At 37.2% G+C, this 51744-nt stretch overlaps 1 protein-coding gene across 5 annotated transcripts; it reads right to left on the reverse strand.

Moving 5' to 3' along the window:
- Positions 1-14231: 14231 nt before the first annotated feature.
- TIGD4 (tigger transposable element derived 4) lies at positions 14232-29048 on the reverse strand. Of its 5 annotated transcripts, none has more exons than XM_079153810.1 (4): positions 25366-29048; positions 22942-23024; positions 17547-17637; positions 14232-17387 (listed from the first exon to the last, which is right to left on the reverse strand). In XM_079153810.1, exon 4 carries the CDS (start codon positions 16833-16835, stop codon positions 15297-15299), a length of 1539 nt encoding a protein of 512 aa, XP_079009936.1. In that variant the 5' UTR covers positions 16836-17387; positions 17547-17637; positions 22942-23024; positions 25366-29048; the 3' UTR covers positions 14232-15296. The 5 variants fall into 5 exon arrangements, with proteins under 5 accessions (XP_079009936.1, XP_079009933.1, XP_079009934.1 ...); XM_079153807.1 differs by having other exon boundaries at positions 22942-23101; XM_079153808.1 differs by having other exon boundaries at positions 20447-23101.
- Between the last annotated feature and the right edge of the window lie 22696 nt (positions 29049-51744).

Here is a 51744-nt window from a genome sequence, read left to right on the forward strand (position 1 = left end):
ATAAGAAGGGGAAAACAACAGATTCCTAATTTCTAAATGCACTATATCCCACTGGAGATAACAGGTTATATTGGGTGGATCACAGGCAGAAGTAGCATTATCTCCTCGAGGGAAAGACCTGGAATGTTTGAGAGAATTATATTTAAATCCTAATACTTCAAATGGCTAGGTGTGTGAACCTCCGTCTTATCATTTGTATTAATGGAACTAAGGAATCCCTCTTTCAGGATTTTTTGTTTTGTTTTTATTGCTGTATCTCCAATCTTAAAAAAGAGTATCAGACACATGGTTGATACTCAATAAATATTTGTTGAATGAGTGAATAGCATAACTATAAAACTGTCAAATCCAGCTTCTAGCTCATTAAAGATGCTTCATTTTTTTCATGGGCAGATGGATCAACTGGATGGAGGTAAAGAATATTTCCAAAGAGGGAACAGAGTTAAAATAGTAATAATAGCTAACACTTAAATATTCTATGTGTATTACCATTCTACATGCTTTACATACATACATACATACATACATACATACATACATACGTGCTTTAATCCTCAAATTCTAGAATGTTCATCAACTTGAGAAAGTTACCTAACCTTCCCTCTAGGAAAGTGGTTTAGACTCTCTCTGTCTCAGTTTGCTTATTTGTGAGATAGAAACAATAATATTACTGACTTCATAGTTTTGTATGAGAATGAAGTTAATCCATATGTAATTTGAGGAACAATTCCATGTACAGAGTAACCCTAATTAGGTTGTGGAAATGCCCACCAGCCCATGTTTTGCTATGGTAATGTTCTTCTGAGCTCAATAAGGAAATACTTTCAGAATTCTAGGGTGAGAGAGACCAATGTAGGCAAAAGGAGCACTTTCTAGAGAATACAGAATTTAAGCTGGGTTTCACTAAATTTGGAAGGGCAGAGAGGAGTGGGAAGATATGTAGATATGGATGGACTTAGACACATCTTCTAAAAGGCTGAATTCTGGCTTGATCATTTAATAATTTCCCTTCGTGTGAAATCAAGATAATATCTGCCTTGATCTTCATATGGATGCAACTTGACATGACTGCAACCATCCTGAGTCTTAACCACAACTATGGCCCTGAGTAACCCTTGTTGGGGTTCTCAGTATAGTTTCCCAGAAAACTATAATAGATAACACCATTGGTCTTGGGTGCAGTTTTTACAACCAGACTCTGGCTCCAGGAACATGCCTGACTCCTTGATATTATCTTAAGATAAACTAAGCACATTCCAGCCAGGATGAAATCACTTTTGTCCTAAATCATAAAGTACACCTCTCTTTCTGACTCAAATTGCAGAGACACAACTGGTCTCGCTGCATCAGGACCAGGCTTCCGTCAATACGTCCCTCAATAAACTACATCTGTCTGACTCTTTGGTCTCATGGAAACTTGGGGCCAGTCTCAATGCTAGGACTGACTTGTTCTGGAACAATCATTATACAATGTGAATATGTATTGAAACATTGCACTGTACCACATAAACATGTATGATTATACGTCCATTATAAATTTAAAAAATTTGCCTCACAAGGTTACTGCTATTAGGATGTTATGTGAACTAATGAGCACAACATATCAGGCACATTATAAGCACCCAGTATAGTACTTCTAAGGGCAGAAATAGAAATTTGGGAGATAACAAGAAAACTAGTTCATCCCATCCAGGAATCAAGCTAGCTCTTGAGTATCAGTAGCTCAGTGATTTTTTTTCACCTACACAAGACCTTATTAACAACAGAAATCTGTTTTAAGTGGAGCCTTAAGTTCTAATGGGTTGGGTTTAGGGGTAGGGAGTGGGAGTGAGTTTTGGAAATACTACTTAGACTAACTTTTATACTCATAGCGAAATTGGTTAACATTCAAGTTACTGTAAAACTGAATTACTGGAAAGCAAACCAAATAGTTTAATGGAGAGGCAATTTGCTTGTTTTTAGGTCCTTTCACACAGATGAAGATTTGCTCCAAGTCAACCTGCTTCTGGGACAAGGAACAAGAAGTAACATGAACCATATAACTTTGCAGCTACTCCTTAAAATGCTTAATATAAACTTCTAGCTCCCAAAATAATTTTCTTGACCTCAGTACTCTTTTGAGCTCTGGTATTTCCCACTTAATCCTTTTATCCAACCCCACCCCAGATATATTTTCAAAAGCATGAGCTCAGGACTAACTTTTCCTCTCATATCTATGGTGGCAATTGTTAATTTAATCATTTTAAAGTTTCTCTGTGAAGATTATATGCACACTTGGAAGAGGTTTTTAGTTGGAACTTCATGTAATGAAGGAAGGAGTTTCCCAGATTTATCTGCAATACACACAAGCAATAGGTGAAACTATGGATTCATCTTCTACAATCTGACAATCTGAATGGGGAAATATTACAAATGTAAACTCTTTATTTTCATATACAATACAAAAAATATAAAGTAAAAAGCTTTAGAAATTCTTCTACAATGACTTATTCATTCCTGCCTCAGGTTTTTGGTTTTTGTTTGTTTTTTTGTTTTTTGTTTTTTTGGTACCAGGGATTAAACTCAGGGGCACTCAACCACTGAGCCACATCCCCAGCCCTATTTTGCATTTTATTTATAGACAAGTTCTCACCGAGTTGCACCGCTGCTGAGGCTTGCTTTGAACTGATGATCCTCCTGCCTCAGCCTCCTGAGCCACTGGGATTACAGGCATGCGCCACCCATGCCAGGCCTGCCTCAGGTCCTTTAGCCAGTGTTTCTTACCTGCATTTACTACCTTGCATTTTCTGTTCAGGCCTAGGGACCTCTACATGGAGCTTTCTGACAGCAGCTCTTAGAATTCTTTTGTCACATTGATTTGAAATTTAGCATCTAGTGAACAGCTTTTATCCTTCCAAACATTTATTCCATCTTCCCAATTAGATGGTAAGATCCAAAGTAGACACCAGGTCTTTATCTCCTCTGTATGCTGACTTACTACCCGACACACGCATTGGCAGAGAAGGTTCTCAAAATAATATTTTACACTACATGACAGTCTGCTTCCCAGTTCTGAAATAGCTACTCTACTAATATAATTGAATTTTTTTCTTTTGCACTGAAAACAGAAAACACATCATTCCTAGGAGATTGACCTGGGATCTGAAATCTGCTGCTTTTGAATGCTATATTTCTTATGGTTCACTAAACAGTATGGCAATATCAGAGAATGTTGCAATGAACAAGTCCTTATTATGGAGATTCGGCTGGTACTAATTCCAGATTCTGTGTTCAGCTTCTAGGAAGCACAAGGCCTCACATAGTTCTATTAATTTTATTGGCAAGAGGAGTTAATTCCTTGTAAAAATACGCAAGCAAGTTATTAAAAATAATGTTATCAAAAATAGCATGCAAAGGAGAAAGACAAAAACAACATGTAAAAGAAGATCAAATTGCTTAGTTAATATACAAGTTTAGAAAAATTATTCTATTAAAATTTCTGTAAGTATTTATTGGTAACACTGAAATGTTAAAAAAAAAAAAGAGGTCAGATGCAGGGTATTATCTCAAACTCCTCTGCACCTAGGTTTTTTTATTTTTAAAATATTTCATATAGCTTTTAATAATGAAGATTGTAGGGCTGGGGCTGGGGTTCAGTGGTAGAGTGCTTGCCTTGCACCTGTGGAGTGCTGGGTTCAATCCTTGGGATCACATAGAAATAAACAAAGACATTGTGTCCACATACAACTAAAAAGTAAGATAAAATAAAATAATGAAGACTGTGTAAATGGTGGGAAAATAAAGCAGAGTTTCTTATTTGTAAGTCTCCTTGGCCAGGGGTATAGCTCAGTAGTCAAGTATATAGGTGAGGCCCTGGGTTCGATTCACAGTTATGCAAAAAATCAAAAACAAAAACAAAAGAATACACTGAAATTTTAACTTTATATACAGGATATTTTGGGGGGGAAACCCAAAGCTTATTTATATTCTCAAAGGGAACTTTTAAAAGAAAATTTAAAACACCACATTCTTCCCACCTGCTACTTTTGAGTTTAATAAGAGAGATGGAGATACTTCCAAATTCAATTCTAAAAATGTCTCACATTTCAATGCATTTTAAAATTTATTTCAAAGTCAGCAAAACAAAACAAAACAAAAAATTCTCTACCTTTAACAATCTCAAAGTTAAAAACAAAAACACAAAGCAAAGAAACCACACAGGTAGTATTCAAAGGCTAAAGTCATACAATGATCCCTTGGGCCTATGGAACTTGACAAGGATTTCCAAAATCGCTCTTCAGAGCTTTGAACATCTGGAATCCTCCTAGGAGTAAGGCTGCCAAGTCATTAAAAAGTGTTAGCTTTTTAGTTTGCCTGATTAAACACGGAGCATCATCTCCCTTAGGTCCCACAAAAACTACCAGAAGCACTTAACTGGTTCCCACACAGTGCAAACCATTCTCTGGGCAGTTAATTAGGAACCAGTCCTTTCCCAGAGTCAAAGAAGTTTTCAAACTGCTCAGCAGAGTGTGTGTCTGCTACACACATTATAAAAAGAAAAAAAAAAAAAGTTCTTACGGAAAATACAAATTAAAAGAACTATCTTCTAACCAGGGGCAGCATGTGGAATAGTCGGTTTTCAAGAAATCTGGTTTCTTATTAATTAAATAGTGTGAGGGTGGAGTGGGATGAGAAGAAAAGTAGACTTTCAAAGAAAGTGATTTTAAAGAGCGTGTTTCTATTGAATGGGCTGGTCATGAGGAACTGAATGACACCCCAGCCAGGAACAGGGGTCACTCCAGGGATAACAGAATTTGAAGAAGACAATGAATATTTCTAAAAATATACTTTTATCTTGTATGCTAAGGATATCTGAAGACTATGGTTAAAATGACAAAGAAAATATCTAAAACGAAAAATTACAGAGCCTTATCTTTTATGCTTCACATGTCCTAAAAGATAGACTTTTAATTTACTTTTCTCTTTGAGGAGAGGGATACTATGGATTAAACCCAGAGGTGCTTTACCACTGAGCTACATCCTCAGTCCTTTTCATTTTTTTATTTTAAGATGGGGTCTTACTAAGTTGCTTAGGTGTTCCATAAATTGCTGAAGCTGGCCTTCAATTTGGGATCCTCCTGCCTTATCCCTGGATCTGCTGGGATTACAGGCATGCATCACAATGCCCAGCTTACTCTTCCTTCTTGATACCAGAGCTCTAGACTGTCATTTAGAACAACACATCATTATTATGCTAATGGGAGGGGACATGATTTATTAGAGAATCATTTATTCTCTAAATAAAATTTTTGATTTGCCTTTTGTCATTTTTTTCCCCCTCAAATGTTTTCAATTTTTTTTTTCTCAAACCTTAAAATATGTACTTTGAGCCAGGTGGAGTGGTGCATACCTCTAATCCCAGCAGCTCCAGAGGATGAGGCAGGAGGATTGTGAGTTCAAAGTCAGCTTCAGCAGCAAGGCCCTAAGAATCTTAGCAAGACCCTGTCTCTAAATCAAATATAAAAAAGGACTGGGATGTTGTTCAGTGGTTGAGCACTCCTGGGTTCAATCCCCTGTACCAAAAATGTGTGTGTGTGTGTGTGTGTGTGTGTGTGTGTGTGTGTGTGTGTTTTCAGGTAGATTATCAGATTATCATACTTCTTTAATAATGTTTAGTGTTGGAGGTCTTTTTTTTCCATTGTGCGGGGAGTCAAACCCAGGGCCACAAGTGCTATAGCACTGAGATAATACTTCAGCCCCAGGATCAGAGATGTTTAATCTTCAAGAAGGATAATTTCCAGGCAGGTCACTTGGGAGCATTGGCCTAACATAATTCAGGCTGCCTCATGAAAAACACCTCAAAACCATTAGAGCCATGGTTATTATTTAGCATGTACTTTCTTACTACATACAATATTCATATCAGTTTATAAAGAAGTGGCAGAAAGGGATTAGGAATATTAATATGGCACAATTAAAATTTATTTTATTATTTTTATAAAGACGTATGGCTTTTAGAGTATGACCTTATGTATTTGTTCCATATATACAAATTCCTATCAGTTTATAACTTATAATATTAGCATAAAGGAAGTAGTTTCACCACTAAGGGGATGAGTTTTGAGTGCTGGGCAGTTACAGTGATCTTAAAGGAGCTCAGTTGAAGTTCTATTCCCAGATTAGGCATGGAAAGATTTCTACTAATCATCATTACTATACAAATGGTGGGGGTGGGGTAAGTGATTTGTTAGATGATCATTTATTCTCTAAATAAATAAAAATGTGCTTAAGGAGGCTCCACTGCCTTTATTTGGGCAGTTTAAGTGTAGGTTGCCCACATGGAGAAGTGGGCACAATCTGCCAATGGGCAAAGGATAAGACTGGAACCATTTCTGCAAAGTGGTCCTTTAACAAAGTGCAAGCTGCTGTCGGAGGAAGTCCTCCCCAGAGAAGTGGCTGGTGGTGGGAGCGCTCATGCCAGCTCCCACCCAGCGAGGGGCACTGCTCATGGCAGAGGGGCCTTGGCCATTCCAGAGCCAACACAGCTCCCCAAGTTCCTCGACCTTCAGATAAGGTCCCTCTCAGTGACCTTGACTGCAATCTTCTTCTTGAATATATGAAGTATTTAGACATGCTCCTTTAAATAAGCACCTTAACGTGTGGCCTCAAGGCCTCGTGGAAACGAGCCTTCTGGAAGCCAGTAACTGAAGTGCGCAGCGCGGCCTGCTGGTCTCTGCTCCCAGCGCCAGTTCCCCTCCATCCATTTTTCTTCTCACACCTGGAGGGAGTGTTTTTTAGTGCCAGGAGGAAACTCCACTTTCTTCAGATTTCCCCTTTTCTCTAATATTTTGTCTCTGTTATGAGTCCCACTATTCTGCTTTCAAAAACAAAGATGGGTAGACTTCTTTTCTTTCCCATAAATAAGACAGCTGTCCGGTCCTCACCATGAGCCAGTCCTTCCCAGAGCCCGCCTGTGCCTCCCTCACCACCTTTCCCTCCCCCTGACTGTGTTCCTTCAGTTCCTCTCCTGACTCAGGGGCCCTTCCTCCCACAGCCTGTCCCAGAACCGTCTCCTTCCCCTTGTCTCTCTTGCCTAATAAACTATTTCTCAACCAAATCTCAGGTCTGGGTTCCGTGAATCCTTCCCCGACCTAAGACAAGGTCAAATTCCCAGATGACACAATTTGAGAGAAGGAGGCATCACTCCTCCGGTGTATTTATGGCAGTTGTGATGTTATTTGTTGTATTGACTAATGTCTGCTTTCCCCACTACGCTGCCAATGCCATGAAGGATGTTTTTCCCTCACTTTCACCATCAAATCCTCAGTGCCTCGCATAATTAAAGGAGAGGGCCTTGGTTAATAATCAGACTCCTCCTGCCAGTCATTAGAGTCATTAAGCTGGAACCAATTCTATTTGTAAAATCCCCTGAACACCTAAATAAATTAAGATCAAACTGGACTTCTTACGGATTTCTTATTTCTTTGCCAGAATAATTGAATCTGGAGGACAATGATCAAATTTGGGAGAAGGAAATGGCTTTGAGCTAAATTGCATGTACCATGATTCAGGAATGAAGACGTAGACTTTTTTTTTTTTTTTTGCGGGGCTGGGGATCGAACCCAGGGCCTTGTGCTTGCAAGGCAAGCACTCTACCGACTGAGCTATCTCCCCAGCCCCAAGAAGTATACTTTTTAAAACCAACTTTTTTTTTTTTTTTTTTTAGGTACTAGGGATGGAGCCCAGAACTACATCCCAGCCCCCAGCCCTTTTACTTTTTGAATTAGTGTCTTGCTAAGTTACTGAGACTTGCCTCGAAATTGTGATCCTCCTGCCTCAACCTGCACTACAGACTATTCCATCTTGCCCATTAAAACAAACTTAACTTGCTCCCAACCCCCACCATTTTCATTCAGTAGAAGAAAAACAAACAAAAATATTTCCACTTAATTTTTTTTTTTTTTTTTTTTTTGGTTCAAACCTTAATTTCTTCTCAATAACTATTCAGACAGTAGAGAATTTAAGATCTTTTCCAGTATCATCTCTGGGCACAGGTGGAGGAATTGTTTTCAATAGAAAAGGCAGAACAACATAGTAATCAATATATAGTGTGGGGCAAATATCTTTCCACAAGGCATTCTGAGAATTGAGAAATACAATTCTGGATCTTCTTTGGGCACTGGTTCCTCATTTGGACAGGTGGTAACATGAAAATGGTTCTTATTTCAGTGTTGAGTTAGTTATTTTGCAATTTAGAAAATAAGGTGCGGTACCAACCAAGGACACAGCAGTGACTTTGCATTAAGAAAGGAGAGTTCAGTGGCTTACAAAGAGGAAGTGAGGAGAAAACCAAACGAAAGCCAGTCTTTATTCCTAATACAGGAAACAAGACTACTTGTAACTTTTTATTTAGTTCTTGCTTTGGGTAAATATTTAATCATACCAACAGCCTGCCATGTATTTAATAGGTATTCGTGGGGAGATACAAAAGGATTCTACAACAATCCCACCTTTAAGAAATCATACTGTCATGTTGAGAGTTGACAAATAGAAAAAATAAATAAACATGGAATTTAGTGGGAAAATTTCCTTTGATTTTTCTTCTTGACACATTAAGTAATGGTTGTCTAATCAAAGAAGTGACTCCTTAGGACTTAAATCAGGCTAATGCATGAAGATGAACTTGTAATTCATAGTACATTAAACCAGCAGGTTTAGTTTTTTGCAAATTCAATATTACGTTTCTCTATTACTGGGTGAGGAATTGTCTAGCTTTGTGGTGATGGTGAGATATTCATCAAGGAGAATCATGGGAAGAGGAGATTTTAGTTCCAGACATTACAAGCCAAATTTAGAAACTATCCACTTCAGTTCAGGCCAGCAACTTCAACTTAGTATATAAACCCATGTAAGAGAAGTTTTTTAAAAAGTTCCAGCCTAAGAGCTGGGGGTGCAGCTCAGGGGCAGAGTGTGAGCTTAGCATGTGCCAGGTGTGGGGTTTAATCCCCAGCACCAAAAAACAAACAAAAAGTTTGAGCCAGATGTTTCATTCAATAAAATTCAATAAATAAATTAAATTAAATATATTTAATCAGTTGCTCTTGGAAAGAAACATTTAAATAGTTTTCAGTATTTTTTTTTGTTTTGTGTTATTAAAGGACCACAATTTTTTTTTATCTCCAGTTCTGAAATACAAAAAGCTCCCAATACTCTTTTTATACTCCATTCGATGGTAAAAGCTGACCTGATGTGAACTTATTTGGCAATAAAACCTATGAAGCTGTCAAGCTATTTATAAACTTTACATATTTGATTTAATGTGAATGTCCTTACAGGATTCACTATGAAATTGTTAATTTTTATGGTGGTATGCCCTGATACCCTCTGGGGGTGTTGTATTATAAATAATAAATAGATTTGTTTTTTTAAAATCTGAAAAATTTCTTTTTCTTCCCTCAGTGCTTGGGGGTGGAACCCAGGGCCCTACACTTGCTAGGCAAGCACTCTACCACTGAGCCACACCCCAGTCCAAGTCTGAGGAATTCTGACACATATATGCTGCCAAATTTTTGGATATGTGACTATTGAATCGGATACATTGCAACAAATATCCTTAACATTTTTGTTTGGTTAGGATAAATTTATATCCTAGGTTTGAATCCTAGTTCTGTGACATATTAGCTGCAGCTATACATATTTAAGTGTTCTCACCAATAAAGCGGTGATGATAACTGTTGGAGTTAGATTGTGAGGATTAAATAAGGTCACGTGCAAAACACTTGGAACAATGTCTGGCAATTAGTAAGCTGTTAATATATGTCAGCTCTAATAACAGAAGAATGTACCCATTCATAACAGATTTATCTTCACAGTGGTGCACCCATTTTCCTATGCTCTTGTCTAATTTGTTATTCTAAATTTTTGTCTAATGAGACAGGCCAAAACTTCTTTTAAAAAGCAAAAATAAAACAAAGATATCCCATTGTCTTGCTTGTGCCATCTTAGATTTCTAATGATGTTGAAAATATTTTCAGGGCTGGGGATACAGCTCAGTTAGCAGTGCTTGCCTCTCAAGCACAAGGCCCTGGGTTTAATCCCCATCCCTGCAAAAACAAAACAAAACAAAACAAAAACAAACAAACAAAAAAAAAGAAAATATTTTCATACTTTCATTAACCATTAAGGGTTTTTTTGGGTGTGTGTGTGTGTGTGTGTGTGTGTGTTGTGGGGGATTGAACCCGGGGCCTTGCATAGGCTAAACAAGCAGTCTCCCACTGAGCTATATCCTCAGCCCTTTTTTAAAAACATTTGAGACAAGGTCTAGCTAAGATGTACCTTCTAGCCTCGAACTTGCAATACTCCTGCCTTAGCCTCCCAAACAGCGGGATTACAGATGCACATACATAGCCCATTAGTTTGTTTTTTAGTACTGGGGATTCAACCCAGGGGCATTCTACCACTGAGCTACATTCCTGGATCTTTTTATTTGAGTCAGGGTCTTGCTGAAGCTGGCCTTGAGTTTGCAATCCTCCTGCCTCAGTTTCCCCAGTCCCTGGGGTTACAGGTGAGTGCCATTGTGCATGCCTCCATTAGTATTTTTATACTTGACTATTTTTCTTGAGTGTCATACTTTTCAAAAGATCTTCCTTATTACTAGATTATTAGAACATTTGCTTTTATTTTTTTCTAGAATTTGCAAATTTGTTTCTTTCCTTTCTTCCTTTAATAAGAATCTAATCCTTTCAGGACTCATTTTGGTGCATGACTTTAAAAAATAAAATCCTGTATAGTTTACCCCAAAAATAGTTACTAAATAGTTCATCCGTTTGCCACTGATGAAAAATTATTTTTATCATATCCTAAATTCTTGGTCTTCTTCTCCATATATTTCTCTGATTTAATAGTTTTCTTGCCCACACCATATTGTTTTGACATCTGGTTATTTCTATTTTTTCAAAATTTTTTAGATATTGATGCACACTTACAAATGAAAATCTGAATTATTTTGTTAAGTTTTCAACAAAACTATTGGGATTTGGATTGGGATTAATTTAGGGGAAGTGAAATTTTAATATTGAGTCTTCTCATTTATTCAAGGACATGAAATGTCTCCATTTCTTCAAGGTATATGTTTCATAAATCTTAAGAGTCCTTGCTAATAGCTACAGCTGATTAATGAGTTCTAAAAATATGCATGCCCTTTTAGCTTTTAGCAAATGGGAATTAAATATGTGAAAACATTTACTTACACTGGGTAGATGTCATAAACTGAATGTTTGTGCCCCTCATCATTCATATGTTGAAGCCCTAAACCCCAATGTAATATTTGGAGATGGGAAGGTAATCAGGATTATTTGGGTTCTCAAGAAATGACAGTAGGAACATTAAAGAGCTTGGTCTCTCCATACTCACACAAAGAAGTCATGTGAGCATAGTGCCAGAAGGTAGCAGTCCATGACCCAAGGGGACAGCCCTGATCAGATGCTGATCATCCTGGCACCCTGATCTTGGACTTCCAGCCTCCAGACTGTGAGAAAATAAATTTAGGCTAATTCTGTCTTCAGTACTGTTATGGAAAACTGAGCAGACTGATACAGTAGGGCATTTATTATTTAGTGTTGTCTCCAGACTCTGGGTTACCCTAGGTTTCACAAGTTAGTTACAGCCCCCAAACAGGACAACTGAATTAGCTTATGTGGCAACAGAAAGGGCTACTCTGTGAGGAGCACTTGTATTGTATTGCTTTGCATAAGGATCAACTCAGGAAAAGTTAAGGTTTCTAAGTCACCTTTCCTCCTCCAAAATGAAGTTTCTGAACTTTTGATAAAACTATACATTTCTAAAAATGTTGGTTTCTCTATTTTATTTCACATAAGAATGTTAATAAAACTGTCATTAGGACTTGGGGGTTTGGGAGGTATAGATCAATGGTAGAGCATGTGCTTAGCATGGGCTGGGCCTACAGCACCAAATAATAATAATAATAATAATAATAAATAAAAAAATAATAAATCAATAAAAGAAAGAAAAAACAGTCATCAATATTTAGCACTACAGGGTAATATTTGGACATATTTGGAAGTAGTAACAGGGAAACACTTTTTTGGCTATTGCTTAGAGTTGTGGAATACTTGAATACTTTAGAGTTTCCTAAATGCGTTCATATGCAAAGTTTTCTTTTATTCTCAAAATAAATACACATGAGGTATTGTCAGTCTTATTTTATGAGTGGGGAAAATTAAGATTCAGACAAATGAGTGTCTTTTACAAGGAAGTATAGAACTAGAGCTTGATTTATTTCATTGAAAGAAACCTTTTCTGAGAACTTGTGTGTACACTGGGGCCTCCAACCTAGGCTTTTCGGTCTTCAAAGTGGTGGGATCTTTTTTAGCAACTATTGTAGCTTCTTGGCTGACTTATGCCATGCTGTGCTGAACTCAGGTAGCTCCAGAGACCCAGCACCCCTGGAATGGGAACCTGGGGGCAGATGTGGTGCTGCCTCTCCTAACAGGCGAACCTCTCCTCCAGTCCCTACAGAGCTAGAGCCCCTACTGACCAGAGAAGGGGCTTCTCTAACACCTCAAGTGTTGGCTGGGATAACGCTCCTTCCACTTTCCCTTCTCTCCTTTCCTCCCCCTCCCAATTAATCTGCCTTGTATACAGTGAAAGGAAGGTTTGAGATTTGAGCTCAGATCTAGATGAGAAGGTAGGCAGGCAATAGGAAATCCACGAGCTTTGATTTACTCATCATCCAATTTTATTCTGAACTAAGCCTTTCACTAGTAGTACAGTAGCCACAGGTAGTGAAAAAATGTCTCAAATTCAACAAGAGACTTGTTCTTGATGAAGCAGAATTTAAAAAACACTGTTGAAATAGTATGAATTTATAAGGCAAGACCAATGAAAATAATACCACATTTTAAAACCAGGCAAATTGTAAATTGAGTTGTTTTGTGAAAAGACAAGTGACATTTCATTCTTACTTTGTGTTGACTATGTATAGAGAAGATAAACTAGGAGTGAGGTATGCAGCAGAGAGTATGTCCTAGGAAAAGTTAATTTCTAAAATTTTTTCCAAAAATTGTTTAAATGTATACATCTTAAAAACCACACAAGCGGGCACAACATTAACAACTTAAAGCTTATTTCTGAATTTAAATCCACAGGCATTTTTTTCTTAATCAAATTTTATGTAACTTCTAACTTTACCATCTTTAGATTTATTATGTCTCCGAAGTATCTAGAATAAGAAATGGGGCTGGGGAGATAGCTCAGTTGGTAGAGGGCTTGCCTTGCAAGCACTAAGGCCCTGAGTTCAATCCCCAGCACCGCAAAAAAAATAAAAAAATAAAAAAAATAAAAAAAAAATAAAAAAATAAAGAAATGGATCATATTGTACAGGAAAGAAAGAGTGGGTGCTTTCAGCACTTTGGAAATATTAAAGTTATTAAAATAGTTTCAATAGAACCACACAGAGTGGTATAGAATGGCCAAATCAGGTCTCAGTATTTCATTACCATCTGTGTTCAGAGGAGATCTTGTGAATAGTGCCATGAGCATGAATCCAGTATACTTTTGGAAATGCTTTATCTTTACTGCCCTAAACTAAGGGTAAAATAATGGATTTCTTTTAAAGAAGACAGGCAAGAAACATTGTGTTAGATAGGGGAATGAAGGACTGGGTAATAAGGAACTACTGGATTTTAGTTTTGGCTCTGAGATTTTAAACAAATCATTTAATCTTTCCAAGTTTTAACTTCTTCATCTGTAAATATGGAGGTAATTCTTATGTCAGAAAATATCTGAAATAATCAAAGAGCAAAAAGGCATCAAGTGGAGAAGGAAAAAAATGATTATGGACTCATAATATGGTGAGCTATTATAGTTACGAGTGGGGCTTAAGAACACCTTTAAGTCCATGATTTTATAAATTAAAATTATAAATTAAATCATAAATAAAATCCTTTTAATTTAAATCATTATTATTTCACTCTAAAAGAAAAAAAATGTGAATACATTTTTCAGGCTTATTAGTAAATCTCAAAACCAGAGTAAATCAACAGTGAAAAATAAAAATGTTTTCTACTACTATTTCTTCTAAATCTATCATCTGTTGGCAGATTAATAATTCATAATGAAAATAATCTGTATGTTTTATATTTTTTCAAAATACTTTTCAAAGGGACACTAAATTATCTGTAATAAATTAAATAAGCATAGTGTTTAAAATTTAACAATGGAAAAGTCTGACACATTGTTATAATCATTGACTGTTGTAAGACTATTTTATAGAGATTAAGTAATTTCACACAGTATCTGAAAACATCTGGTAAATAAAAATTCATCAAACAGAATTTTAATACAAAATGTCATCCATTAAATTTGAAGAAAAAAAAAAAAGAACTAACTACGTCAAAATATGATGAAAGGACATTTCATTTTTCCTGACAACAAAATTCAGTAAAATCAAGAAAATAATTCCATACTATAGATTAAAAGTTTGAGCTATTAACATTAGAAAAATATCTAAGCACCACATTTTTTTTCTAGTAGCTGCATATGTATCTTCACATTTACTTTTTAAGAGTATTCTTATTAAAATATAAATATCATAAGTTTAATAAATGTTTCAATAAAGTATTTTTCTATTAAACACACACACACAAACATATAGAAAGAGCCCACATCTTCTGAGTATAGGTGACCAACCTGATATGGTCATTTCATTTCATTTGTCCTTATTACAAATAGCTTGAAAATAATAAGGTATATTTTTAATCATTTTGTGTATGGTTAGATCAAAATTTATTTTCAGTAGTCTTTCATAATTTCTCTTTAGAAAGATTAGCTAGTATAGGAAAAATAAATTAAAACTACTTTAATGTTTGATACTTAAAAAGTCTAGTTAGAATATATGTCTATAAAAATAAATATCTAAGCTACTGATATTTTGTTTCTTAGACTAGGTAGATAAATTAAAATATTCTAGAACATGATCTGAATTTAAGAAAGAAAATAGCAATGACGAATTCAATATGTGTGAATCAGAGCTAAAGCATTCTTCTTGTGTTTGACATGTATAACTCTGAAATATTTTCTATTCCCTGAACCCTTGATAAATATAATTTAGCATTTTGATTTAATTAATCATTATTTACCAGGGAGCTTTGCTATTCAGACCAAGGGCTTTTGCAATTAAACCAAAGATCATTAGTTTTTCATATTTTATCTTTAAGCAGTATTTCTCCTTTACATACCTTATATAATAAATTACATCAGGAAAACCTATTATTCTTCAGATGTTATATAATAAATAATTACTTAGGTGATAAAGGGTTAATAAAATTTTCAAGTTCAGCTAAAGAATTATGAAGTCCATCATTCATGTCTTGACTTCTAAGAAATTTTTTAAGAGTATCTAAAGCAATTAGTGCTTCATTTTTTGATGGTAAAGGAAGTTCAGTTTCTAGAGCTCCACCATCATCTTCTTCATCTGAAGTATAAAATCCAGTTTCATCTGGCTGGCTTTCTTTGGCGCATTCTGAATCGTCACTTGGTACTGCCTCACATGTCTCTAAGTTATCATCCAGGGCAGCATACTCTTCTATAGACAAACCTTCAGGAAATTCCACTCCTGCTCCCAGAGTATGGGTGACCAAATCAAGACTAGTGTCTCTCTCTGCATCGGCTGGGTCATTTTCTTCCTTTTGAGATTTGAATCCTGCTTCTTCATAGCTTTTAACAATAGTCTCTGGGGTTACAGTCCTCCAACACAGATGCAATGTATCAACTGCATCTAGTAATGAAAATGTAAATTCCCTGCTATCTTCAACAGAGCTTAAAAATTTCTTGATGAGACAATGTCGATATTTGATTTTAAGACTTTTAATAACACCTTGTTTCATCGCTATAAATTTGGAAGATAAACATGATGGAAAGAATGCTAACTCAATGGACTTCAGGTTCTTAACCTCTGGATGTGCAGGGGAAGACTCCACAAAAATCACCACTCTTCGTTGCTGGGCTTGAAATTTCTCATCAAGCTTTTGCATCCATTGTTCAAAAATATCTGAAGTCATCCATGCCATTCTGTTAGCTTCATAACGTGCAGGCAATGATTTTATACCTTTGAAACAATGTGGGTTTTTGTTTTTTCCAATGACAAGCAAAGGAAGTTTTTCTGAGCCATCCATGTTTGCGCCAACCACCAGAGTTATCCTGTCTTTGCACAACTTTCCGACTGAGCATGTTTCTCCTTTAAATGCAAATGTATTTGTAGGTAACATTCGATAAAGCAGCCCAGTCTCTTTTATATTAAAGACATTTTTAGGATGATAATCATTTAAATAATAAGGAAGTACATTTTGGTACCAGACAGTTGAAGGGTCTACTGATACACCTGAAGCTTCTACAGGTTGAGCTCTGAATACTAAACCATACCTGGATTTAAAGCGATCCAGCCAGCCATTACTGCACTTGAAGTCATTATGTCCCAGTTTCTGGGCAAAATCATTAGCTTTTAGACGCAACATTGGACCATTAACTGGTACATTTAGACACTGAGCAATTCGATACCACCTCATTAATGCCTCTTCCAGGTCTGTATAAAACGCAGTTCTCAGTCTTTTTCTCTTTGGATCAAATCTCAAAGATTCAAAGGCTTCTAGAACTTTATCTTTATTCTTCATAATAGAAGACAGTGAATTTTTCTTTATTCCATATTCAGCTGCAATCTCTGCTTTTTTTTTGCCACTTTCCACTGCATTTATGATGTCAATCTTTTCCTCAATGGATAGACTCTTCTTTTTCTTCACCATTACAGGTAGAGTTGAGGCATCCACAGGAGCTTCTGCCATCTCAGTCAGGGTGTACACAGAGATTTCTCCTCTTACTTCCTGGTGTCTGTTTCTTTCACTAAATTATTTTCTTTCAGTATTAATATATATTGCTGCTTTCTATCTCACTTCATATATTAAAAAGTGGCAAATGTCTAAGAGTCTTGCTCCTTAGGAAATTGATGACTGAAAATCCCTTTTTAAAAGATCTGAAGAAGAAAAATGTTACACTTAACTAGAATGTTTTAGAAGAGAAACTCCCTTTGCAAGTCCTTGTGTAGCTCAGTTTATAGTTTATTCAGAGTTCCAGAAGTCAAGCTAAAATAGAAATCTCATTATGTCAAACCTGTCCAGTCCTGCTGATATATTTTTGGAACTGCAATCCTTTAAGATGATCCATTTTATCCATGTGCGCATTCAACCTCCTATTAATTCTCTGCAGAAGGTCTCAGAGATAAGGAGAAAAAAAATGTTCAAAAATTTTCATGTAAAATGTTGCCTATTAATTTCCAAGTCTCTTCAAGGGTAGCAAGGAAAATCCTTCCAGAACTTGCCCGTGTATCTTCTCTGTCTCTTGAAAACAAGGGTGGAAAAAAAAGCAGAAATTTTAGCAATGTCAATTGAATATCAGAAAGAATGTTCGTATCAATCATTATGCTCTTAATAACAATGAAATGAACAGGAAGATGCTTCTGAAATACAATAACCAAAGCTTCCAGAAGAAATGCTTACCTCCCGAAGGGCCTCTCCTTAGAAAGCTCTCTGGCTCTGCTCTGTGCATTTGAATTCTCACTTGCCGCCGAATGCTTTGTAATATATACTTCTAAAAGAAATCAGACACATTTAATCTGTTTTGAAAATGTGGGCTTACCAAAATTAAAGAACTAAAAATGATTCTGGATAGATCCTTGGTGGCTATTTTTTACATGAGGTCACAGACTGCACTCTCTGACTTCTCTAAAAGAAAAAAACACAGTCAGACAGTAGTCACAAGGCTCAACTTTTAATAGCACATGGGAGACAGTGTCCCCTTTATAGGAGTCTGGTAGAAACATTTCACTAAAAAATAAAAAAATAAAAATGAGTAAAATCAAGTGATTGATACATCCATTTTCAAGATCGAGACTTTGTTCCACCTAAAAGCTTAAAAATCCAGAAACTTTTGAATCAATTTGACATAAGAGCTGAATGTATACAGGCCTGAAATACTTGAGAAAATGCATAGGAATAAACAAATTTTAAGAGGACATAATGCAGAAAAAATACTAGACTAAGAGAAGGAAGTAGAGCGACCAGGGGTCTTCCTAACTCAGGACCTATACTTCCTATGTGAAAAAAAAAAAGGACTTGCGGTTTGGACCCAGGCAGATCTGAATTGAGAAGTGATTCCACCATTTAGTACAGGATCCTAGGTCATTTACTTAACCATTGAAATCTCAACTTCTTTATCGATAAAATGGAGATCATCACAGGACCTACCTCCCACGGTTGCACTTAATAGAGTATTTGACCTTTAAAAAAGGACCCAACAAATGTGGGGTAATGATTTCATCATTATCATCTTTTCTCTTACGTCGTATGATGGTTCACAGATTTAATAAAATCCTGCTTACAAATGGAAGCAAGAATTCCAACTTAAAAGCAGGGCTCTCCTTAAGCCCAGCTGTCCTGAGAGAACAGTCACACGGCTCCAGATGGGCTCATGTCTCTCTTCCCAGTCAACATCTCCCTTATCAGAATCATCCACTCAGGGCCTTCTATGGCTCAGATAACAAGAAGCCAACTTGATGTGTGGGTGTTGTTACTATGGGAGAGTGTGAGCATCCCATTCTTTTTGCTTTGTGTCCAGGTTTCCCAGATGACAAGTCTACCTTTTTGGCCTTTTGATTTTTGTCAAAATTCTTCTGCTCTTGTCCCACATGAAGAAGTAATTTTATCATAGGGATTAAAACAAAAGAGCTCTTTAATTTTATTTTTTAAATTGCTGTTGTTGCTGCAAGGTCTTAATAATAATAAGGGTAGTCCAGGGTTTTGGTTTCCAAATTGCTTTATTATCTGCATTATTCCAGATAATCAATGAGGAACACAAAACTGCTTTTCAATGGTCACATAATTACAATGTGGTCGAGTACAGTCCAGAATCCAGGTTTTTTAATATTCACATTCTTTTCATTGTTTATTTTATATATCTCAACATCAGGCCTTTGTGGAACTATAGGCCATTATAAATTCTGTGAACACAAATAGTAACCCAATTCAACTGACAGGGAGGGTTAACTTTCTAAGTAAGACTTGACCATTTGGCTAGGAAAAAAGAAAATCTTGCTTGAATATAGGCCCTCACTATATATTTTCCTGTAAATCTGCAAATATTTTAAAATAAAAACAATATTTTGCTTTTATTAGGAAGACACCAAAACTCAGAAACTGAAGTAGCAAGAACCAGTATTTCAAAAAAAGACAAAAACTACTAAGAGAAAAAAGGACATCTCCCAACTCTCTCCCCTTCTCTTCCACCTTATTTTGTCAGAAATAAACCCTATCATCTCAAACAACAAGGATTACAGAAAAAGCAACCTGAATTTCCTCTTACCCCATCCTGGTTAGAGCAACATAATACAGGTTGAACATCCCTAATCCAAAAATCTGAAATTCAATGGGTATACAGATTAGGGATGTTGAACCAGTAGAGTCCATGCAAATATTCCAAATTTGAAAAAAATCCAAAATTTAACATACTTCTGATCTGTAGGATTTCTGATAAAGAATATTCAATCTGTATATATAATCAGAGATTATGAGTTATTTTGATCGAATCAAAAAGAATGATATCTTTGGGAAGATATTAGCTACCCCTGCCTATTAATATGTTACTTCCTTCAAAAATAGCAAAGTTATAATTGTCCTTGGTGAAATACAATATATTCCTAAAAAAAAATCATGTTTCTAATACCAAACCAGACAAACTAGACTTTTTCCCTAGAAGTATAAGGTACTAGTACTGTCTAACCAACAAAATGGACATTCTCTGATCTCCCTCATTATAATGTCTCTTTATATATTTCTCCCCAGGGGGTAATGGCAGTAACTAATACTTCTCAGAAGTACACATCCTCTCAACCTCATTAATCATTCTCCTCTTTACCAAAATACAGCAGAGAAATGCTGTACTACAAGTTAGGGAATATTTTCTCAATGTTAATAATAAAGATAATCACAGAATAAGAATAGGCAATTCGCCAAAAGACTTAGCAAATGAACTCTAAGTAAAGAAAATAATAGTCTACCCTACTAGAAGTAAGATAAATAAAAATCTTCTTTTATAAAAGATTTTTTTTTTTTGTTTTGACTATCAGAATAGCAGTGTCTGGAGTTTGTGAGAGTCTAGTAACTAATTGTTAGGCGGCACATAAACTGGTAACAGGCTTATGAAGGGCAAATTAGTAATATGATTCAAAAACCTTACAAAATGTGCATAACTTTTTATTAAAAAAAATCTGTATCTAGGATTTTAGCCCAAAAGAAATTATAGATATGAAAATAATTTCTTACAAATGTTTAAAATTTTCTACTGCTATGTAATAAATTACCATACACTTTTGACTTAAAACAACAACCATTCATTATCTTACACTTCTGTAGGTCAGAAGTCCAGTTGGGCTCAATTAGGTCCTCTATTTAGGGTCTCAAAAAGTAGAAATCATGATGTCCATCAGAAGCTGGGCTCCGGGAAAGAACCTGCTTCCAAGCTCATCAAGGTTGTTTGCAGAGTTTAGTTGTATATTACTGTAGACTTGAGGTCCCTGCTTTTTTTGTTGTTGGCTGTTGGCAGCACTCTCAGCTCCTAGAGTCCTGTCAGGTCCCTGTTGGTGGCTCTTTTCCTTTCACATAGGAGAATCGTCCTCCTGTTGCATCTTTTGTACACTTTGAATCTGACTTCTTTCATTGTCACTTATCTGTTCCTAACGGGCTCCTGTGATTATGTTAGGTCCTCTCAGATTATCTCCCTTTCAAAGAAGTCAAAGTCAATTGAGTAGGAACCTTAATTATATCTGCAAAATCCCCTTGTTTGTAACATAACAGAATCATGGGAGGGTTGTCCCATCATGCTCACCTAATACAAGATAAAGGTTACTAAAGGTCATCTTAGAATTTTGCAGATCAAACCAGAAAGTTCCTCACATTGTTGGTATATAATTACAGACAAAATTGGAAATAACCTAAATGTACAACAGAATTATAACATAAAGGATATCTATCTATATGTTGACATATGATGAGTCACTAAAGAACAATATTTAATGATATAAGAAAAATTCCATGGGCTGGGGTTGTGGCTCAGTGGTAGAGTGCTTATCTAGCACATATGAGTTCGATCCTCAGCACCATATAAAAATAAATAAATAAAATAAAGGCATTATGTTCATCTACAACTAAAATAAATATTATAAAAAGAAAATTTTCATGATACATTAAGTTAAAAAAGCAAAATATAAAACCATATGCCAACGACTACTGAAAATTATTTGAGGACAGAGGCTCATGGCTATTCTTACAGTGTTCAGTACCAGAAAACACAGGTTCTCAATAATAAATTATTAAGGAAAGAAAAATATATATGTGAAGAAAAAAAGGCATTGACCAAAACAAAGAATGTTCCTGCTGGATAACTGAATTATACCTAAATTGTTTTTTTTTTCTTTTTAATATTTTTTTAACAATTCTAATGTTCTTTTTGTACCGGGTTATCATTAAGGAAAAAAAAAAAAAAACAGTATGAAGAAACATAAAGCTGGCATTCTTCTCATTCAGAATTTCTAGGGGTAGTAAGTTACTCTTTTTTTGTACTGGGGATTAAACGCATGGGTGCGAGCTACATTCTCAGTCTTTCTTTTCTTTTCTTTTTTTTTTTTTAATTGAGATAGGGTCTCACTGAATTGCTGAGGCTGGTCTCAAATTGTGATTGTCCTGCCTCAGCCTCCAGAGACACTGGGATTATGGGGGTGTGCTACCATGATTGGCCAGTTACTTTGCTTTTATCAGTAGTTTACAGCCCTCTGTAGACAATCAACTGCTTTCCAAACTGAAGAAAGCACTCATTTTTTGTCTTCTACAAATAGAAAGTAACTATAGCCACTTAATCCTTCCTAGACCATTACTCTAAATACCAACAGTCGCTAGTATTCTAGAACTTGCCTGTGTGCAGCAGATAACGGATTCCTACAACTCAAACAGAGTTAGTCAGATTCCTGTGAATGGTGCTGTGAGAAAATAAAATAAGTCTAAAGTTCTGTGTCCCAAAAAGGATCATGGGAAACAGAAATGCAGAGACACCAGTATAAGACAGACTAAAACACAGACTTGAATTGAGGGTTGTGGGAGCAAAGAGGTGGGAAAATTAACTCTTACAAGCAGGATAAGAAATGGATTCATAAAAGATGTAGCATTTGAGTTCAAATATAAAGGATGGATAAATATGTGAGAGGTAAGAAAAGATAGGAAAACATTTCTGTTGGTAAGAATAGAGAGTAAAACATGGAAGAAGAAAATCACAGGGCAGTTTGAAGCACATTAAACAGTTCTATGTGGGCTGGGCTGCCTAGCATGCATGAGTACTTGGGTTGAATTCCAGTGCCAATAAATAAATAAATAAATACAATTAAAAATGAATTAAAAGTTCTATGTAACTAAATCTTCATATCTATATTAATATCTATTAGTTGGCTAAATGAACACTCTCCTATATGTATAAAAAGGAATATTCACTTAGTTGACTATGAACTATACCCTTCTTATATACTGGAAAGTAAGATTGGGGTCAGGCCTTCCCAAGATCTGAATGCTAGTATAAGGAGTTCATTCAGTATGCCATAAAAGTCACTCAAGGTTTTTAAGTAAAAGTATGTGACCAGATCACCTGAGAAACTTTCCTGTTATCATAAATGCATAAGAGAACACTCCTGTCTTTAGAAAGAAGTGATATTGAGAGCCTTAACATCAATAAATTCATCAAGTATGCTAGTGTTTTTATAACTAAATGAGGTTGTACATGTACCTGTCATAAAACTCTTAAAAAATGTAGTAAGTCCTAGTAACTCACACCATACACCTTTACTTTGTACCCTACTTATTTGTGGGGCTTCTTAAATAGCTCCATTATTCAGCATCTTCACAAAGGGTTTCTTTCCAGAAATCTTCCAGAGAATTACACTGTATGATCAACAAACTAAATTTGAACAGAGATTCTGATGAAGGACAATGAAACTTTTGAGACATCATTATAATTCCTATAGAAAAGATGTGAAGTAACAATTTCAGAAAATGATATTGATAAACAATATACAGTATTCAACATCTAATTCAGAGTTAAAAGGTCACTTGCATGTTTCATTCATATACAATGGATTAAAAACAATATTCTTTAACTTGCTGCCTCCTTTCCTAAATGAAAGACAGGCTACTGGTCACTAAATGAAAGACATCTACTAGAGTTCCCCACAAGCCTAATGAATATATAAGATCTAAGTTTTCAAAAGCTGAATAAAATTCTATGTAATTAAACCTTCATATCTATATCTATATTAATGGAGGACAATCTCCATGTCATAAGTGAAGACAGTTATTCCCCCTTTTCTAATTACTCCGAACAGGTCATTTGAGAGGAAACTAGTAATATTTTCTTTCTAAACAGAATGGGTCAGCAGAATTTACCCATCTAGGGCAAAATACAGAAGGAAGAAAGGAAGGAAGGTAGGTAAGAAGGGAGTAAGGAAGGAAAGGAGGGAGGAAAATTGAGGAAAGAGAAAATATGACTCCATCTAAGCAGGACTAAGTTAAAAAAAGTCTTTCAGTATCAAAAAACAAAACAAAACAAAAGCCAAATAAAAAACTTCCCCAAACCCCAAAAGTGATGGCTGTTGCTTCCTTTACTCCAAAGGAAACATACAGTTTCACAAATTCCCATCACCAGGTGAAGTACCTTTCTGTGTTTTTGTAGGGCCACCTGCATTCTAATTTCTTTGGACAAAAGAAATCATGAAAAGATTAACCCTGTGTATAGCCTTGCAGAACTGGAATATTATGGATGGTGATTACTCATGCACAGTACCAGAATCTTACTGGATTGAAGAGTACCTGACATAATAAATAGCATCTTCAAAAAGGATAAATTAGCATTAGTTCTGAGCAGTTCCAAGTTCATGAGAATCTCTTTCAAAACCATCAGCAGCTTTCAAGCAGACTATTGTGCTAAGGGCAAATTACCCAAGCAAGTGTTCACCTTCCTAACATAAGAAAAACATCTAATAGTATAACAGACTAACTTTAGCAAAGCGAAGTATCCCTAAACTCAAGAGACAGAAAGTAGAAATGCTTAAGGACATAGCTGGCTCAAACATTAATGTACCCATTGCCAACACTGGTCAAACCCAGCTGGACACTACCATACACCTCTTCCAAGTCAACCTTGGGAGACTCTGAGAATAACGCTTTTACTTAGCTTCAAGTTCCGAGGTTACTTTACTTCTATACAATAAGAATAGCCAATATTCTAGATTGGAATCCTTTTCTTATGGTTAAGAAAGAGATGGCTTTGAGTAGAAAAATTCACAGGAAGCCACAGAAATGAAGTTATGGGTCGTGTGAGCTTGCATACATACTTGCTGTTTTGTTGAAAAGAGAATCATTTAAGATACAGAAAGTCCCTTGATCCTAGATTTGTTTTGGGATTTCAGTAGTATTTTTTTTTAAGAGCTGAAGATCCCAGACAACGTTGTTACTTGTATTTGAAACACTTGTGGTGTCACAAATATTTATTTTACACGAATCTGGAGAAGATGTCTGTACAGGAATATTTCACTATACTGAAACTCTCTGGAAATTCAGAGGGAGAGTTATGCTTCTGGTTACTTAGTGTTTAAAAGTCTCGTTAGCAAATACGACAAGAAAAGTGAGCAGTATGATCTAAAAGAGGCCAAGTCCCATCATGAGCAAAGTTACCCTTGGCATATCTACAAGCGAAATGAGAATAAAAAGGAGCACCTAAGGCTGCGAAAGGAAATGTCTGAAAGGAGATGAGTGTGTATGGACCGAACATAGCTACGATGTGTAAATGTTTCAGGTAGTAAATGTTTCAGGTCAGTGCTGGGCGATGTGCAGGTTGGAGCCTCAACTTAGGAAACCGAAGGGCGGAAAGAAGGAATTGCTCCGCGGTTTCTGTAGACAGGACAGCGATCTACTTAAGCCATGGGGCGAGCAAAGAAAGCAGAGCTCAGTCATGTGGCAAAAGAAAGAGCAGCAGCACAGAAAGGTTATTAGGGATCCACTATCGGGGCGCGAGCAGAGCAGCCAGAGATCAGGAGGGCAGGTAACAAGAGCTCAGAGACGACGGGAGTGGGGGTCTAGGCTTTCTTACGGGAGCGGGCGCGAGTGGCGCGGCCGGAGGGGGCTGTCCAGGAACCCGGGAAGCGAGGGTGAGGCGCTTGCACCCGTCTGCTCCCTTGTCCCCACATTCTCTCCATCCCTCCCCCATCCCGCCCGCGGGGCTAATAACCTTCGTGCTCTCCGGTGGCTAAGAAGCTTTGGCTCTTCGGCCCCGGCGCACCGTCTGTTGGGGGAACGCCTAACGCGTGAGGCCGGGGCTTGTGAGTGAGAAAGAAGGGACGCTGAGGGCTCTTGGAGCCCTGCGACCATTCAAGGCAGGCCGGCGCGCCCTTCCGTTAGCTCCCAGCTCTGGCTGGAGCCTCAGGAGCCGAGCTCAGACTCCACCACGATTCAGGCGCCGCCAGAAAATTACCCGGGCAACGGCACCAGCGGAGTCCCGGATGTGGTTGCTAGGGCCGCAGCGGGAGGGGCGGGGCCAGACTCTGGAGAGGGGCGGAGGGAAACTCGTGGGAGGTGCGCTGGCACCACCGAGACGTGGAGGCGCCGGACCCGATTTAGGGAGAGAGAGGCCGTCCAGAGCTAAGGACAACACTACTTCCGGTCCCCTCACTTCCGGCTTCGCTGCTCCTGGTGCTGGTTCTGGAGGCTGGGTTGAGAGGTCGCTGGTCCGAGTGTCCTCGGCGGTTGGTCAGTGTGAGCCTGTGACAGCTGCAGTTGCTCCCCGCCCCTGAGGATCCGAGGTGCGTGGGGGAGGGGAAGAAGGAAGAGGTCCGGGTCGCGTTTCCGCTCACTTCTTGCTCGAGTTGAGGCGATTCCAGAGAGCAGCGGCAGGATAATCTTCGACTTGAGAGCTGCCGGGTTCCCTGCAGACAGGTGAGGGCGGTGTGGGCCCGCCGGGGAAAGGGCGGGGGAAGATGGTTTGAGGGCGGACACGTTGCCTTTGGCTCCACTGCTCCGGACTTTTCACCGAGGACTTCTATCTTGGTCTGTAGCGTATCTTGCTAATATTCTGCCTCTGGTTTCGGCCCCTTCGTTCCTGCAGTCCTGCCGAGTGTACCCCAGGAACAGTGGCGTGAGGGAGGAGGACGACCCTTTGGGTCAGCACCCTCGGTTTGCATGCAATGAGTGGAAAACGGTTGCAGGGTCCAGATCTTGACGAAGTGTCGGAGTGGGCCACCCTCGGGTTTGGTGTCCAACTTTCATTTCGCGTCCCCTCCCTGCATCCTTCACTTCCTCTCTACAGTGGAGAGGAAGGGAGATAGTGATAGTCCCTTGGAGAGGTTCGTCTGGCAGTGGTGCAGGGAGGAGCCCTGCCCGAGAAAAGTCCCAAGACTTGACTGCTTCTGAGGACGTCCAAGGAATACTGGAGTTTAGGGAAGGGATTTGTGGCCATATCTTCTGGTCCGTCCCTCTTTGCCCAGTTATTGCTGCTTACGTGTCTAGGGAAGGAAACTTTTCTTTTTAACACAGTTTTTAAACTCAAGACTTTTTCCTCTCTTACTTTATTATTGCTTCCTTGGCTTTGTTCTTATCTTCCTCTTGAGCCCTTTGATCTCAAAAAGTTTGTGCTTTACACTTCCTGCAGATCCTTTAAACCACCCGTTTAGGATTTCTGTTTCTTGTCCCTTTTCTCCTAAGTATGCTTACTGAGTTCTTAATTGAAGAGGAAACAATGGAAGATCTGCAGGACTTTTCATCAACGTGTGTTTTCGTGCTTTCACCTGTAAGCGTGTGTTCACGTTTGCCATTTCCTTAACTTCGTTGACCGAAAGGTACACCAGATTGGTTACTTTCAGCCAGCCCTTTATAGGTTACGTTTAGCCAGCTGCAGGGATTGGCCATTTCATTACTGCGCTTTCAGAATAAGTACAGCCAACTATATTTTAGTACTGTTTTAATTGTACTTTTCCATCGTTTTTGTTTTCCTTGTTCAACGGGACCAACGCCCTTTCCTAGACACAAAGTTCAATACCATTATCTGGGGAAATAGACAATATTTCTATTCTAATTTTATTTTCTGGAATAAGATTCCTTCCTTAATTTGGTTCCTTTTCAAGTCCATATATTAGTTTTCCTTAGATTATGATTTGACTTGATTCTGTGCTATGAGTTGAGGTCTGTGGATTTTCGAGGGTCTTCTTCATCCCCATCCCTGAAATCATATGCCAGGTTTTGTTTGAGTGCCTTTTTTTTTTTTTTTTTTGCCCTGTTCTGGAGAGAATGTCCATTCCTTTATGCAAGTTCTCAAAAGAAATATATGTCTAAATAGATTAAAAGCACTTCTTAGTGTCTTGTTGAAGTTAGTGAAAACAGATTTTTTGGTGGAGCTGTTATTTTCCCAAATTGTAAATGGCTTGTTTGGGGCCAAGAAGAGTAGAATGCAGGGATTCCAACTTGATATTGAAATCTCTAAGTACTTCAGAATTTAAGTGTGTCTACATTTCTTCCTAGACTTACAGAAGGAAGTGACACTATTTATTTAGTTCCTGATTTGTGGTTTGAGGTTTCTCTTTAGGCATGACTGGCTGCAGCCAATGCTTTGGTGATCCAGGGGATTAATAAACTCATGTGCTTAGGTACAGCTGAGTAAAAGATTTATATTCTGGTTGTACTTTGCTTTCATATCTTGTTTTTCACTTGGCATTTACCTTGGGCTTTAGTTTTTCAAGGAACAAATAAGATATTTCTTCCATGTGGATCCTAAGCCTTTGTTATGTTGCTGCTTTCTCTTGACAAACCCTCTCCCTCCATTCTACATTAGGTATTTTAATGATTGTATCTTAGTAAGTTAGAATCTTTCCAAACTTAAGTTTTAGAATTCATACTTATTGATTTGATTGTGAAGTATTTTTTGATTGAAGGTTAAAGTTCTAAAGGTTTGAACCTTGTTTCATATAATTTTAGAACTTGAGGGGTTATACAACTTTTCAGAATCAGTCTAACTAGTTTCTGGTGTTATTTTGCTCACAAAATAATCTTTCTTCTGTGTAGCATCCTAACTTGGGGGAGCAGTCAACATAACTTTTTAAAGAATGTTATGTTAAAATTAGTTTCTTTCTAAGGTAATGACAAATTCAGAAGATGTATTTTATCTAACCCCATAGTGACAATTGCATTTGTTTGCCTACTGTGTGCCAGAAATCATGCTTAGTTCTTTACATGAGTATTTCATCTAATCCTGTTAGCAACTTCATAAGGTGACTAACCCCCCTGTTTTTATAGATGAAGAGACTGAAACAAATGGCTAACTGGAGCTAACATAATCTGTTCAGAATTACACAGATGAAGCCAGGATTTGATCCTAGGTGTTTGGCGGCAGACTACTCTATAGTTAGAGTTCCGTTACATTCTTTTGGGAATGAATTGGGGATATGTCACCGGATTTTCTATCAGACATTAAGAAAAGGTCTTTTCCTATACTGCTCTTCAGTAGATGAACAATTACTTGAATGTCCTACTGAAAAGTACAACAAAAAGAAGTGAATTTGAACAGGGTTTATAGGATGGTAGTCAGTAGGGCTTTCCCACCAAGGTGGGTATAAATCTGTGGGTGTATTGTGTTCCTTAATGACATACAAGGAGTGGAAAATATGAAAATAAGTTTATGAAAATATGAAAATTTAATAATCTTGGCATAAAAACCATTTTTAAGCATAAATAAATTTCAGAATAGTAAATTTGGGATAGAGAAAGGTATATATTTAGCAGGGAACTTAAGGTAATATACCTACAGATGAAAAGCAGTATTTGTACAGATTAAAAAAGTGAGTTGTTCCACATACTGTGGAAGTTGATGACTTAAGGTCCATGACGATCTAAAAGATGTATACCAGCATTACTTCTGGGATCTAGAAAAAACTTTGTCACTTTACCTTAATCACTAGAATCTGAATCACTGGGTATTGAGCTTTTTTTGTTCGTTAGTTGTGGTGGTGCTGGGGATTGAATCTAGGATCTTGTGCATGTTAGACAAATTCTCTACCACTGAACTATATCCCTAGCCCACAGTGATTCAGTATTTGGAAAAATTCAGATCTCCTCTCAAAGGACAAAGATTTGTCACCAAAAATAAATGTTTAGAATATTTTGGGCTTTGAAGGCAGTTGTAAAACTGGTAATTGTTCAGTTCTTTTGTGAAAATAGTTTTATCATTGCCATCTTCTCAACTTAAAGTTTTTGTTTGATCTTATTTCTATCTGCTATTGCATTGAAATAGCAGCTCCTTGATATTCATGCTTGATTCTCTTTGATCCTTTGGGGAGCAGTAACAGATTTTGGAGCAGGATTGTAAGAGCAGCAGACTTGGGGATGAGGCCTAAAATCATCCAGAGGGGAAATCAGTTGGTGAACACCCATTTCTGCTAGCTTGAGATAGAATCCTAGAGCAGGGTTTTCAAACTTTTCTGCATCATAGCATACATACAAAATAATTACATTTGTGTTGTGTACTGTAGCTAGGCCCTCCCTAGCTCACTGAAAGTTTTTGGGGGCAAGGGAGTGGGACAGTATTTCAGCATATCTGTAATCCATTCTTGGCATGTTGGTTGGAAAGTTTTGCCCTAAAGAAGAAAATGTTCTTCCATGTTTAATACCTTTATGTTTGTTTAGCATGTAATAATTTACAAAGCACTTTCACATATGTTCTCATGTTTATTCCAGCCAAGTCATTTAGTGAAACAAATAACATAGCCATGTTAGAAATGAAGAAATTGAGATTTAGGTAAAGTGCTTTGTACAAGGTCTTACACCTAAAAGGGAATGGATCAAGAATTCATGTGCTAGGTAGAAAAAATCCTTAGGGGTTCATGCAAGGACCTGTAATCTCTAGGATGCCCAGGACCCTGTCTGCTTTGGTTGTTATTTCTGTTTTCTGAGGTAGTTTCCAGGCACCTAGAACCCCATAATAGTTATCATTTATTGAGTGCTAATCTGGCTTTCTAAATCACTATAGTGATTAAATAATTTCAGGACATTGAGAGTAGAGATCAGGCTACATCCCTGACCCTAGATTATTTCTTAAAAATAGACTTATAGCCTCTTTCTGTATTTTCTACTTTTATATACAGTATACAATTACTTTTAAAATTAAAATATTTTAATTATTAAAGTACTATACTATTGGTTCTTTTGGTGCTGGGGATCAAACCCAGGGCCTTGTGCATGCTAGGCATGCACTCTCCCACTGAACTATGTACCCTACCCTTATATTATATGTTCTTGAAAGAAAAATTCTAATAGCAGATAGAAGTTTCTTCTACTCCCCAGTCCCTCTAACCCTCATGTCTTCTCTCAGTTAATTTGAGAAGTAGCTATTAGGAATCAGATGAAATATATGAGGAAGCCCCAAACCTATTCTCTCTAATATGATAGTAACTAGCCACATGTGGCTGTTTAAATTAGTTGAAATAAAATTAAAAATTCAGTTCCTCAGTTGCACCAGCCTCATTTCAGTGCTCAGTGGCCACTTGTGGCTTGTGGCTGCTTTTTATGGGACAGTGCACTTTGGAACATTACCAACATTTGCCAGCCTGCTAAAATGTTAAAATATTATATGTTTGGTAACATATAGTATATTTTTGAAGCAAGATTTTGAAAATCCCTATGTTCCCCATGGTGCCTAGCAGTTTTTGTTTTAGCTGATGAAATATTATTGCCGTGTTCTCTCTCAGTTTTTAACTAAATCCAGATGGTCAAAGTCTAAGTCTAATGTTTTTCTTGGATACTTGGAGATTATGGTTAGCTGCTTTTCTAGGATAAAGATGTCAGCTTTCCTAAGGACATAAGTGTTTCCTCTCTTGAGCTCTAGACGTATATATCTTGGTATCTAATTGACAGCCTCTTAAATATCTTTAAGGTCTTTCTCAAATCCAGTATGTCTCAGACTAAACTGATTTCCCTTCCTTCCTCCCAAACACTGGTCCTTTTTCTTTGTTCCTTTTTTTTTTTTTTTTTTTTTTTGAGTGAAAGATGCCATTATATTTTCATTTACTAATCCAGAAAACTAGGAGTGATCCTTATATCCCTGCCCCTGAAACATCAAATGTGTCAAGTTTTATAATTCTTACTTTCTAAATGTCATTTGAATCTATTCCCATTTCCACTCACACCACCTTAGCTTGTTACCATTATCTTGACTGAAACTTCAGTACCATTCTTGGCTACTTTTGACCCTTCTGTAATCTGTTACCCATCCTGAAGACAATAATTTATTTTGAAATATGTCTGATTTTCATGCTCTTCTTTAATCGTTCTATGGCTTTCCATTGCTTCCAGAGTAAAAATAAAACTCCTTATCAATGCATGGTGCCCCAGCTTCATCTTCTGCCTAACTCCCCACTTTACCCAGGCTGGCCTGTTTTAGTCCTTTGTACTTTGATTGCTCCCTGCCATTTTTGTACATGCTTTTCTCTTTGTCTGAACCATTCTTCTTTCACTTCACTTGTTACCTCCTGTCATGCATGTTTCACACCTGAGTTCAAGTTTTGCTTCTTTAGGGAATACTCCTACCTCCCAGATTAAGGTAATAACATCATACATTTCCAAAGTTACAGATGACTTTTATTTGTTGGTTTATAAGGTTGCTTTTCCCTTCAGTGGCCTATAAACCCTTTGAAGGTAGGAACAATATCTAGTTGTCTTTTTTTCTCCATTATTAAATTCCTAGGACCTAGGTCAGGACCTGACATCTATATATCAACTCATTAAATTTCTAAGTTGATGTGAAGATTTCAGCTCATGGAGTTTTGTAATATAAAATTTTGAATATGAGTTTTTATAAACATAGTTGTTAAAATAGTAGTAGTTAGCTGGATTCTGTGGCATATCCCTGTAATCCCAGCAACTTGGGAGGCTGAGGCAGGAGGATCAAAAATTCAAAGCCATCCTCAGCAATTAAGTGAGGCCCTGAGCACTTAGCCAGACTGTCTCAAAATAAAAAATAAAAAGGGCTGGGGATATGGCTCCGTGGTTAAATACCCCTTGGTTTAATCCCAGTGCAAAAAAAAGTTAAATTGCTAGACTAAATTGCCAATTAGTTTTTCAAATATGTGGAAACAAATTATTAGTTATATAAAATATAACATGTTCTTGGATTATTTATAGTAAGCTTTAAGTAACAGTTTTATTGTAATATGGTATAAAGGTCATGTATACCCCCTACCTTTTATTAACATTAATATGTTAATAAATATGCTCATTAAATAATATATTAACATAATTATGCTTCCTATTATTAACATATTATTATTAACATATTTCATTATTATATATTTGTTAAAATTAACCAATATTGACACATTATTATTAATTAAGTCCGTATTTTATTCATATTGCCTGATGTCCTTTTTCTGTTTCAAGATCCCATCCAGGGTACTATAATCTATTTAGTTGTCGCGTGTTCTTTTGGTTTGACAGTTTCTCAAATATCCTTGTTTTTGAAAGATTGATAGTTTAAAGATTATGAGTCAGGTAGTTTGTATACTGTCCCTTAACTGAGATTTATTTGATGTGTTTCTCATAATGAGACTGATTAATGTGTTTTGGGGAGGAAGACCACATTGCCATTTCCATTATGCATTGAGAGTATCATACTGTCAATACCACTCAGTACCATTGATGTCAAACCTTGATGACTTGGCTTGTCAGGTTTGTACACTATGAAGTAACTCTTTTTTTCTCTTTCCTTTGTATATTGTAATTCTTAGAAGAGAACCTCCTACTGAAGGACACAATTGGAGAATGGGGAATTATGGTTCACTTCCTATAGGGTCAAGTATTTATAAAAACTTTTGGGAAATATTCTATATGGGAAACTTATCTGTTCTTTCCATTTATTGATTTATTCATTTATATCAGTATTGACTCATGGATATTTATTTTATACTGAATTATAATCCAGTAGTTTTATTTTTTTGCTTATATTGTTCTAGCCTTAGCCATTTGGAGAGCTTTTAGTTAATGTCTATATTCCTTCGACATACCCCCATCATTGTGAGATTTGTGTAGTTTTCTTTTCGACTTTTGAGCAATTATTATTATTTTTTTAATAACTTTCTGACACTACAACATGCCCCAGGCTTATCTTGGTGTGTATTACCTGCCCCAGTCCTAGAATCAGCACTTTCTCCAAGGAGCCCTTATTCTTTTTATTAGAGAATGATTAGAAACCAGTTCCTGAGTTCTGTGTGTTTTGTCATTACTTTTGAGGTTCATGGTTTCTAGGCCCTCTCAGAAGACAGAACAAGAAAATATATGGTTGTATACTAACCTACGCATATGCACACTATATGTAATGATCTGTATGTATATTAAGCTATACTCAGGTTATGTACCATGAACTTTTTTCTATTGAAAAAATTCCCTGTAAATTTTTAATGGGTTTATTTGATATGGTTTTGGTGATTTAGTAACAGAGTAACTCTCCAATTATTCATTGCTAAGGGAGAAAAACACTTCATCCTTATACTAGGTAACCTGTTAGATCTTAGAATGAAATTATTTATGGCAAACACTGAAACAGTGGTTCTCTTGGTTTTTGGTTGGCTTCACTGCTAATGTTCTGAAACTCAACTGGCCATATATGAAGAATGCAGCCACCCTTCACTGAATATTTTATAGTTTATTTACAGCCTGTTTTCAGAGATCAGCTTAGTTTTTGTTTTTTATTTTTTATTTTTTTGTTACCAGGGATTGCAGGGCATTTAACCGCTGAACCACACCCCCATCCCTTTTTAAATATTTTATTTAGAGACAGAGTCTCCCTGAGTAGCTTAGGGCCTTGCTAAGTTGCTGAAGCTGGCTTTGAACTTGATCCTCCTGCCTCAGTCTCCCAGCTGCTGAGATTATAGGCATGGAGAGTGTTATCCTTTACTTCTTAATAGTTTCTCTAACAATCTGAAGAAGGAAAAGAAAAAGTCTTCTCCAAACAGTTAATTTTGTTACTTGGTTAAAAATTGATTATGGCGGTGGAGATGGGCATAATTGAATATCTGTTAGATTGACTGCTAAGTTGTTTCTCTTTACAACTGTAATTAAGAATTAACTGCATTTGGTCAAAGTATCTGAATTTATCTTACGTGTTTATCTTTTTTGATTTTTTCCCCTTTTCTTTTTTGGAGCTGGGGATTGAACCCAGAAATTTGTGCTTGCAACGCAATCTCTTTACCACCAGCTACATCCCAGCCCTTTTGTGTTAATCTTAATGAGCAACTTGAACTTAATTAGTATCTAAAAGGACTTGTAGATGTCTGTCAAAACAGCTTTTACAGTTACCAAATAGGTATTACTATAAAGACAGAGCATGAGGTGATTCTGTATTCTCTTATTTCTTTTTATTTGGTTATTCTGTTTATAAAAAGAAATGTGATATATTTTGAATATATTGCTTGGTAAATCATTTTCAGTTCACTATCATTTGCATTGGATAGTAGGGAAAGATTTTTTTTTTTTCCCTTTAGGAAAGCTATCATAGAAAACAAAATTATTTTAAGTTGGTTTGATGAAACAAAACTTCTGTATTTTGGATATTGTTTTCAACTCTAAACATGTTTTTTTAATTGTAGTCACTACGTAGTTTAATTCAAATTTAACTGTAAAAGTAAGTTCAACTTGAAAATTAATATTGAACTATGAAATCAAAACAAGTCTTGCTATTCTCTTCCCGTTTATTCATGAATGAGAAAGAGTGGACATATTCTAATAGATTCTATTGAGAGTGAGAGATATAGAGCCACTTTCTTTAATCTTTAATCTTTAGCATGGTAACCAGACTCTGGAATGTCACAGAACAGTCAAAGAAGCTCAGCAAGATTGGATCAAAGCAAGCCGGTCTTGCTACTTTCAGTTCAGTGTTCTGTATTTAACCTTGACTCACCAATTGGAACTCATTCCATATGTTGTTGTTATTTATAGTACTTCTCAAACTTTTTTTTTTTTTTTTGCTACTCACACAAAGAATTACTCAAGATGTTTCTGTGAAGATTTATTATAAAAACATCAGTAAATTTCTCTGAAGACTTATGTGTACTGTTTTGTACAAGTGAATTTTGCTTTAGCTTCTATTATATACTTATTTTACTAAATTCATAATCCAATGTGATGTGCCTTTTTTATCATGTGTATGCTTGCCCTGTTTATATCTGCCCTCTTGTGTCTTGGGCATACTATTTTAGACCTCCAGTGGTATATGAGCACTTGCATTATGATTTCTGTTCAACAACTCTCATCCCATAGAAACTTTAGTATCAGACTGCTGCGTCTTTGAACTAAGCGGCAGCATTGACTGTACATGGAGTCTGCTTTTTGTTTTTCTCTTCTATCCATGGAGTCTTTTGTTTCACCTAGGCTCTTATCTTTGGGGATCTGGCAAAATTAATACCAGGCTGCTTTATTCCCAGGGATCTAAGACCCCAAATGCATTTTGTTGTATGGTATAGAATTCTCCCTCATTATTTTCCCTTTTAATAGACCTATTCATTCAGCTTACAGAAATCAAAAAATGATTTTTATAGTAAAATCAAAACAGCCCCAGTTAGATGACTTATAAATTCAGGTGATATTATGTATACATCTTTACAAATGCTAATTAGTAATTCTTTTTGTAAGCCTTTGATCCTTACACTCATTATTTAATGAATAACTCTGGCTAATTATAGAATATGAACTCCAGAAATGGCTTTATGACATTTTTGGCTTCCAGTATAACTGCCTGGGGGCTTGAATATGAGTGGTAGTTTTATAGTAGTAATTTATTGTTCTGCTTTAAAGATAATTGAACTTATATAAATATATATCTTTGGGAAGGGGCATTGCTGGAGTTTGAACCCTGGTCCCTGCTTATACTAAGCAAGTGCTCAGCCACTGAACTGGAACCCCAGCAGAAAAATGTGTGTCTTAAACAGCACAAATTACAAGTCATTAACTTTTTAATCTTTTCACTCATATATGTTAGTCATCAAACTTATGAACAAGCTTATCTTTACAAAATAATTGTAAAGTAGGCCAGAGCATTTAAAATATGAATAACATAAGATTTAGTATATTTCCCTGCAATTCTTGGAAAATAGTTTTCCTCCTCCTCCCTTTTTTTTTTTTTTTTAAAGTGCTGGGAATCCAACCCAGGGCCTTGCATATGCTAGGCAAGCACTCTACTAATGAGCCACATCCCCTGCCAATTTTCAGTTTTGTGCTATGTTTTACTTACTGTCTGCCTCAGGTTATTTGGTCTTTCCTGGAGTGGATGCTAATGGTATATTTTCCTAATTGTGCTACTTTAATATTAGGGAGCAGATGATAAATTCTATTTCATAAGAAAGTAGAAGGTAGCAAAAATGAACTGCCCTGACGATCTGTAATTTTCAACATTCCATTCTTCGCTGTCTCTACAGGTTCCTTCCTCTTTTGATTCTTGCCTTAGTGAAAGATTGCCACCTTTTATCTAAGGGTAATTCTTTTACCTTTGCTCAGAATTTTTTACTGTTATTAAAAATATTTAAATCTAATTTTAAACTTATAGAACATTTTCAGAAAGAGTACAGAGAATTCCCTTGTATTCCTCACCCTACTCCCCCTGATGCTGACATCTTACATAACCATAATTAACAAGGATAGGCAGTTAACATTGGTATAATATTATTGATTAAACTGCAGATCTTATTAGAATTAAACCAAATTTTCAACTCCTGTCCTTTTTCTGTTCCAGGAGTCTATCCAGGAACCCTCCATTGTCTTCTCTAGTCTAAGTTTCTCATTCTTTCTTTGTTTCTCATGAACATGACACTTTTGAAGAGAACAGATAGGTTAATTTTTAGCATGTCTCTTAATTTGTGTTTGTACAGTGTCTAAGCTTATACATTTTAGCATTTACTGAGTGAATCTTGTTGGCAACATTTGTGGTATGTGTCTGATGATGATTCTGTTTGCTGTTATTTCCTTTGTATATTTTTAATTGAAGTTCTTTTATAAGGAAGAGTCACTTTTTCTCCTGTTTGCTTGTTTGTTTATGTCATTGTGGACTCATTAATACTTATTCTGTGTTTTTAAATCCAGTGCTATCCTTTATTTATTTCAGTTTTTTTTTTTTATTGTAAACAAATGGGATACATGTTGTTTCTCTGTTTGTACATGGCGTAAAGGCATACCATTTGTGTAATCATAAATTTACATAGAGTAATGTTGTTTGATTCATTCTGTTATTTTTTCCCTTCCCCCCACCCCTCACACCCCTCTTTACCCTCTATACAGTACTTCCTTCCTCCATACTTGCCCCCCTCCCTAACCCTAACTCTAACCCTAACACTATCCCTTCCCTCCCCCCCATTATGTGTCATCCTCCACTTATTAGCGATATCATTCGTCCTTTGGCTTTTTGAGATTGGCTTATCTCACTTAGCATGATATTCTCCAATTTCATCCATTTGCCTGCAAATGCCATAATTTTATCATTCTTTATGGCTGAGTAATATTCCATTGTATATATATATACCACAGTTTCTTTATCCACTCATCAATTGAAGGGCATCTAGGTTGGTTCCACAGTCTGCCTATTGTGAATTGAGCAGCTATGAACATTGATGTGGCTGTATCTCTGTAGTATGCTGATTTTAAGTCCTTTGGGTATAGGCCAAGGAGTGGGATAGCTGGGTCAAATGGAGGGTCCATTCCAAGTTTTCTAAGGAATCTCCACACTGCTTTCCAGAGTGGCCGCACTAATTTGCAGCCCCACCAGCAATGTATGAGTGTACCTTTCTCCCCACATCCTCGCCAACACCTGTTGTTGCTCGTATTCTTGATAATCGCCATTCTAATTGGGGTGAGATGGAATCTTAGGGTGGTTTTGATTTGCATTTCTCTTATTACTAGAGATGTTGAACATTTTTCCATATGTTTGTTGATTGCTTGTAGATCTTCTTCTGTGAAGTGTCTATTCATTTCCTTAGCCCATTCGTCGACTGGATTATTTGAATTCTTGGAGTAGAGTTTTTTGAGTTCTTTATAGATTCTGGAGATTAGTGCTCTATCTGAAGTATGATTGGCAAAGATATTCTCCCACTCTGTAGGCTCTTTCTTTGCATTGCTGATAGTTTCCTTTGCTGAGAGAAAGCTTTTTAGTTTGAATCTATCCCAGTGGTTGATTCTAGCTTTTATTTCTTGTGCTATGGGAGTCCTGTTAAGGAAGTCTGATCCTAGACCAACAAGGTGAAGATTTGGACCTACTTTTTCTTCTATAATCTGCAGGGTCTCTGGTCTGATTCCGAGGTCCTTAATCCATTTTGAGTTTAGTTTCGTGCATGGTGAGAGATATGGGTTTAGTTTCATTCTGTTGCATATGGATTTCCAATTCTCCCAGCACCATTTGTTGAAGAGGCTATCTTTTCTCCATTGCATATTTTTGGCACCTTTGTCTAGTATGAGAAAATTGTATTTATTTGGGTTCGTGTCCGAGTCCTCTATTCTATACCATTGATCTACCTTTCTATTTTGGTACCAATACCATGCCGTTTTTGTTACTATTGCTTTGTAGTAGAGTTGAAGATCTGGTATTGCAATACCCCTGTTTCACTCTTCCTGCTAAGGATTGCTTTAGCTATTCTGGGTTTCTTATTCCAGATGAATTTCATAATTGCTTCCTCTATTTCTGTAAGGTACGTCATTGGGATTTTAATTGGAATTGCATTGAATTTGTATAGCACTTTAGGTAGTACGGCCATTTTGACAATATTAATTCTTCCTATCCAAGAACATGGAAGATCTTTCCATCTTCTAAGGTGTTCTTTAATTTCTTTCTTTAGTGTTGTATAGTTCTCATTGTAGAGGTCTTTCACCTCTTTTGTGAGATTGATTCCCAAGTATTTTATTTTTTTCGAGGCTATTGTGAATGGGGTAGTTTTCCTAATTTCTCTTTCTGAAGATTCATCACTTATGTATAAAAATGCGTTGGATTTATGGGCATTGATCTTGTAACCTACTACTTTACTGAATTCACTTATGAGTTCTAAGAGTTTTCTGGTGGAATTTCCAGGTTCCTCTAAATATATAATCATGTCATCAGCAAAGAGGGATAGTTTGAGTTCTTCTTTTCCAATTCGTATCCCTTTAATTTCTTTGGTTTGTCTAATTGCTCTGGCTAGAGTCTCAAGAACGATGTTGAATAGAAGTGGTGAAAGAGGGCATCCCTGCCTTGTTCCAGGTTTTAGGGGGAATGCTTTCAGTTTTTCACCATTTAGAATGATATTAGCCATGGGCTTAGCGTAAATGGCCTTTACAATGTTAAGGAATGTTCCCACTATCCCTATTTTTTCTAGTGTTTTGAGCATGAAGGGGTGCTGTATTTTATCAAATGCTTTTTCTGCATCTATTGAAATAATCATGTGATTCTTGACTTTAAGTCTATTAATATGGTGAATTACGTTTATTGATTTCCTGATGTTGAACCAACCTTGCATCCCTGGGATGAAACCCACTTGATCGTGGTGCACTATCTTTTTAATATGTTTTTGTATGCGATTTGCTAAAATTTTGTTGAGAATTTTTGTGTCGATGTTCATTAAGGATATTGGTCTGAAATTTTCTTTCCTTGATGAGTCTCTGTCTGGTTTAGGTATCAGTGTGATATTGGCTTCATAGAATGAGTTTGGGAGGGTTCCCTCCTCTTCTATTTTATGGAATACTTTGAGAAGTATTGGAATGAGCTCTTCTTTAAAGGTTTTGTAGAACTCGGCTGAGAACCCATCTGGTCCCGGACTTTTCTTTGTTGGTAGGCTTTTGATGACTTCTTCTATTTCAGTACTTGAAATTGGTCTATTTAAATTGTGTATGTCCTCCTCGTTCAGTTTAGGCAATTCATATGTCTCTAGAAACCTGTTGATGTCTTCGAAATTTTCTGTTTTGTTGGAGTATAGATTTTCAAAATAGCTTCTAATTATGTTTTTATTTCAATCCTGTCTGTTGTGATATTTCCTTGTTCGTTCCGAATTTTAGTGATTTGGGTTTTCTCTCGTCTTCTCTTTGTTAGTGTGGCTAAACGTTTATCAATTTTGTTTATTTTTTTGAAGAACCAACTATTTATTTTGTCAATTTTTTGTATTGTTTCTTTTGTTTCAATTTCATTGATTTCAGCTCTGAGTTTAACTATTTCCTGTCTTCTACTACTTTGGTGCTGTTCTGTTCTTCTTTTTCTAGGGCTTTGAGCTGTAGTGTTAGGCCGTTTATTTGTTGAGTTTTACTTCTTTTATTAAATGGGCTCCATGAAATAAATTTCCCCCTAAGTACTGCTTTCATAGTGTCCCAGAGATTTTGATATGATGTTTCTTTGTTCTCATTTACCTCTAAGAATTTTTTAATTTCCTTCCTAATATCTTCTGTTATCTATTCATCATATAATAGCATATTGTTTAATCTCCAGATGTTGGAATAGTTTTCTGTGTTTTACTCTTTCATTTATTTCTAACTTCAATCCATTATGATCTGATAGAATACATGGTAGTGTCTCTATCTTCTTGTATTTGCTGACATTAGCTTTGTGGCATAATATATGGTCTATTTTAGAGAAGGATCCATGTGCTGCTGAGAAGAAAGTGTATTCGCTCTTGGTTGGATGGTATATTCTATAAATGTCCGTTAAGTCTAAATTATTGATTGTGTTATTGAGATCTATGGTTTCTTTGTTCAATTTTTGTCTGGAAGATCTGTCCAGTGGTGAGAGAGGCGTGTTAAAATCACCTAGTATTATTGTGTTGTGGTCTATTTGGTTTCTGAAATTGAGAAGGATTTGTTTGACATACATAGATGAGCCACTGTTTGGGGCATAGTTGTTTATGATTGTTATATCTTGCTGATTTATGCTTCCCTTAAGCAGTATGAAATGACCTTCTTTATCCCTTCTGACTAACTTTGGCTTGAAGTCCACATTATCGGAAATGAGGATAGATACTCCAGCTTTTTTGCTGAGTCCATGTGCATGGTATGTTTTTCCCCATCCTTTCACCTTTAGTCTATGGGTATCTTTTTCTATGAGGTGAGTCTCTTGCAGGCAACATATTGTTGGATCTTTCTTTTAATCCAATCTGCCAGTCTATGTCTTTTGATTGATGAATTCAGGCCATTAACATTCAGGGTTATTATAGAGATATGATTTGGTTTCTCGGTCATTTGGTTCATTTTTAAAATTTTATTTATTTATTTGTTTGACACAACTTGTTTCCTCCTTTATTTGACAATTCCTTTAGGATAATTCCTCCCTTTGCTGATTTGCTTCTTTGTTTTTCATCTCTTCCTCATGGAATATTTTGCTGAGAATGTTCTGTAATGCTGGCTTTCTTTTTGTAAATTCTTTTAGCTTTTGTTTATCATGGAAGGATTTTATTTCATCGTCAAATTTGAAGGTAAGTTTGCTGGGTATAAGATTCTTGGTTGGCATCCATTTTCTTTCAGGGCTTGAAAAATGTTGTTCCAGGCCCTTCTAGCTTTTAGGGTCTGGATTGAAAAATCTGCTGATATCCATATTGGTTTCCCCCTGAATGTAATTTGGTTCTTTTCTCTCACAGCCTTTAAAATTCTGTCTTTATTTTGTATGTTAGGTATTTTCATTATAATGTGCCTTGGTGTGGGGCTGTTGTAATTTTGTGTATTTGGAGTCCTATAAACCTCTTGAACTTGATTTTCCATTTCATTCTTCAGATTTGGGAAATTTTCTGATATTATTTCATTGAATAAATTGTTCATTCCTTTGGCTTGTTTCTCTAGGCCTTCCTCAATCCCAATAATTCTTAAATTTGGCCTTTTCATGATATCCCATAGTTCTTGGAGATTCTGTTCATGATTTCTTACCATCTTCTCTGTTTGTTCAGCTTTGTTTTCAAGGTTAAATATTTTGTCTTCAATGTCTGAGGTTCTGTCTTCCAGGTGTTCTATCCTATTGGTTATGCTTTCTATGGAGTTCTTAATTTGGTTTATTGTTTCCTTCATGTCAAGGATTTCTGTTTGGTTTTTTTTCAATATCTCTAACTCTTATTGAAATGATCTTTTGCTTCCTGTATTTGCTCTTTTAATTGTCGATTGGTGCGATCATTCAGTGCTTGCATTTGCTCTTTCATCTCATCATTCAGTGCGTGCATTTGCTCTTTCATCTCATCGTTGCTTCTCTGATCATTTTAATTATGTACATTCTGACTCCTTTTCTGTCATATCTTCTGCCATGCTGTCATTGGGTTTTATTGATGTAACATCTAGATTTGTTTGCAGCATTTTCTTTCCTTGTTTCTCATATTGTTCAGGTATCAGTGGACCGCTGAGATATTGCAGATTTCCTCTATTGACTTACAATTTCCCTGAAGATTTCTATATATATCCCCCCTTAGCCTTCAGTAGGCTGAAGTCTTGGAGGAAGTTGATAATGTGGTGCTCCACAAGGAAGCTGCCTCTCTAGGAGTGGTGGCCTTCAGGTGGGGTATAATCCCTGCTAGTGGGCAGAGGTGCCTCCACTTGTTGACCAATGGTCATCCAAAGGGGACCTAGGCTGCGGGCTGAGGCAAGGCCTGTTTGGGCCTGAGTCTCTGGTTTTACCATCCTTGTGGGGAAACCTCACCCGGCAGGGAAGACTCACCCGGTGGGGAGGTCTCGCTGGTCAGTTCCCTCCTAGAGGTTCCCCTCAATTTACAGCTACTGCCTGGGCTGGGCTGCCTTCCTCTGCAAAGTTCCCAGGGGCCCGGCCCTACTTCCTGGGCCTGGGAGCCTCACCCTTCGCAGATGAATCTCCTTAGGCTGCCCCTCCTCAGAGAATCTGCCCGCAGGCCTGGAACCTTCGCTCCGCCCTAAGCCAGTCTCTGTGCGGCTCTTCCACCAAGAAACTTCCTAGATCCTGGGACCCTGCTCTGCACCTAATTGCCTAGCTATGCGGCCCCTCCTCTGAGCAGCCACCTGTGGCCCCGTACAATCGCTCTGAGTCCCAGAGACCCGCACACGCCTCTTCCTCCAGACAGCCGCCCTGTATTCCAGTGCAGTCACTAGGAGTCCAAGAAACTCACTGCGTGCCTCCACCTCCCACCAACCACCCGTAGCCCTGGGCAATCAATCACTCCGAGTCGAAGTGACCCTCCCCGTTCCTCCTCCTTCTCCAGATAACCCCCCCGGGTGTTCAGGAGCGGTCGCTCTGAGTGGCTCTGAATCCACGTGACCCGCTGCACAGGTCCTCTGGGCAACCGCCCGGAGCTCTGGGTGCGGCCACTCAAGACCGAGCCACCCACCACACTTCTCCTCCAGGCAGCCCCCCTGTGTTCAGGCGCTGTCACCTTATGTCCAAACAACTCACCACTCGCCTTCTCCTCTGAGCAGCCGCCTGGAGGGCTAATGCAGTCACTGCAAGTCAAAACGACCCACCGCGCTCCTCCTCCTCCTCCTCCTCCTAGTCCTCCGGCAGGCCCCGGGGTTCAGAAGTGGTCTGAGTCCAAACAGCTCGCCACGCAGGGCCCCTTCTCTGGCAACCGCCTGTAGCTCTGGTGTAGTCCCTCTGATTCCAAGTGGCCGCGCTCCTCTTCCTCCTCCTCATCCTCAGGGCAGGCCCCGGTGTTCAGAAGCAGTCGTTCTGAGTCCAAACAGCTTGCCACGCGGCTTCTCCTCTGGCAACCGCCTGTAGCTCTGGTGCAGTCACTCCGAATCCAAGCAGCCACGCTCCTCCTCCTCCTCCTCAGGGCAGGCCCCGGTGTTCTGAGTCCACACAGCTCTCCTCGCCACTCCTCCCCTGGGCAGCCGCCGGAGCCCCAGTGGTTGCTCCGAGTCCCAGCGCTGTGCCGAGCGGCCTCCTTTACGGCGCTCCCAGTTGTCCGCGTTCACTGCTCCAGCGGGGGAGGGGCGTCTCGCCGGCAGCTCTACTTCACGAAGTTCCCTGCGTTCCGGGACCACCGTCCCATCCGGGACGCCTTCCCAACGGGTAGAGTCACCCGCTGCTTTGAGTTGGTCCCAAGTGTCTCAATATCTCCTCTTTTGAATCCTGAGTCCTGGAGCAACATGAAATGCAGCCACCCTCTAGGCCGCCATCTTGAAACCTCTATTTCAGTTTTTAAGGAGCACTAGTGACTCCTGTGTTTTTTTGGATAACCCCCCGCCTTTTTTTTCTTTTAGATTTTTCTTAGTTTCTGACACAAGATGATGTTCTAACCCATCTTATGTTTTCCTGTATCAGTCTTAGAGTCAACTACTTTGTCTAAGGGTCTTGATTCTTTTATTGAAGTATTTAGAGACCAAAATCTGGGCACCGATATACTTTCTGTCACCACAGTGTCTTTGCTTCTAGGCCCTTAGTGAACAGAGCTAGGAAAGTAAACCAACACACATAAATATGTGCATATATTAAAAACTATGAATTTATACCGTTATAGTCCAACACCACAGGGGTTCCAGTCCAACACCACAGGGGTTCATTTCAGCATTCTTCTTTCTTTCTTTCTTTCTTCTTTCTTTCTTTCTTTCTTTTTCCTTTCTTTCTTTCTTTCTTTTATCTTCTTTCTTTCTTTCTTCTTCTTTCTTCTTTCTTTCAGTAGTGACTGATTTAGAGGAATCGATGAGGGTAGGACACAACATGGGGTCTTCTGACTGCAGCTGCTGTGTGTCTTACCAATTGCCACTTGTATAAGTAGTGATGTGTGAGGCACTCATTATGTGACCAGCTTCCATGAGGAATTTAGAGCCAAGTAATTTACTTTTAGTCTAAAAATCAAGATGAGTTCCGTTTGGCAAATATGTATTATTGGTAGATTCTTTGTCATTTATGATGACTTGACTGTTCGTTATTTGGAAAACCAGTGGTTGTTAGATGTATGTAATCCTGCGAAACTAGTGTACTGATTTGTCTTAGTTTATGGGTTGATTTTCAGTGATCTGATGTCTGAATCAGTACTGTTGAGAGATAATTAGGGAAAGTTTGTATGTGAGCTACTGGAAAGAGTGGCAGCACAGTCATTGATGGACTCATCACAATAAATAATAATAAGTGCAAGTCTGTTATGGGACTTTTTTTATGTGATGTTCCTCTGATAGATGTTAAATTAGAATTTTCCTGCTCAGCAGAGAGTGAAGTCTGCGTGACGTGATCTGAATGGAAACCACTGTGAGGTAATGAATCGTTCAAATTTGTCTATAAGTTAACATTAAAATCCATGTTAGACATTCCCTCTGTTTAATTTTTTTTTAGTTGTAGATGGACAACAATATTTTATTATTTATTTTACTTTTATGTGGTGCTGAGGATCAAACCCAGTGCTTCACCTGTGCTAGGCAAGCACTCTAACCACGAGCCACAACCCCAGCCCATTCCCTGTGTTTTTAACTATACCCAATGTGTCATGTCCAAAGGGAATGAAATAATAATAATGTTGGTAGTAGTAATAATAGCTGACCAGGTATGCGAGTGTAAACTGAATTTGTGCCCCATTTTAAAGCATTTAAGGAGTTTAAAATTAACCAAAGTAAGATTTAAGAATGCTTTGTGATTTTCCTGTTTAGAATGAAATCCTGTCATTTTAGGCAAACAATGTAGATCACTAAGTGAAATAAGCCAAGTGCAGAATGACGAATATTGGATGCTCTCACTCATATGTAAAAATCTGTAAAAGTTGATCTCATAGAAGTCGAGAGTAGAATGGTAGTTACCAGAGACGGGGGGAGTAGGGGAGGAACGAGGAATGGAGAGGTTTGCTCAGTGAGTACTGAGATACAGGGAGGTAGAAGTAAGCAGTTCTAGTGTGCTGTTATTTCACAGTGGGTTCATTATAGGTAATAATTATGTACTGTACAACTAAGAAAACTAATAGGAAGGATTTTCAATGTTTTGGCCATAAAGAAGTAATCAGTAAGAAAATAGATGTTTAACCTGATCATACAATGTATACACGTATTGAAACATCATGTGGTATTCTATTAATATGAACAACTTCTGTTTATCCTTGAAAAATAAATTAATTCCCCACTTATTAGTCTGCTAATTTAAATATGCTTTTTAAAATCTCTGGGTCAGAGTGCTTACAAGTAGAAAAGTAGGTTAATTGAGCCATTCACTGAGAGCTTATTAGGTGCCAGGCATTGTACTAGGTTTTACATTTGTAGTCTCAATACACTTTTGGCAGTAGAGGTTTTCTCCCCATTTTACAGATTAGTCAGTTGAGACTGGAAACAATTAAACACAGCTGTTAAGGAACAGAGCTATGACTTGAACCCAAATGAAAGTGAAAAAGATGAATACATTAGAAACTAAATAGAAAAAGTTATTTAAAGGTAGAAGCAAGAAATTGAGAAAACAAGCAGGTAAGGTATATTTTTAATAATAACACAAAGAAAGCAAAGACATTGTGTTAAGTATTTATTATTTTTGTCTGCCCTTCAATATAGTAACGCTAATTATATGCTAATTTCTAAATGTTCAGGGAAAATGTATGTAAATATTTGCATTATTATGTGACTCAGATCTAAAAAGTAAATTCTGCATTCAAGGCTCATGTTGATTAATAGAGGAAATTTATAAATAAAATACAGGATAATATGCCTTTTCAGAGGAATATCAACGAGGAATATCAGCAGTGCTGGCATTATACTGTCTTAGAGCTTGGGTAGAATTGAGCATGTGACTGACGATGCTTATTGCTTGAGCAGAGTCGCAGGGAAAGAAATTTAGAAAGCTGTATGGGGAAGAGTGAGTAATTTGATTTATCTGATGAAGTATAATTGGAAAGAAGATGGTTGAGGTCATGGGGGGATTTGTATACTGAGGAGTTAGCTTTTATGTTGTAGACATTTTGAAGATATACATATTGTTTTATAGTATAAAGTAGTGGTTCCTGCTGTAAAACATGTTGAGCTAGAGTGGTGAGGAGTGCTAATTTACATAAGTTGTCATGACTGACCCTTTTGAGATGATGCTTGAACAGATATGTGAATGAAATGAGAGTTGTGTGAAAATCTGGGAATAAGAACCTCCCAGACAGAGGAACTAGTAAGAGCAAAAACAAGTTTGGTGTCTTGGAGGAACTGGAAGAGGGCTCTAACTGGAACCAAGTGTCAGGAAAGAGTGGGGGAATGGGTTCAAGAGGTATTTAGCAGCTAAGATTGGCATGTGTGGGCCATAGAAATGAGAACACCTGGCAGATGAGGGAGTTGTAAGAAGATTTGAATTGGCAGTTAGCAGTAATTTGAAAAAATAAGACAAATTAGGCTTGACACTAATAAAGCGTTAGAAATGTGTGTGACAGCCAGGTGCAGTGGCATACTCTTGTACTCCTATCTGCTCAGGAGGCTGAGGCAGGAGATTTTAAGTTTGAAGTCAGCCTGGGTAACCAGGTAACCCTGTCTCAAAATAAAAAGTGAAAAAAAGACTTGGGAGCATCCCTGGGTTCACTCCTGATAAGAGGGAGAAGGGAGGCCAGGCAGATGTGCAAAAAAAAAATAAAATATTAATGAATTTCTGTATAATTATTATCCAGGTTCAGTAATTATCTGGATTTCATCACATTTGCTTTATTCCTTTATTAATGGGTTTTGAGAGTCATTTCCTCTTAAAGCCATGAAATTGTCAGGATGAAATAAAGGGGAAAGAAGGGTACAACAAGGACATTATAATCATATTCCAACTCCATCCTGATTGTAGTCTGTTTTAGAAAAGTAAGAGTACCCACGGTGATAGTTTGAGGAAGAGCTATTGCTTGATCAGGAAAGGAATAGAGGCAAAGTATCCTTTTTCTGAATGCTTGGTTGGATTTGGACTTTTTTTTCAGGTTTTAGAGTATTTGCATGTACATAATGAGTATCTTGGGGATGTGACCCAAGTCTAACACAGAAGTCATTTATGTTTCATATACATCTTACATGCATAGGCCTGAAGGTAATTTTGTACAATATTTTTAGCATGACTGTGACCTGTCATATGATGTCAAGTGTAGAACTTTCTATTTGTGGTCACATGTCAGAACTCAAAAAGTTTCAGATTGGAGGACTTTGGATTTTAGGTTTTTGGATTAGGAATGCTCAACCTGTACCAGCTCAACCTGTACCAGTGTTGATGAACTGGAGGAGTGTCCTCTGATTTTGAGTTGAACTTAGTATACTTGTGGTTCTTTATATGATACTTACTAGTTATTACAGTAGTTAAATATTGATTCTGCAATAGCTATGTAATATATACGTGAGGTTAGTAATCTCATTTTGCAATGAAGAAAGCAAAAGTTACAGAAGTAATGTGACTTCTATAAATTATATAAAGGGGCAGAGCTGGACTTAATTCATGTCTCCTGATAACTCCTTGGCTAGTTCACTGCAACTTCGAGCAGTAGGCTTATTGCCTAATACTTTGAACTAGGTGACTTTTCAGTAGATTAACTGTTTTTGAAAGGCCATATTTTTACTAATACAGAAAGAAATTTCCAAGACTTTGAATTATGAGTTTTTAATAGAATTGTTTTCTCTTCTTGTAGGCAAACAAAAATCTGAATAATTTCATCCATCACAGATGGCATTTGTGCTTTTTGATATTGAAACAAAATATGGTCTCAGTTGAGATGCATAATTAGTTCACTAAGTACTGCGCCTTTCATTGTCTGAAGCCATAACTAGAACAATTAGAGTTGAATATTTGCCTTCTTTCTTCTTTCTGTTTCCTTTCTTCAATGGGGGTCTTTGTTGGGATTCATTGAAATTAAAAACGTAGTCCTTTAAATTGGAAGAAAAATAACTACTTGATAGTAAAAGGAAATACCTCTGTGAACACACATAGTCAATGACTTGAGCATTGGAAATATTCAATAGCACTTTTTTATTACATTTTCAAATAACTTTTTTAACATGGTAGATTTAAGAAGCTGCTGAATAAACTTTAAACTTATTATTATAGCACTTTATTTTTGGTTGCTCAGTGGTAACTGGATTAATGTGAAATATATGTTTTAGAAAATATAATGCCTTATGTAATTCCAAAAGACTAAAACTAAGACAAGTTCTTTTAGGTCCTTTCTAGAAAGCTTTTGGATTGTTTCTAAGCATTTTCGAAATTAAGTTTTCCCATGAATTACATAATTTATTGATAACAGCAAGACTTATTTCTTGCATTCCTTTGGCATCATTGAGATAGTTTTTTAGTATTTGGATCTGCCTTTATTAATGATGCCTCTTTAATTTTCCATATAATATTCACATATAAATGCTGAACTGTCAAATATAAAGACTTTTGTTGTGTAATGTCAAGGTATATTATGGAAAACAAATAGTACCTGAAAAAAATTACATAAACTTGTTTTTTTGAGTTTTACGTCCTTTATTATAATTTGTTTCTCAACATAAGCTCCTTCGTACATAAATTTTTTTAATCCTGGGTGTTGGGCAGCTACAGAAAAGACTGTAGACTAGGAGTTTGATGGGGAGGAGAGTTGCTGTGTATCCTGAGGGTGAAGATGAAGTTAGTGGTCATTTGGTATGAGGAGAACTGGGGAGAGTGTGGTGTGAGAGGAGCTGGAGAAGTGGGTAGGGTGAGATGGCAAGCGGTGTTCTGAGCCACGCAGTATTGCTATCGTAGTGTTGAAAAAGTTTGCTGGAGGGCTGTTTGGTCCACCAGAGGAAGGCAGGGCGAGGCGATTCTCCCCCAGTGCAGTTGCAGTGGGTTACATTTATGACATTAGAGTGAGTACATGTTAGGACCCATGGGACTTATTAGTCTCAGAAATAGTTTGTAGCATCAGACTGTTTATTGAATTTCTCAACCCTGACACTAGGACATAATAGGCTAGATGATTTTTTATTGGGAGGGGGATTAATTATACAGCATTCTAGAATCTTTAACAACATCCCTGGCCTCTACCTTCCAAATGTGTGATGCTGTTATCACTCCCTCCTCAGTTGTAACTACTAGACATTGCTAAATGTTCCCTGGCAAAATTCATCCACCTCCGCCCGTTGACAACTTTGGCACTGTCAGTATCAACGATAGCATGTGCATAGTTTCAACACCAGGCTGAGTATTTCAGAACTCCTGATTCCTAGGTGTCCTGGTTTAATTCTGCAACTGTCAACTTCTAGGAATAAGAGGTTCCTGGATGCTACTGTCTCTAGGAATCTGGTATCAGCAGAAGATGGGACAAATAAGATAATCGAGGCTAATTCTTTAGTCTTGGGTTGGTGAAAGTGAAGAATCAGAGTAAATTGAGAGGTGCTATTCCTTAATTGCGAAGGATGACATGGAAGTAGAAGAAACACAGTATATGTTGTCACCATCAAGAGAGCAGTGGGTTTGATTCATATAAGTACCTGAATGTGTGTGTGTTTATTTGTAGCTCACCCATTTTATTCATTCTCTCTCTCTCTTACACACACACACACACACACACACACACACACACACACACACACACGTATGTGTTGTAAGTTGGCAGGGCTCATTGATATATTTCTGTCACCTTTGGAAAGGCATTGTAATGTAGAGTTTAAAAATTCAAGCCAGACTTAAGTCTCAGATCTCAGTTCATTGCTTGTTAGCTGTGTGTCATTAAGTAAATTTCCTAAAAATAGGATACCTGTATAAAACTCTTAAAAAATGTAGTAAGTCCTAGTAACTCACACCATACACCTTTACTTTGTACCCTACTTATTTGTGGGGCTTCTTAAATAGCTCCATTATTCAGCATCTTCACAAAGGGTTTCTTTCCAGAAATCTTCCAGAGAATTACACTGTATGATCAACAAACTAAATTTGAACAGAGATTCTGATGAAGGACAATGAAACTTTTGAGACATCATTATAATTCCTATAGAAAAGATGTGAAGTAACAATTTCAGAAAATGATATTGATAAACAATATACAGTATTCAACATCTAATTCAGAGTTAAAAGGTCACTTGCATGTTTCATTCATATACAATGGATTAAAAACAATATTCTTTAACTTGCTGCCTCCTTTCCTAAATGAAAGACAGGCTACTGGTCACTAAATGAAAGACATCTACTAGAGTTCCCCACAAGCCTAATGAATATATAAGATCTAAGTTTTCAAAAGCTGAATAAAATTCTATGTAATTAAACCTTCATATCTATATCTATATTAATGGAGGACAATCTCCATGTCATAAGTGAAGACAGTTATTCCCCCTTTTCTAATTACTCCGAACAGGTCATTTGAGAGGAAACTAGTAATATTTTCTTTCTAAACAGAATGGGTCAGCAGAATTTACCCATCTAGGGCAAAATACAGAAGGAAGAAAGGAAGGAAGGTAGGTAAGAAGGGAGTAAGGAAGGAAAGGAGGGAGGAAAATTGAGGAAAGAGAAAATATGACTCCATCTAAGCAGGACTAAGTTAAAAAAAAGTCTTTCAGTATCAAAAAACAAAACAAAACAAAAGCCAAATAAAAAACTTCCCCAAACCCCAAAAGTGATGGCTGTTGCTTCCTTTACTCCAAAGGAAACATACAGTTTCACAAATTCCCATCACCAGGTGAAGTACCTTTCTGTGTTTTTGTAGGGCCACCTGCATTCTAATTTCTTTGGACAAAAGAAATCATGAAAGATTAACCCTGTGTATAGCCTTGC

This window comes from Sciurus vulgaris, assembly GCF_902686455.1.
Source record: "Sciurus vulgaris genome assembly, chromosome: 9".
Classification (NCBI taxonomy): domain Eukaryota; kingdom Metazoa; phylum Chordata; class Mammalia; order Rodentia; family Sciuridae; genus Sciurus; species Sciurus vulgaris.

Excerpts from the sequence above, each read along its gene's own strand:
- TIGD4 (XM_079153811.1), bottom strand. The coding sequence starts at position 16,835 with ATGGCAGAAGCTCCTGTGGATGCCTCAACTCTACCTGTAATGGTGAAG.